Source organism: Paramormyrops kingsleyae, chromosome 1 (genome assembly GCF_048594095.1).
Source record: "Paramormyrops kingsleyae isolate MSU_618 chromosome 1, PKINGS_0.4, whole genome shotgun sequence".
Classification (NCBI taxonomy): domain Eukaryota; kingdom Metazoa; phylum Chordata; class Actinopteri; order Osteoglossiformes; family Mormyridae; genus Paramormyrops; species Paramormyrops kingsleyae.
Window position 1 is genome coordinate 49,698,454 of NC_132797.1, and position 72,089 is coordinate 49,770,542.

At 43.1% G+C, this 72,089-nt stretch overlaps 1 protein-coding gene and 1 long non-coding RNA gene across 2 annotated transcripts; one reads left to right on the forward strand and one right to left on the reverse strand.

The window, feature by feature from the left end:
* Nucleotides 1–10,331: 10,331 nt before the first annotated feature.
* On the reverse strand, nt 10,332–21,062 carry LOC140592594 (uncharacterized). The gene is made up of 3 exons (XR_011992947.1): nt 14,461–21,062; nt 13,488–13,587; nt 10,332–11,092 (listed from the first exon to the last, which is right to left on the reverse strand). It is a non-coding gene; the product is annotated as an uncharacterized lncRNA (long non-coding RNA).
* Nucleotides 21,063–28,711: 7,649 nt separating this feature from the next.
* On the forward strand, nt 28,712–41,974 carry LOC111842723 (SLIT and NTRK-like protein 6). The gene is made up of 2 exons (XM_023809628.2): nt 28,712–29,212; nt 37,928–41,974. The coding sequence occupies exon 2, from the start codon at nt 37,942–37,944 to the stop codon at nt 40,423–40,425; it is 2,484 nt and encodes an 827-aa protein (XP_023665396.1). The 5' UTR covers nt 28,712–29,212; nt 37,928–37,941; the 3' UTR covers nt 40,426–41,974.
* Nucleotides 41,975–72,089: the final 30,115 nt, after the last annotated feature.

Here is a 72,089-nt window from a genome sequence, read left to right on the forward strand (position 1 = left end):
TGTAAGCTATAAGTATACATATAGGTAACCTATACGTAATAGGTTACAGTACAGTATATGGTGACATGAATTTGCATAAACTTTGTTTCAGAGAGTTATGGAGTTGGAGGCCAATCAGGCCCCTCACAAATTCATCTACATAGATGAGGCAGGATTCAATCTGGCCAAAAGGCGTCGGCGAGGACGAAATATTATAGGAAAAAGGGCCACAGTTGAAGTGCCAGGACAGAGAGGGGCAAACATCACAACGTGTGCAGCCATTGCAAATACTGGATTGGTCCTTCATTGATCTCAGATTGGACCCTACAGTACCGAGCGCCTCCTTGCCTTTTTGAATGATCTTCACCAGCACCTGGTTCCAGACCAGGATCAGGAGGGAGAGCACATGAAGACCTTTGTCATCACCTGGGACAATGTGGCTTTCCATCACTCTCAAGCAATTACAATATGGTTTGAAGTTCACCCAAGACTGGTCGGTCTCTTCCTTCCACCCTATTCACCTTTCCTCAATCCCGTAGAGGAGTTATTTTCTGCATGGAGGTGGAAGGTTTATGACCATCAGCCACATGACCAGATGTCACTCCTTGATGCCATGGATGCTGGCTGCAGGGACATCGCAGTTGAAGACTGCCAAGGGTGGATCCGTCATACCAAGCGGTTTTATCCCAGGTGTATCGCCTTGGATGACATCAGATGCGATGTTGACGAAAACATGTGGCCTAACCCCGAAGATTGCCGAGATTAGATAATTTTGTGTTTTTTTTTTTACAGTATTTTTTTTTTCAGCCTTTCCCCCTTTCATCTGAGCTTTTTTGTTGCTGTTTTTTGTGTGTTCGCTCAGTGTATTTTGTGTGTTTGCTCTTGTATGTTTCATGAATATTTTGTTCACTGTAAGCAATACAGTAAAACTTGTATACAGTAAAGGAAAAAAAAAACTGATTTGCTTTTTCCTGGAATGATTTAGAATGTGAACATTAGATGTGGACATACAGTTCCCAACCAAAAAATATAGTGTAAAAACGGTGGATTGCATGTCTTGCTTGCAGTTACCTGTAAAACTGAAACAAAGTCTATGTAGTTTTTGTAATGCCAAAGATTGCCAGTATTTTGAAACCTGGTGCACTTTGATTGACTGCATGTACCTTGTGAACTGAAAAAATGCGTTATTGTTTGACAGAATAATTTCATTTTGAGTCAGATTTCCAGTGTTTTGGTAAAGTTAGTGTGTGCAGAGAAAGGTGTATTGTATTTTGAAATGAAGTGCTAGTATATGTTTAACAAAATGTGTTTTTGAGAAGAAAATTAACCATTTGGCCAATTGTGTTTTGTAGGTGTGAGTCTGTGTTAAGTGTTTGGAAAAAGTATCTGAAGTATGGGTAAGCACTTGTTAGCGATTGAAAAAAACTGTAATGAGAAATTGAACAGGTGTTCCTAATAATCCTTTAGGTGAGTGTATATGTATATGTATAGGGGTGTGGTCCTGGTCAAGACAATCTCCTGAACTCCAAACTGAATGTCAGAATGGGAAAGAAAGGTGATTTAAGCAATTTTGAGCGTGGCATGGTTGTTGGTGCCAGACGGGCCGGTCTGAGTATTTCACAATCTGCTCAGTTACTGGGATTTTCACGCACAACCATTTCTAGGGTTTACAAAGAATGGTGTGCAAAGGGATGGATGTGGGGTAAAAACTGTTCCTCAGTCGGGTTGTGCATGCGTACAGGGTTCTGTAGCGCCTACCAGAAGGCAGAGATGTGAAGAATTTGTATCCAGGATGGGTTGGGTCCTTGATAATTTTTCCAGCTCTGCGGCGGCACCGGGTGCGGTGGATTTCTTCCAGTGATGGAAGCTGGGTGCCAGTGATCCACTGGGCTGTCTTAATGATGCACTGCATGGTCTTCCTGTTCTCCGAGGTGCATCCAGAGTACCATGCTGTGATGCAGTACTGTATGTGATCACTGACTCTATGGTGCACCTGTAGAAATTCACCAGGAGCTGCTGTGGAAGTTGTGCTTTCTTCAGGCTCCACAGGAAGTGGAGCCTCTGAAGTCCTTTTTTAGCAATGGCTGAAGTGTTTGTGGTCCATGACAGGTCACAATTGATCTGAACCCCGAGGAATCGAAAGCTCTGAACCACCTCCACCCTCTCACGACCGATGCTGATGGGGTGGTGGCCCCTGTGCTTCCGTCTCCTAAAAGTCCAGGATCATTTCTTTAGTTTTTTTCTTAGTTCAGGGTGAGGTTGCTGTACACACAACCCTGAGGTGCTCCTGTATTGAGAGTGATGGAGGCGGAGGTGTGGCTACCCCTGCGCAGTGTCTGTGGTCTGTTGGTCAGAAAGTCCAAGAGCCAGTTGCACAGGTATGTGTTTAGTCCAAGGTTGTGCAGTTGGATGGCCAGCTTGGTGGAGGGGATGGTGTTAAAGGCGGAGCTGTAGTCAATAAACAGCATCCGCACATAGCTGTCTCGCTGCTCCAGGTGTGATAGGGCAGTGTGGAGGGCCAATGTAATGGCATCCTCAGCTGACCTGTTTGACCGGTAGGTAAACTGGTGTTGGCCCAAGGAGGGAGGTATGTTCTTTTTGATGTGTGCTAAGACTAGCCGCTCAAAGCACTTCATAACAATGGGGGTCAGGGCCACTGGATGGTAGTCGTTCAGGGTCCTGACCGCTGCCTGTTTAGGGACAGGGATGATGGTGGCAGACTTGAGGCAGGTGGGCATGGTGGCCTGTTTCAGGGAGATGTTGAACAGGCTGGTGAGGACTGCAGACAGCTGACTTGCGCAGTGTTTCAGCACTCGTCCAGGGACACCGTCAGGTCCGGCAGCTGTGTTGGAGTTGATGTGCCTGAGGGCTCTTCTGATCTCATGTGGGCTGAACACCAGGGTATTCAGGGGGGCCTCCTGCACAGTCAGCCTGGTATGATGCTGGTTGGTGTCCTTGTCAAACCGTGCAAAGAACTGGTTCAGATCATCAGGTAGGGATGAGGTTGCTGTGCTGGTTTGAAAGGTGTTGCTGCTTTTATAGTCAGTAATGGACCTGATTCCCTGCCACATGCGCCAGGGGTTAGAGTTGTTGCTGAAGTGCTCCTCAATTTTATCTTTGTAGGACCGCTTCTCTCTCCTCAGGTTGGACCTGACTGTTGAGTAGACTTCTCGGTAGCCGGTGAGGAAAACCTCATCACGTGACTTCAGCAGCTTTTGAACTTCCCTGTTCATCTGTGATTTGCAGTTGGGGAAAGTCTGTATGACCTTGAAAGTGGTAACAGTGTCCATGCAGTAGTTTATGAAGGACACAACAGAGGATGCACATATATTAAGGTTGTTGTGGCTAGCATCTACATGTGGAGCTCTGGGCCGCTGCATTTGTGCATGCCGCCATCTTGCTAAGAGAGATATTGTATGTTGCACAGATGCATAAACTTCTATATTTCTTTTCAATGTTAAATTAAGTGTAATATAAACAAAATGTATAGGGAATAGTCAGGACCATGTAAAGCTGTATTTTATTCAGGCAAATGGGACTGAGCTATTTCTCCATAACATTTGAAGGAAGTAGTCTACCACCACAGTTAAGCATAGTCTAAATATATGCGCTCCATCCTTTGGATTACTGCCAAAGAAGGTGACAGGCTATATTTAAAAGTCTGGAAGCCTAGTGATGAATATTCTTAAAATGGCATTTTAAGTATTTTAAATATTTTAAATACATAAAATGCAATTTCTCAAAGTATTTTGTTACAAATTACATCTGATTTTTTCTGTCCAGCAAAATACAAATTACAAAATTCTATGAAGTAAATAAATACATATTTTAAATGGATTAAATTGAAATACTGCCCATATCTGGCAAGGAAATGCTCAACACACAACGTGCCACTTCTTGACAGTACCGTCGTTCAGGTTTGATGGCTTTTACCCAAGTTTTCTGTCGCCTTCCCGGTAGTTCTTCGGTTTCTTTGCCTTGATTTTTACGAAGAAAAGGTATTACGAAAGAAACTTAGCTTTGAGCTTTTCTTTCTGCTTGTTACTACTCGTTCCCCATTAAAATGGCCGCCGCCTCGTTTTCATTTATGCGTACTTTGGACAATGACGTCAGCTTACAGTTTTTTTCAGTCGCTAACAAGCGTTTGTCCAAACAGTTGTCACATTTTCAAAACTCTAAACACAATTAGCACAGCATCGGTCTTTTGTGGCCATACCATTCACACATTTCATGTCGTTTTCACCCAATATGCAGTCAGTGAACACATTTCCACAATGCTTACATTTTCTTAACAGACAAGCTATACCTCCCAACAAAATTATGGACTGTTTTTGTAGTATTTACGAATGTTAACACACAACATCCCACAATAGCAAAAACAATATTCCGAACCTTAGATACAGTATAAAAACCTCTGCTTCTGCAATGATATCAGTTCAAAAACAATATCAATATCAAAAATATATCTCAGCTGATAATAAACAAACAATTGAATAATTGACACACAGCTGATTTATGTTGGGTAAATTGGGCCAACCACAGCTTATTCCATTCTGGCTTAGACTCAGTGGGGTTTATAAGGCAAGACTTTGAGGAGTGATGTTGATGAAAACATGTGGCCTAACCCTGAAGATAGCAGAGATTAGATGCAAATTTTTTGCCTTTTTTTAGCCCCCCTCCCCCTCCCCCCCTTTTTATCTTGGCTTTTTGCTGTTGTTTTTTTGTTCAGAATGCTCTTGTGTGTTTCATGGATATTTTGTTCACTGTAAGCAATACTGTAAAACTTTTTCTGTTCTATCATACCGTGTTTCTACTGTACCTCCTGTAGTAAACAGTAAAGAAAAAAAAACTTGTTTGCTTTTTACTGGAATGCTTTTGAATGTGAACATTACTGTACATGTGGACATACAGTTACCAACCAAGACATTTCTGGTGTCAAAATGGTGGATTGCATGTCTTGCCTGCAAATACCTGTAAAACTGAAACATAAAAGTCTATGCAGTTTTTGTAATGTCAATAATAGCCAGTATTTTGAAACCTGGTGCACTTTGATTGACTGCATGTACCTTGTGAAGTAAAAACAAGTGTTATTCTTTGACAGAATAATTTCATTTTGAGTCAGATTTATAGTGTTTTTGTAAAGTTAGTGTGTGCAGAGAAAGATGTGTTCTATTTTGAAATGAAGAGTTAGTATATATTTAACAAAATGTATTTTTGAGAAGAAAATTATCCATTTGGCCAATTGTGTTTTGTAGGTGTGAGTCTGTGTTAAGAGTTTAGAAAAAGTATCTGAAGTATGGGTAAGCGCTTGTTAGCGATTGAAAAAAACTGTAATACAACCCATTACTGCGGAGGTGCTCACAGCCATAGGTTTCTGATAAATCAGAGACACAGCACAAGTAGGCCAATTTACAACAAGAAATACACACAGGGCAATGCACAAGGCTCAGGTTATGCTAATAGCAGGATAGCGAGTAGTGTAGTCATGTATCTCACATCACATGACTCTGAGAAGATTCAAAACATAGCCTTTTAATTTAGGCCCTTTTTTATGCACATAACCATGCCACTGAAGGGAATAAGGGACAAGGGTGGAGCCAAAAAAAAGAAAAGAACAAAACAGATCTCAAAAGTCAAAAGTAGCTTAAAGAAAGGCAAAAACAAGAGCTTCACAAGCTTCAGTCCAAAAAACTCCATCATAGGGTGCATTCATCTTGCTCCTCCCAGATCACAGGCTGTTCGTCAGCTGGTGCTGATTGGCAGAAAGACCAACCAATCATGTGACCCAGCAGGAAAAAAAGAAAAGAGACAAATCACACAGGCCTACGTGTGTACATGTAAGACAAGGGATAGCCAGAGGACGTCTCCTGGATGTCCACAGCACGTCCCCTCTTTGGGGACATCCTTTGGACGACTGTTGTTATGACAGCTTCCAGGAATAACATTTTAAATATAGAATTTTAAATATTTCTTTTTATTACAGTTTTTTTCAATCGCTAACAAGCGCTTACCCATACTTCAGATACTTTTTCTAAACTCTTAACACAGACTCACACCTACAAAACACAATTGGCCAAATGGATAATTTTCTTCTCAAAAATACATTTTGTTAAATATATACTAACTCTTCATTTCAAAATAGAACACATCTTTCTCTGCACACACTAACTTTACAAAAACACTATAAATCTGACTCAAAATGAAATTATTCTGTCAAAGAATAACACTTGTTTTCACTTCACAAGGTACATGCAGTCAATCAAAGTACACCAGGTTTCAAAATACTGGCTATTATTGACATTACAAAAACTGCATAGACTTTTATGTTTCAGTTTTACAGGTATTTGCATGCAAAACATGCAATCCACCATTTTGACACCAGAAATGTCTTGGTTGGTAACTGTATGTCCACATGTACAGTAATGTTCACATTCAAAAGCATTCCAGTAAAAAGCAAACAAGTTTTTTTTTCTTTACTGTTTACTACAGGAGGTACGGATAGAACAGAAAAAGTTTTACAGTATTGCTTACAGTGAACAAAATATCCATGAAACACACAAGAGCATTCTGAACAAAAAAACAACAGCAAAAAGCCAAGATAAAAAGGGGGGGAGGGGGAGGGGGGCTAAAAAAAAGCAAAAAATTTGCATCTAATCTCTGCGATCTTCAAGGTTAGGCCACATGTTTCCAAAAACATCACTCCTCAAAGTCTTGCTTTTATAAACCCCACTGAGTCTAAGCCAGAATGGAATAAACTGTGGTTGGCCCAATTTACCCAACATAAATCAGCTGTGTGTCAATTATTCAATTGTTTGTTTATTATCAGCTGAGATATATTTTTGATATTGATATTGTTTTTGAACTGATATCATTGCAGAAGCAGAGGTTTTTATACTGTATCTAAGGTTTGGAATATTGTTTTTGCTATTGTGGGATGTTGTGTGTTAACATTCGTAAATACTACAAAAACAGTCCATAATTTTGTTGGGAGGTATAGCTTGTCTGTTAAGAAAATGTAAGCATTGTGGAAATGTGTTCACTGACTGCATATTGGGTGAAAACGACATGAAATGTGTGAATGGTATGGCCACAAAAGACCGATGCTGTGCTAATTGTGTTTAGAGTTTTGAAAATGTGACAACTGTTTGGACAAACGCTTGTTAGCGACTGAAAAAAACTGTAATGTTCTATTAGGATGTCCAGAAGACCTCCTTTGAGGACAACATCCTGGTGTTTAACCCTCTGGAGTCTGAGGCCTCTCAGCCACTTTCGGGGTAGTCTGACATGCCTTGACATTTTAAAATATTTCACCTATCTAAAAAACATTTATCCCAAAGTGTTACATTTGCTTTTATTCAGCACAAACTCAGCATCAATAATCTGAGACCACTTAGAATGTTATTCTATTTTTTGTTAAAATCAACTTTAAACATATGCTTTTCAAAAACCTATTTTCAGACATACTGAGAAATTGTAAAAAATCACATTATAGACATTTCTAGCCAAGACTTTTGAGCTCTGAAGCTTATAGACACGGGTTGGCTACACATAGGTGAAAGAGACATTCTGAAATTTTATGTGGTTTGATTACTAAAGTGTTAGAACTTTAGAGTGACACTCTTTGTCTCAAAGTCAGTGGCCTGCACAATGAATATTAATGAGATAGGTGTCCTCACACCTGTAGTAGTTTGCATACTGTCAATGGCCCATCAGTCTGGAATGTCACTGCACCACACACCCATCACTTTGGAAAGGTAGTTTGAAATGCACCCACATGGAAAGAACTTATATGAGGATATATGCGCATATATGAAACCTATATGCAGTATATATGCATATATATGATAATATATATGCTGCATATATGCGTATATATGCCACATATAGGCAAAATTGAGGTGCATATATGTGCATATACAGGCCATATAGGTCTCCTGTATTGCTTCTTTATATCCACATATAAGCCCTATATGTACAGTCAGGTCCATAAATATTGGGACATCGACACAATTCTAATCTTTTTGGCTATATACAACACCACAATGGATTTGAAATGAAACGAACAATATGTGTTTTAACTGCAGACTTTCAGCTTTAATTTCAGGGTATTTACATATGTAACCCTTTCTTTGTGGTGTGCTCCCCCAAATGGCTCTGCGTTGTGTTAATGTAGGGAGTGAATGAGGAGGACACCAATCTTGTCGTTGAATCAAAGCGGAGTAGCTTTCTTTGTTTATTGGGTTCTTTCTCCACATCAGTCACTCTTCTTCTCATAAGAAAACAGAGCTATATCAGTTAACAAGCAGCATCAGAATAATTCCAATATACATCTAGTAGTGGCTGCTGTAGGATCACACATGCACATATCACAGGGCCTAAATTCCAGGTGGCCTGAGACAAGGCCGAGCCTGGTACGAGAGGCACCAAAGGGGGGTTACACACACAAACACACACACACAGATAACCAGGGAGGCTAGCACTCCAACTTTTATTGCCCAAAGATTTAGGGACCTACAGACAAGCAGAGTGGACTTCCCGGACAGGGGTCCCTCGACTTGGCACCCAACCCCCTCCACATACACTCTGCCTTACATTTCACTCACCCAACAGACAAACACCCTAAAGGAAATTTCATTTAAGTTTGGCTTTTGTATACCCTGTATATTGATTTACTCACGACTACTAGTCTCAATATACAGATACGTTATGTTTGTATGTGTGCTAACTTTTAGAGAGTCTTCTGTGTTAAAACCCCCCCTTCTCTTCCAACATTCCTTTGTGGTCCTTATCTGATCTTGGTGGACCTCACCAAGTTTCTTTGTTCTAACATGCTATGTTAAAAGAACTGAATTAAGGTGTATTTTATCCATTCTGGAGAAGATGAATTGGCATAAGCCACACCAAACAAATTATGTTCTTTCCAGATGTGCAACTTATATTGATATTACCACAAACTAACGGCCACGCCTATCTATGGATAAGATGTGCTGTTTGTAATATGAATATTTGATGTAATATCCGCACAAAGTGTAACATCTGTTGAGGTGCAACCCAAAACACCTGTATCCTATACTGATGTGAATCAGTCACATAGATACAATAATTAATTGTTTAATCAATTAATGCAGATGGTATGAGGTATGTACCTGTGAAGCTGGTATGGCATATTTGGTATCAAACTGATTGTTAATCACCCCTGATTCCAAATCTGGTCAGTGATTACCATAAAAGTGGATGTATCAAAAGTTATAACAGCTTAATGAAAATCATCAGTAAAGGTAGAATCAGGCGGGCCATAAATCACGAAAGGACTGATACAGACCCCCTTCCGAAAGCCCGCCAAATGGATGGCCAGCCATTGGGCCAGGAGTCGAATTCCTGGTCATCCCTATTCATGAACTTTAGACCATAAAAATCTAGCACCTCAGAACAAAGGGGAGCAGAGAACAACCAGCAGCAGAGCAGAACAACCGCCAGCCGGCGCAGAGAAAACCATCCGCCCGAAGGAGAACATCAGCCCGGGAGAAGAGAAACCCACAAGAAGCCCTCCGGTGAAGGCCCAGCTGAACAGAGAACAGCACCCAAGACAAAGCTTCACCAGGAGAGAGAATCTAAAGGGACTCCACTCCACTGCTCCAAACGCCGCGCCTTCCTGAGTGCCATCAGCTCAGCAATCAACTGCCAAGACCCCCCCCCCCACTCTTCAACCAAGTAAACCAACTTCCTTTCATTCTAACAACTTAAGCTGTTCTGTTTAACCTGCTAATAAGACTTTAGGGTCGTGTTTCCACAAACTATGCTTGCTTTGCAGAACAGTATTTCCCATTTCAGGTTACTCATTTAAATCCGGTCATTGCATTTTCATAATTACATTGTTTGTTTTATTCCGTTATTTCGTGTTTGTTGTTTGTGTTAGGTGTAATGTCTGTCTTATGTCAGTTGTAGTGTTAGCTAGGAATAAATGCATGTCTTTTACACAACTTTAGCCTCCGTCATTGTGTGTCTCATAATAAGTTCCTGCCATTGTGCGATCTTGCTACACGCTCTGAACCTCAAACTCGCCTGAAACATCGCGAGACTCTCTCTCATTGGCCGTGAGGGGAGCTTCGCTACCAATCGTGTACATTACCTGGTGATGCAACTCGCTGGACGAGCCTTCTAACCCAGGTTACTAAGCGATACTGGTAATTAGTGAATCCCATTTAAGTCTCACATTAACAGACTCACAGGGATACCGCAATTGAGTTTGGAGGAGCCGACCATTCGGCATAACAATTGATTAATAATCAGCATTAAATAATAATTAATTAAACTTTAATTAATTCAAACATATTGGTGGAGAATATTAAAATTTATTTGAGCTATTAATTCCTACACTGCACTTAAAGGGACACTTTTCACACTGTTACAAACTTACTCAAACACAGGATAATAAACTTCAACATATTACAAATAAAGATACATGTTAGAAGCATACAGATTACAAAGAACAAAACCCCAAAAATACTCAGATAAAGCTCAACACAATACAATTGCCCACATGGAATTAATAAAACACAAATAATAAACCATTCACCAAAAATAAACACACATATGTGTTAGTGAATGCTTTAACAACAATATATTTCTTAAACTGGGATGGATGGCTAATATAACTAAACAAATAAAGCCGATCTTACAGAGAACAAGGCAACCCTTCCTACCTTCTCATAAGAAAACAGAGCTATGGCTAAACAACAGCTCCACCCCTGAAATGAAAGCTCGCACAACAATAAACCACAGCTCCCCCCTAAGGCTGGGTGGACATATTACATCTTGCCTACATCCGCCCCCTCTTTAACTGATGGCGTCTCAGTCACCACTCAATATAAAACATACCCCCATGACCAATATAAAGTCAGCTCAAACCCTTAAGACTTTCTTTGAAGGGTGGGCGTGGGGCGTGCATGTGTACATGTAGTGGGGTTAAGGCAGAGCTTCTCCTTCGCTTTAGCCCTTTCCCAAACTTTCCTTCCCCTCTCGACCTTCTCTTTGACACCTTCACTTTGGAGGACATGCATCTCCAAGGAGAGTCTATCAGGTGGGCGTCTTCTCCGCTCAGGATACCTCCGTCCTGTAGTTTTAGATTCAGAGTCCTTCAGCAGTGACCAGTGGCGGTTCTAGGCCAAAATCACCAGGGGGGCCGAGGTGGGGCCAGTGTGTTTTTAAGGGGGGCACATTTATAACCATAGATAATGGCAAAACGGGTCATTAGTTTATTTTTTTACGTTTTATTCTAAATTTACAGTTATGTTTTACAGCATGACATTACATTATCTCGTTAAATTACATGGTCATTATCTCACTGTAGTAGTAAAAATATAAAAAAATTAAATAGAGTTGACAGAAAAAAAGAAATTCACATGCTGAAAATCACAAAATCCAAAAGCATTTGCATGTGCACTTGGCTGAAACTCTACAACAACAAGATTCTGCGATTGTGACTCCTTGAGAAACGGTCTACAAATGCATCAAGGTTCAAAGCCTTGGACCTTCTGGATTCAATGCTGAGCACCCCAAGATTGCTCAGACGCTCCTCACTAATGGTAGACCGGAGGTAGGTCTTCACTAGTTTCAAGGTGGAAAAACTCCTCTCACAAGAGGCGGAACTCACTGGGAGTGCTACAGCTATTTTGCATAGTCTAAAGAGCTCAAAAAATACTTTATATGGCTCAGTGAAACGTGTCAGTGCTACTGTGTCTGATGGCTTCTCAATCACACCACCCTGTACTTTTCTTTCCAAAAGTCTCTTAAATTGATGCAGCTCATGGCCCAGATCCTCAATATTAGCACCATATAAACGGCCAAAGTCAAACAAAGTGGTGTCTCTTAAAAAGGCATCACTCTTGGGATTGAGAGATCGGATACTACACATCAGATCACAATTGGTCTTTGAGAAGCGCTTGCTTAATTCACTAAGCATGCAATCAATGACAGGATAGAAGAATAAAGTCCGAAATGTTTCCTTATCATTTTCTAGCTCGCTCTGACCAACAGTGCTTAGTATGTGGTATTCACGGAATCTGGAGCTAAGTTTCCTTGGGCGTTTTGCCACTGACTGTGTGGCAGCATCACACTGCTCACAGATATTCAACACCTCATCCCATAAGTTATCAAAGAATGACTCTTACCTGAAATCATTCAAAGTCTGAACTAAAGCTTCAACTAAATCAACAGCCCTTGAAAGGTCAACAGTTGTTGACTGGAGCATATCAGAAAGCAGCTTTGTTTCCCCGAACAATTTCCGAAGTGTTACAAGATGTACAACAAATTCAAGGTCAATTTGGGCCAGAAGACCACGGGCTTCAGAAGATTTCTCTCCTCTACGCTCTTGAGCTATCTCCTGCAGCATCTGTTTTAAAGCAGGTAATCTGTCCATTATATTACGAAGAGCCAAAAATCGGCACACCCATCTGGTATCACTTAATTGTTGTAGCTCTCTTGTGCTGCCATACATCTCCGTCTGTACAGCCAACCATTTTGAGTGCACATATGACCCAGAGGTGAAAATGTACAGAGACTGTAATAATGCAAAGAACTCATCTGCTTCTGGGACAGCTTTGACAGCATCCACAAGCACTAAATTGAGACAGTGTGCACTGCAGTGAATGTAAAATGCATATTTTGCTTGCTCCCTTATTCTTGCCTGCACCCCTGAGTGTTTACCACTCATTACTGCAGCACCGTCATATGCTTGGCCTATCAGGTGGTTTTTATAGTCCAGCCCGTGACGTTCCAATAAGTGGACTATTTTTTCTGTAAGCCCTGCTGCATCAAGTCTCTCTGCACATTCAAAATGAAGGAAACTCTCCTTAATGACTCCATTGTGATAGTAACGGAGTATGAAAGAAATCTGTTCTTTCTTTGAAACATCTTTTGTTTCATCTGCCATGATGCTGAAGAATTCGCCGTCTTTTACTTCATCAATGATTTCTGACCTAATCATTTCAGCCAAACAATCCAGCACCTAATTTTGAATTATTTTGCTTGTGTATTTTGCATTATTAATGGTTGTCAATCTATGTTTAACAACTGCATCATGATTAGCAACTACATCAAGAATTTCCTTGAAGTTGCCTTTGTTCTTAGATTCCTCCGATTCGTCATGTCCTCTTTGTGCTATATTTTGTCTAGCTGTAAGCAAGAGTACTTCACCAATTGTTTTAATATGTTCCCTATTTTCTTTAACTTGTTTAGAGTGCTCCTTATTAAGAGCATCAGCTAGAGTTGCATTATTTCTGACCGCTCTCTGGTGATCTCTCCACGCAATCATTGCCTGCTTGTGTCGGTCTGACTTTGTATGTGCTGAAAAACCTCCCTCTCTCTCAGTTGCCTTTTTCCAATTTTTAAAACCCAGTGGTGAATCAAATACCGTTGTGGTTACATTTGCTGGACTAAAGTGGCGGCATGCAAAACAAAAGACTGAGTCGTTCATCACAGAATACTCTATCCAGGGGTGAATGTCATACCAGCTGGCTTGAAAGCTGCGCCTCCTGTCCCCCATTGGTGTGGTGGGGAAGGTCTTGAGATGTGGCTGCACTGGAGTGTCATCAATGCACTTGCTGATATCTGGAGAAAGATTAATTCAGTTTATATGAGAGTGAAACTGACGACAATTAAATGTATTATTATTCATTTATAAATGTATCTAGTTTATTAATTATTATTTACAATTAGAGTTTACCCTTAACATGGACAGAGTATGAATTGTTATTAGGCTTACACTGCTTACACGTACACACTGTGCACACACAAAACATCACAAACCTGATGGTGCTGTAGGCCTACTTGACATGCATGGTGAATCTGGTTGTCCCAATGAGTCATTGGATTGTCCCTCATTCTGTCCCTCAATCTGATTCTGAATGTCTTCCTCCTCACTTTCATGCTGCCTTTCAGATGCCTCACTTTCCAACTCTCCAACTTCCATGTCTGGCTCTCTCTCCATAACTACTTCTCTCTCCTCCTGCTCCTCAGCTCTCTCATGCTCTTTTTCCTCTCCCTCACTCTCTCTGTTTTGTTTTTTGCCTACAGGTGCAAAAAAGGACATAATGTCCTTCCTGCTCCTTTTCATGATGATAGCCTAGCCTACTAAAAAGAAAACGGAGAGGATTGTAACCTCTTATGTCTCGCAAAGTACTGGCATTTTGCATTTCACAAATAAGCTAAATACTGTAAGCTCCTCTCGGTTATTTCATAAATTTCACAAATAAATATTAAGTTACATATTGCTGCACAACGAACCTTTAAGAAATATGAAGGTTCTTAGCGAACATGACCAACATACTGTAGGCTATACTGACTTCACTGGCTTTGCTTATTCACAAACATAACAAGAGCAACATGCGTGATTGAGCGTAATAAAAATATTGCATCACTAAATAACAGTAAAACATGAATCTGCGCAAACAATGACATTACGAAATTAATCATTTTCCTTACCTTCTCTGCTTTGCAGGTTAGTCCATTCAGGGCTCCAGCTTATCTATCAGAAGCAAAGTTCACAATTCGCGCCACTGCTGGTCTCTTCAGGTTGCAGATAACAGCATGTGTAGCGCGTTAATGAGCCCGTCTAGAAACACGTCGCGTTGGCTACTCGCATCAGTTCCGTTTTTCAAACGAGCGCATGTCGCGTCTAGAAATTAATAATTTAAATCATTGGCTGATCGGTGCAGGGGCCATAACAGGGGCCAAGAGCAATTCTACAGGGGCCCTGGCCCACCCTGGCCCCCGTCTAGAACCGCCAATGGCAGTGACTGCTCATTGTGACTGTCCTCTTCATTCACTTTCCCCCGCAACTGGCTTACATCCTCTTCACTTCCTTTCCCCACTGCATCTGAAAAATCCATGCATGTAGACTGTGTTGCAGCACCACTTGCTCCCTCCTTCGTTGTCTCCAAATCCACCTCTTCCGCATCAGAAGCTCCTGCCCCGAGTTCACACATGTCCTCAGTGTCCGACTTTTCCTCAGATGGGTGGGACTTTCCAACTGGAAAAAACATACACTGGGCCAGAAGATTGCGGTGAATAACTCGTTCCTTATCTCCAGCTTCCGTACGAACAACATACACTGGGGTTCCTGGCTGTTTCTTCACCACGACATAGGGACACGGTTCCCACCTGTCAGCCAGCTTCTGTTTCCCCTCAACATGACATATTTTCACCATCACCCTGTCACCAGGTTTGAACACATTACTCTTGACTTTCTTATCATAGTGCTTTTTCTGAAGACCTTTAGCATGCCTTGACATTCGGTCTGCCTCACCATAAGCATATGTCATGCACTCACGCAGTGTTTGAACATATTCACTGTACTCACATGGCTCATTTGCAGGTGACAGGCCAAACAGGAGATCAACAGGCAGTCGAGGATGTCTGCCATACATCAAGTAGTATGGAGAGAAACCAGTCGAATCATGCTGAGTGCAATTGTAGGCATGTGTCAGTGCATCAACATATTCATGCCACCTGGGTTTCTGATCAGGATCAAGGGTGCCCAACATATTCATTAGAGTTCTATTGAATCTCTCCGTGAGCCCATTTCCCTGTGGGTGGTAGGGGCTGGTATGAGTCCTTGTGATTCCAGTCAACTTGCACAACTCCTTGACCACCGTGCTCTCAAAATTTCTGCCCTGATCTGCATGAAGTCTTGCTGGAAATCCAAATCGACAAAAGAAATTCTTCCACAGCACCTTTGCTACAGTGACAGCCTTCTGGTCTTTCGTGGGATAAGCCTGGGCGAATCTTGAAAAATGATCGGTTACCACCAGGACATTCTCTATTCCTCCCTTAGACTTTTCCAGGACAAGGAAATCCATGCAAATGAGTTCCATAGGGGCATTAGTGTGAATGCTCACCAGCGGCGCCTTATTTCCAGCTGTGGGAGTCTTTCTCAGACAACATCTTTCACACTGCTCGCACCATGACTTTATTTCATGATGCATTCTGGGCCAAAAAAACCGTTCCCGGAACAAATTTAAGGTACGCTCAAATCCTAAGTGGCCAGAATCATCATGTAGACTCGTTTTAACCAGAAGTCTCATTTTCTCTGGTAAGACCAGCTGGGCAATGGACCGACCCTGGAAATCTTTAACCTGCCTATAAAGAATTCCGTCCTTGACCACCAGCCTATTCCAATCTTTTAAGAGAAGTACGGCATCTTTCCCTTTCTCCAACCTTTCTCCACGTCTTGGCTTTCTGTTAAGCGTCTTGTAATGTAGGGCAGGCCCAATGACAGGGTCCTCTTTTTGACATCCTCTGATCTCCAACTTTGTCATTGCAGGCAGTGCATCAGTTCCCGCTCCATCAAATGGGTCTACTGGCTTTTCAGCACTGTCCAGAAATTCTCCCCCTTGGCATATGACAGTTTTCTCCACTGGCTCACTAATGTTGTCTTTCCGCCCCCCTGCAACATCTCCGCAGGACTGGACTAGCCGAGTAGAGGGAACCCTCTGTGGGCATGACTGAAGAGCCTCTGTAACCTCTTGTCTCGACATCCTTGAGAGGGCATCGGCATTAGAGTTAGACTTCCCCTGCCTATACTCAATGTCAAAATCAAACATGGCCAGTTGTGATACCCAGCGGTGACCTGTGGCATCCAACTTTGCGGTGCTCATCACATATTTAAGAGGATTGTTATCAGTCAGTACAGAAAACCTATGCCCATAGAGGTGGTCATAGAACTTTTCCGTAACTGCCCACTTTAGAGCTAAAAACTCTAATTTGTGTGCTGGATAGCGGGTTTCAGGTGGTCTCAAGCCCCTGCTTGCATAAGCAATCACTCTTTCCACACCATCTTGAACTTGAGCAAGGACCGCCCCAAGGCCCTGACCAGAAGCGTCTGTTTGCAGCACAAATGGTAAGCTGTAATTGGGGTAGCCCAGCACTGGTGTCGTAGTCAATCTGTCTTTTAATGCTTCAAACGCTTCCTCACAATCATCTGACCACTCAAATGGCTTTGCAGGTCCAGAAGTTCCTTTCACACCTCTCTTCTTTTTCTTTGGATCACCAGAGGTAAGTCTATACAGGGGTGCCACTAGTGTTGCATATCCCTTAATGAACCGTCTGTAGTACCCTGCAAACCCAACAAACCCCAGCACCTCCCTCACATTTGACGGCCGCTTCCAGTCTCTGACTCGGCTTATCTTCTCAGGATCCGTATGAATACCCTTCACGGACACCACGTGGCCTAAATATTGCACCTCTTCCCTTAGCAAACTGCACTTTTGAGGCTTCAGCTTCAAACCATGTTTGCGGAGTCGGCTGAATACTACATCCAGTCGCTCCAGGTGCTTTTCGAAGGTCCTAGAGAAGATAATTATGTCATCAAGATAGATCAGGAGGCTCTCAAAATTCAAGTCACCAAAACAGCAGGTCATCAATCTTTGGAAAGTTGATGGGGCATTCTGCAGGCCAAATGGCATCCTGTTGGCCTCAAATAACCCCATGGGGGTGCTGAAAGCAGTTTTATGTCTGTCATGTTCAGCCACCTCAACCTGCCAGTAACCAGACGTAAGATCCAGAGTCGAGAAGAACCTTGCCTGTCCCAGCGCCTCCAATGCATCCTCAATTCTTGGCAGAGGAAAGGCATCTCTAGTGCCGCAGGAATTCAATTTCCTGTAGTCCACGCAGATCCTCAGGGTGCCATCTTTTTTTGATACCACAACAATAGGGGATGCATATGGGCTTTTACTTGGACGAATGACACCAGCTTCTTCCATCTGTGATATGGCCTTACGGACCTCCTGGTACTGAGATGGGGGTATTTTCCGATAAGGAAGGCGGAATGGTTTGGAGTCTACGAGTGGTATCTCATGTTGCACAGTGGTGGTATGGCCATAGTCCATTGAGTGTTTGGAGAAGAAGTCAGCATTTCTTCTCAACAAATCCTGGAGCAATGTCAACTGCTCCTCACCTTCCACAGCTGCAGCACTAAGATCAACCCCACATGTCAAACCATCATCAGACTCAACACTGGTAGTCTGCTGGTGACTTCGACAAGACGCCATCACTGAGTTCCCACAATAAATCTGACACATTAACTTTGTCTGGCATGGCATTTGGCACTTTTCACCTTCCTTAACAACATTCCGGATCAGGAAAGCGTCTGCAAGCAGGGTCTTTGGATTGACAACCACATCCTTTTTAGACAAATTCAAAAGACGAACGGGAACACAACCTTTTTCCACATTAGCCAACAGCCTGGCAACCAAAAGACCTTCTGGTAGCCTTTTGGAAGAATCACTCTCTACCAGAACTGTGTACTGAGTTCTTTTCGGTCCTCCCATAACTCTTCCAATAACATCCTGCTCTGAACCCGCTGGTATTCCTATTCTGTGGCCAGCATACTGTATTTGACCCACTTTACCTTCAGCTCCACCAGGTTCACATTTACTCAGAGCCACAAGTGCGGAATGCCACTCAGGATTAGTCAGTTTCACTTTGGCAAGATATTTCCTGCCATATGATGCCTGGAGATACTTTCTGGAAACCCGTATTACATTAGTTCCAATGAGCAATGGAACACAGGACCTGTACTCTGTTACAGGGACAACGAAAGCAGGAACATTTGTGTAGACCCTTCCCAAACACGTGAGGTTGATACAAAGAACACCAACATAAGACACGGATTGGCCGGCGGCACCTTCAATGGGGATATCTGACGGCTGCAATTCCTGAGTACAAAGAACAGGATGTCTGCGCCAAAACTCATCAGTAATTGTGGTTACCTGAGAGCCAGAGTCAATAAGAGCTTGACACATCTCACCATCAACTTCCACCACCCCCTCATTACAGGGACCTACCAGCGGGGTATCAGCTGGTTTAAACTTGCCAGTCTCGTGTTGCTGGGGACTCTGTTGCATGCCTGTGGTTGCCCCGGTAACCACAGGCCTTACCCATTTAAATCCTGCCTGGTCTCAGTTCCATTTTCAGCTGGAGGCACCTCAACAGTCAGCACTGTCCGACACAAACGTGCAACGTGTCCTGGATTTCCACAACGATAGCATACTATGCCCCTTACTCCCGTGTCACCACTCACTTGAGATCTCTGAGCCCGAGGAAGCACTGTCTGTGGTGGTGCTCCCACTCTAGCTTCCAACTGTGTCAACCTATTAATCTGATCCTCTTGGCTACTCACCAGTTTCTTTACCAGAGCTGTGAGTTCAGTCAGGTCCGAGTTCTGTCTGTTTGCTTTCTCTGTTCTCGGGTCTTCTCCCCTCTAGTTACCACTGGCATACGTAAACTGAGCCTGGGCATATGTCTTTTTAGCCTTTGGATGTGTCTGAAACTTCTTAGACTCCCGAGCAAGATTACGAAGTTCCGCTTGAAGTTCACGAAAACTTAGAAGCCTAGGTTTCATTGGCGCCAGCCTGTGATAAACCTCCTCATCACTCAATCCTCTCATGAACTGCCGAGTCAGTTTGCAGTCTCGGTCTATGAGGGGCTGGCCTTCATACTGTGCCTCTTCCACTGAGCGTAAAGTGGCCTCTAAAGCAATGGCGTATGAACATGCTGATTCGCCAGGGCGCTGGAATCTCTCATAAAAATCTGCTAATGGGTCCAGGGATGCCTGCGTATCACTGTACTCAGCTCGTAGCTCTTCAAGAGCTCTGCCAGTAGTCTGCTCATTAGGCGGGAGATTCAAAACTAGCCTCCTGGCTTCACCACTCAAATGTCGCACTACTGTAGCAAAACCCAGATTTGCAGGCATGCCCCCGACGTCAAGGAGATACTGTATATCCCGTATCCAGTCTTCAATAAATATCCTGCAATCAGGACCACCGCTGAATATTTGCACATTTCGTACTTGGTGTGTCTGTGTAAAACTTGGCTGTGGCATGGACAATGCAGGGGCATAGTCGCTTCTGTCTTGCTGATAAGCCATACGTGGATGTTGAATCTGAGGTTGTCTTACGGGAATTGGTCGTTGCGCATACATATGCGAACCGTGATACACTGGCACTGTCCTAGGGGCATATACAGGAGTCGAGGAAGTTGGTGAAACGGCCCTGTTCGAATGTAAGGTGTGCTGTTGATCACCGGAAACTTGGTGCAGTTGCATGGGGTCTGTTTTGTTAGAAAAACTGGTTCCAGAAAGGACAGGAGGTGCTGGGGGCAGATATGAGCCAGGAGGTGTTGAGTATATGGCATTCGGTACACCATAGCAGAAGGTTGGAGGGGCCTGAGTTAAGTAAGCTTGGGGTGAAACAGTAGTTGCGGTAGGGAAATTCAGGCCATATTGAGATGAGTACATACTAGGAACAGTAGGAATGTGGGCTTTAGGTGGCATAGTCGATGCTGGAGGTGGGTGTGGGCCATCTGGAGAAGGGGTCATGTCAGCTGGCATTCCACTGGTCACGTTCGACAAGACATGCATGGTAGTGACATTGCCGTGCATGTTAGTTAGTGATGAGCTAGCCGGCACATTAGGTGGGTGTGGGCTAACTGAAGACATGTGCATGGTGGTAGGAAATCCACAGGGGGTGTTGTCTTGGACATAAGAATGAGCTGAGGGCTGATGTTGCATGGAGGAGCTAGGGCAGGTGTTTAACTGGTGCCAGCTCACTGCAGAAGGAGGTGCAGTCTGTGTGTGTGTTGCTAGCTGTGCTGCCTCTGGCCTGACAGACTGCTGAAAGTTATTCCCTGGCTGGGGCACAGTCTCAATACTCAAATTGACAGGCATACTTATTTCACACCGTTGGTTTTTGTCCTGCTTGACTGGTAGCCATGGGGTGGCCTGAAAGGGCAGCCTTTGTGGTACTTGTGGATGTAGAGGTGCTCGACGAGGGGTGGTTTCAGGGAACCCCTGCACTTCTGTTTTACTTATCTGACTCATCTGACTGAGCAGCATACAGTACTGCACTATGTATATGAAAATGTAGTGCTGATTAATGCAATAAGTGAATTTGTTGTATATTTCTTACGTTTTCTCTATCCACAAAGCACTTTATCCAAAATGAAGGCAAATAGAAAAGAAGAGAAAAATAAATAAATAATAATAACCCACTTTAAGAGCCTTAAATATACCTTAATACTAGTCAGAAAAAAAATAAAAAAATAGTTTCAAAAAAACACAGCCATTCACATACTGTTGTAGCACAATATGAAAAGTTCAGAAACAGAAATAATAAAAAATACTCCTTAAACAAAACTTAGTTCAGTCCAACAATATATTTAACACTGCCACTAAGACAAAAGATAGGAGGGGGATTTTTTTTTTTCCTCACAAAACCTATTTGTACGAAAGCTTACTTCCTTTGACGAAGAAACCAACGATCTGGGTCACGGCACCAAAGATGTAACCCTTTCTTTGTGGTGTGCTCCCCCAAATGGCTCTGCGTTGTGTTATTGTAGGGAGTGAATGAGGAGGACACCAATCTTGTCGTTGAATCAAAGCGGAGTAGCTTTCTTTGTTTATTAGGTTCTTTCTCCACATCAGTCACTCTTCTTCTCATAAGAAAACAGAGCTATATCAGTTAACAAGCAGCATCAGAATAATTCCAATATACATCTAGTAGTGGCTGCACTTAAAGGGACACTTTTCACACTGTTACAAACTTACTCAAACACAGGATAATAAACTTCAACATATTACAAATAAAGATACATGTTAGAAGCATACAGATTACAAAGAACAAAACCCCAAAAATACTCAGATAAAGCTCAACACAATACAATTGCCCACATGGAATTAATAAAACACAAATAATAAACCATTCACCAAAAATAAACACACATATGTGTTAGTGAATGCTTTAACAACAATATATTTCTTAAACTGGGATGGATGGCTAATATAACTAAACAAATAAAGCCGATCTTACAGAGAACAAGGCAACCCTTCCTACCTTCTCATAAGAAAACAGAGCTATGGCTAAACAACAGCTCCACCCCTGAAATGAAAGCTCGCACAACAATAAACCACAGCTCCCCCCTAAGGCTGGGTGGACATATTACATCTTGCCTACACATACAAATCAGGTGAACGGTGTAGGAATTACAACAGTTTGTATATGTGCCTCCCACTTTTTAAGGGACCAAAAGTAATGGGACAATTGGCTGCTCAGCTGTTCCATGGCCAGCTGTGTGTTATCCCCTCATTATCTTATTTACAAGGAGCAGATAAAAGGTCTAGAGTTCATTTCAAGTGTGCTATTTGCATTTGGAATCTGTTGCTGTCAACTCTCAATACGAGATCCAAAGAGCTGTCACTATCAGTGAAGCAAGCCATCATTAGGCTGAAAAATAAAAACAAACCCATCAGAGAGATAGCAAAAACATTAGGTATGGCCAAATCAATTGTTTGGAACATTCTTAAAAAGAAAGACCGCACCGGTGAGCTCAGCAACACCAAAAGACCCGGAAGACCAAGGAAAACAACTGTGGTGGATGACCGAAGAATTCTTTCCCTGGTGAAGAAAAACCCCTTCAGAACAGTTGGTCAGATCAAGAACACTCTTCAGGAGGTAGGTGTATGTGTGTCAAAGTCAACAATCAAGAGAAGACTTCACCAGAGTGAATACAGAGGGTTCACCACAAGATGTAAACCATTGGTGAGCCTCAAAAACAGGAAGGCCAGATTAGAGTTTGCTGAAAAACATCTAAAAAAGCCTTTACAGTTCTGGAACAACATCCTATGGACAGAAGAGACAAAGATCAACTTGTACCAGAGTGCTGGGAAGAGTATGGAGAAGGAAAGGAATTGCTCATGATCCAAAACATACCACCTCATCAGTGAAGCATGGTGGTGGTGGTAGTGTCATGGCGTGGGCATGTATGGCTGCCAATGGAACTGATTCCCTTGTATTTATTGATGATGTGACTGCTGACAAAAACAGCAGGATGAATTCTGAAGTGTTTCGGGCAATATTATCTGCTCATATTCAGCCAAATGCTTCAGAACTCATTGGACGGCGCTTCACAGTGCAGATGGACAATGACCCAAAGCATACTGTGAAAGCAACCAAAGAGTTTTTTAAGGCAAAGAAGTGGAATGTTATGCAATGACCAAGTCAATAACCTGACCTGAATCCGACTGAGCATGCATTTCACTTGCTGAAAGCAAAACTGAAGGGAAAATGCTCCAAGAACAAGCAGGAACTGAAGATAGTTGCAGTATATGCCTAGCAGAGCATCACCAGAGATGTAACCCAGCGTCTGGTGATGTCTATGCATTCCAGAGTTCGGGCTGTAATTGACTGCAAAGGATTTGCAACCAAGTATTAAAAAATGAAAGTTTGATTTATGATTGTTAATTTGTCCCAGTACTTTTGGTCCCTTAAAAGTGGGAGGCACATATACAAACTGTTTTAATTCCTACACTGTTCACCTGATTTGTATGTAAATACCCTCAAATTAAAGCTGAAAGTCTGTAGTTAAAGCACATCTTGTTTGTTTCATTTCAAATCCATTGTGGTGGTGTATAGAGCGAAAAAGATTAGAATTGTGTCAATGTCCCAATATTTATGGACCTGACTGTACATACAAGATATGTCTCCTATGTACAGTAGCTCATGGCAGGATCTGGTCATTTTAGCTCATATCTCACTTTGGCAACTGTCATACATGATGCCTAGCTCATATTTTCTATTATCAAGGCAATAACTAAGAACTAACTAAAAAAAAAAAAAAAACTTATGTGCGAACACGTGAAATTGGTATCACATGCAATTGGCATGTTATGGAATTTAACTATGGCAAATAAGTGAGAGGAGATGGAAAGCTATGATGTCTACACGTTTTCCTGAAACATTTACTATGCAGTCCCATGAAACATTTACTATGCAGTTGTATTTAGAAGAACATTTCTTTTTCATGCCAACCTTCAGAGGGAGAGGGAGAAATAGAGGAAAAAGAAAAAGCAATTTAATGGCAACAGTGGCACAGATGGGAGAGTGGGTAATCCCATGATCTGAAGGTTGGGGGTTTGAATCCTGGCTCCTGCAGGTGCAGACTGTTGTTGTGTGACAAGACACTTGCTAAATGTAAATAATTAAATTTCTACATTTTGGGCTTTTATTTATGTTGTCTAGCAGCTATGGATTTTAATAATTTTAGTAATAATAATTTAATAATAATTTAATAATAGATGAACATATAGGTGAACATATATGTGCATATATGTACATATAATAGAGGAAAACGGCCAATTTTATATATGTCACATATATTAAAAACCTATATCAAAACCTATATTAAAACATATATGTTTATATAGGTTATTTCCATGTGGGCAAGAAAACTAGCAAGAATAAAATCCTTTTCACAGTTTATTGGTAGATGAAATGAAAAACTGTTACAATATAAACAGTGCCTATGCAGAGTTGACAGAAATAAAACAATTCACTATTATTAATGCTCTGGGGACGAGGGCATTGTCGACTGTGTATCTTTCTCATGTATTTCAGTTTATATCTTGCTGAAATCATTATGTAGAGTCATGAAAAAAACATTGACTAAATCTATAATATGTCTTCTTTTCAAAACTTCCATTGTCGTAAGTATTAAAGTTTTTAAAATCAGGTTAAATCGGTAAAAAAAGCAAAACACATCACTTTTCTTTGTTTTACCTGCATTGGGGGTGTATATTACCGCTCTCAGCTGAAGATCACTATTCACGCTCTAAATAGGCTGGGTTTGAACTGGCAACCTTATAATTACAGGGATACAGGCTTAACCCACTGAGCCATGAACACAGGTATGAGAGTCATTGCTGAAAGTGGCAACACTGGCACAAAGCTTCAGCGGCAGAGACATATCCGTGTGCCATTTTGTAGCCAATCATTGTAACACTACCCAGACATGTGCTCTTGTTTATTTCAATCACAATGGGTGTATTCACATATTTCTTTACCCAATACTAACTGTCGGATTATCATGTTATTGCGATTTGCAAGTGGCCGGGTGAGCGATCAGAGTTGCTTCGAGACGCAGACGCTTATTAAGTCAGTCACTCTTGTTATTTTTATTCGTATCACGAAGCTGTAAAAATATATTTAGTTTCTACCTACATATTTTTGAAAAGTAGACCGTCCAAGGTTTCTGAGGGTGTTTTTAAAATGTATGAAATTTCTGTCATATCCCGTCGGCAGGATAGCCGACTCCAGAGGGTTAACTTGGAAAAGGACAGTTGCTCCTGAGCTTTGCTTGGTCGTCAGTCGGAGCCAGGAGGACATTTTCCAGTAGCCTGCTTTGAGAGGGTTTTTTGTGGTTTTTCGGCCTCCCTAGAGCATTATTTTAGTTAAACGTGGTTCAGCAGGAAGTTAGTCTCGGGTAGGTAATTGTTAATTTGGTTATTTTAAAAGTTTAATTTCTAAGGCTGTTATCTCTGACCCTATCGGATACTTTAAAAAGTTCCGTTTTTAATGCAAGTCTTTATTTAGTGTTTTATTGTACTTGGCATTTTATTATATTAACTATACATTGATTAAATAAAGTAAAAGTTAAATATGCTATATAAATATACTGGGTTTGGAGTAATGGACGGGGTCATAGTGAGTTAGGTAATTATGGGGCCAGCTCAGTGTTGTGTTTGCAAGATGTTTGCCCTTCTGGATGCTTGCGTCCAGTCGGACTTCATCTGCGAGCGATGTAAGTTAGTGGACTCACTCATGGTCAAGGTTCGTGACCTCGAGTTGTGGCTCTCATCCAACACAACAATGAGTTAAAGGAAAATATGCCTTTTCACCTGATTTGTATGTAAATACCCTCAAATTAAATCCTAAAGAGCTAATATGCCTTTTAGGGAGACTGTGTATACGTCACAAGTGGGGAGGGGGGAGAATGATGAACAGGTAGGTCGAGAGAGCTGGGTGAACGTAGGTCGTAGACGTAGAAAAGGGCGTACATAGTTCACAAAGGCGGCATCACTTGAAGTGACGGTGTCTAACCGCTTTCAGGTGCTTCCAGCTTTAGAGCCGGAAGAGACTGGGGAGGCAGGTGGGCCCTTGGGCACCAAGGAGCTGCCTACCCCCAGGAGGAGGGAGGTTGTGGTAGTAGGGGATTCAATTATTAGAGATGTAGATAGTTATGTGTGGACCTGTGATAGAGGGTTCCGTACGGTCTCTTGCCTGCCTGGTGCCCAGGTAGGGGACCTTCCAAATCGTGTGGACAGGCTTTTGGCCCCACCCGGGGTGGATCCAGTGGTTGTGGTGCATGTTGGCACCAACGATGCTGAAGGGCTGCCTGTACTTATTATTTATATTATGTATGTTTATATAAAAAGATTACTTTATCTGCTGTATTTTCATACATAGGCCCACATATCGTTGCTACTGGGCAGAATATCCAATTATTGATCGTGATGAAGTTTTTACAAAGACCTTCAACATGTGTGTTGCTTTTATATGTTATATTTTTATGCATTTTAATGAGTCAAATGACAAATTGGAAGGAAATTGCTATTGTTTTTACAATAAAAATATATTTCAACAGGTTTTAAACAGTTTTCTTTTTCAAAGGTCAAAGCTAAAGGATGTCTCCCTCGGTCCTGTCCTGCACCCATATGGCCATTAAAGGTCTCCCTGTATCCCCAGTCATTCACACCTGTCCCTCATGTAGCCTTTGTTGATTGTGATGACTACAATCACCTGTGTCTGGTTTTCTCTAGCTCATTGTGGTTATGTCTTGCACATGTCTGTAGTCTTTATTCCTAACTATATATACAGTTCATGCCCCTCCATCCTGTGCTCCCCAGTTCTGTCATTGTTTACCTGTTGCTCGTCTGAACTCCTAGTAGGTCTAAATATAGACCTACTTACTACTGAACTCTGTCAAATAAAAGTCCCATTTGGGGTTTTACCATCTCCATGGCTGTCTTTGAGGTTTCTTTGCGCCTCTTGGTGTTTTAAGACGTGACAGATATCTTATGGCTGACCTCTGAGCAATGAAATATTTCAGATAAAATTATATATATTTAAATGCTACTCCTGCATGCTATCATAAGAAATTGTTTTTGAAGAATTTCTTTATTCAGTGGTGGCCTAATGGTTAGGGAATTGTGCTTGTGATTGCAAGGTTGCTGGTTTGAATCCCCAATGAGCAAAGTACCACTGAGGTGCCCTGAGCGAAGTACTGCCCCCATGCAGTGCTCCCCAGGCACTAAATAATAGCTGCTCACTGCTATTTCACAATGTCACATATGGATTATATGCAGAGGACACATTTCGTTGCACTGTTGCGTGTCAACAATGACAATCAGTCACTTTCACTTAATGGGGCTGTTCTGTAGATGTCAGGGTCAGCACCCGTCTGTCCCAGCCTTTCATGTCTCCTCCCCATTTGGCCAGCAGGTGTTGCTGGCCATCCTGTCCTCTCTGTTGTCCAAGTCCTTAGTGTGTTTCCCCAGTTTCCCAGACTGCCGCATGGCTCTATGGGCTAAGCGTGCGGCTACTAACCCCACTGTTGTGTGTTGAAGTCCAGCCACCCATGTTTTTGCATTTAGTAGATTTGTTCCCTAGTGTTTCATTTGTATCAGTGTTTCTAGTTCCTGTATTTTGTGGTTTGCATTCTGTTTTGGTTTTTTGCTTTGTGCCCTTGGTTTTGTTTTACCTGCCTTTATTATTTTCCTAGTGTTAGATTCTGTTTCCTTGTTTCTCTGTCAGTATCTTAGTTCTATGATTTGTTAGTTAATTCAACCTGTGTCCTGTTTCCAGTGTCTGATCTGATTGGTTGATTGTTTTGAGTCTTATGTTAGTCCCCGCTATCTTTATATCTTAGTGCCTGCTTGTGTTCTGTTCACTTATTTGGTCATTGCGTCAGAAGATTAGATGTCCCTGTGTTGCCTTTTTCCTGGACCTTGTTTCCTTGTCATTTCTTGTAGTTAGTCGTTTTCCCCATTTTGCTTTTTGACCCCTCGTGGTCCTTTCCTTTGTAATTTTACCCAGTGTCATTAGTTTCCATAATAAACCCCCTTTGTGTTTCAGAACCGCTAGTGGATCATCACCTCCTTTTTCCTGCCTGCACCATGCCTCGTCCCCGTAACAATGGATGCACTAAACTAAGAATGCCCCCAAAAAAGGGACATGATGTGGCTGTCCGGGGGATGTCCTCTGGCAATCCCTTGTTTATGGATTTTGCATTACTGCTAAAATGTTAAATATTAAATATTTATAAACTGGGATTTGCATGGATTTTATGTCCATAATATGTTCTCAGAATGTCCATAACTGATCCTGAGAATTTCCTTAAAAAGTCCATAACTGGTACTCTAGATGTCCTTAACACATCCCTTAAAGTCATCTTCAGGACGTAAAAAAACTTCCCATTTGGGCGTCCTAAAGACGATCTTTGGGGATGACATCCGGACCAAAAGAGGATGTCCTAAGGACGATCTAAGGATGTATTGCTGTTTGCTGGAAATAGGCTCCACAATGCAGGGCCATCTCACTGGAGCTACAAAATCATCATTACAATTTCTGCTTTGCCTCCTGCGACTACTACCCTTAAATTGTGGACAGCCTTCATGAATAAATACTTAACAATCAATAGGAGTTTCTAATTATAAAGAAATAGATGCTAATATAAAACATTATAATGTCAGCGCCATTATTTGGCCTAAATATTATCTGCATTTTATGAAGTACGATATACTCCGAAGTGACTGGCTTCCAGCGCCACACATACCTCTGCAGAGCTGAGTAGTGTTACACACCTCGCGGCGTCAGAGGCGCACTTGAGCAGCAGCGTAGCTTCATGAAGGAGGAGCCGAAGCAGCCAGGATCGTGGATCCACATTCGTGCGGAGAGGGGCTGAGTCAGATGGCGACAAGTCCACTCGGTCACGCCTGCTTTATACAGCCGCTGGCCAGTTTTGCAGACCTTAATGTGAAGGAGATACACCGACGAACAGTTTTATGTATTTTATCATTTTTCCATGGGCGCCGTTGGGTTAGCAGAATTTCTAAACTGCACACGATAAGGAAACCCAAACTGGACTACATGGAAAAGAAATCTGGATAATACTTATAGCAAAAATGTTCGAGTATATTAACGTTTTAAAATCTTTAGTGGAGTAGAAGAAACGTCTGAAAAAAGATAGTTCAAACTACATGTTATCTGGGTACTTAATTGCCAAGAGCTATGGAGAAGATATACGCACTGTAAACGTTAAACATATTCTGCATTTTGAGATGAATCGTCTTTTAAAAACTTAACATTTTTGGATTATTTATTGACCTTCCTGTTCGACACACCGGGTACGTATTTCTTGCTTATGTATAGTACTGTACCTGTACACCACGATCTACATATTTAAGACATCTACGAAGCCGTAGCTTATTAAATATAGCAATTAAAAGCTTTTGACAAGTTTCTGACAACACTATACCGGAAGTTCCTTATTCAGGTGTCTTTATTGCACAAATATTTTTAGGTTCCGGAAAGCCACAATACGAATTATACAAAACTAACTTCACCTTTTTCTACCTAAATAACATAATGTTTACGCTGATATATATGCTAACTTAAACTGTCCCATGAGTTAATCATTTGGTTTTACATGGTTTATACTGGACGTTTTGAAAGCATTTAAGAATGGGCAGATTACTTCTAAATAGCGCACACCTGGCATTTATCAAATGTTTTGCTGCACAAAATTGTAGATGTGATAAGTTACATGATATAAATAGTTCGCGTGTTTGTATGTGTCAGCCATGGATGTGAAAGTGTTTCATAACTGTGATAAATGCCGAGTTAAAACACTTCATTGATGCAACGTGTCGACATATTCTTTTTATGTTTGTCTACACACACACACACACACAGAAAGTCGAAAATATAATCCGGGTACGTTTTATTTATACGTTCACTGGTTCTGGCTATGCGTTTAGGCTCCATGGGGAGCTTCAGAACCATTTTAAGATGATCACTATAAGATCTTGTTGACTTAGAACAGTGGGCAGTTAAATTTTGAACTTTGCGCAACCCATTCCTGTCCTCTTATGTGCGTTCCTTTTCCTTTTAACACGATGCATCTGTAACAAATGGCAAGCGTGTGCAATATTTTTACCTGTGTTCCCAACCTTACGAGCCGTATTTTGTTTTGTTTCCTTAAAAGAAACTAAATTAAAATGCCTCTTCTTAAATGAGCAGCAATGAAAAACATTCTTACTTTTTGTAGTTTGCCAATAAGAAGCATGCTGCGATTACGTGGCTGCAATTGTATCTCTGTAGAAAGATACAAACACTGGGTAGCCGATAGCTGCTTATTACGTACTATTGGTACTTTTTAATTAATTGTGGGTGTAATTAATCTGTACCGCTGTGTCGCCTATGACTCCGGTTTCCCCCCACAGTCCAAAGACATGCTGAGGCTAATTGGCGTTGCTAAATTGCCCTTAGGTGTGCATGTGTGGGTGGCTGGTGTGTGAGTGTGCCCTGCGATGGGCTGGCCCCCCATCCAGGGTTGTTCCCTGCCTCGTGCCCGTTGCTTCCGGGATAGGCTCCGGACCCCCCGCGACCCAGTAGGATAAGCGGGTTGGACAATGGATGGATGGATGGATGTGTCGCCTATGTTCTGATACAGGCATTCTTTGTAGACAGAAAATCCTGACGTGGTTAAGGTAATCAGCCCTCTAACTGCATACTCGTAGATGCCCCACCAGCATGCGGCAGAAAACAACCTTCAACTCCTTGCTGTAGGCTATGTTTCCGTTTGCCTTATGCTGCTGGGTGAAAAAGAATAATGCAGTCGAAATGTTGGGAATGTATCCTATTCAAGCACTAGGGCACTCTGTGGCCTCCAGTTACAGACAATTGTGAAGACTAATAAAATGTTGTTCTGGTGTTTGTTCAGAATTTTTACTGGAATATGAAAAGAAAATGGCAGTTTAGATAAATGGATGGAAATAATGAAAGCTGAATGAACAGCTCCCCAGAAAAGCAGCCCTTTTTTAAATTGGTGTAACGTATATAAACGGGAAAACTTTTTAAAAGTTTACTTGGATAAATAGGTGAGGCTGTTATAAAAAGGATGAGTAGGTTTTTTTCTCCTGTTTTTCCTGTCTTTAAAGACACATAACCATGTATTGTTACAGTTAGTGTTACAGCTGTTATGCGCCATTGTATTTTCAGTGCCATTAGCCAAACTGACATAACTGCTTATCATTTGGATATTAACGATAAAGTGTTTAATCCAAACAATGGTTCTTATAGGATAACCAAGTAGTTTTAGGGTAGAACTTTAAACTCAAATTCTAAAACTTGGCCTGATATAATGTATCATGTAGAGAAAGCCAGCCAATGACCAGATGCATATTCATGCTTGGATGGTTGTTTATTTCAAATCTTTTTTGCTATAGGATTACCTACATAATTAACAGGAGGTAGCTTGTATGTGCTGTACTTGGATAAAGATTGGGGAGTGGAAGGCAGTGAACAGTGGACATTAACATACTCTTTGTGTCAAGAGCACTTACTATCTTCCCGTCCATCAGTACTACATGACATTCCATTATTACTTGACTGCATAATGAATGGTTTTGTGTTGGTCACTTTTAATGTCTTCAGGGACAAGAGGTTTCATACAGCCCCTGCTGTGTTGGGGATCACGTTTTACTAGGTCGTTTTCTAAAAAGAGCATACTTTGGGTTGGTGAACTGAAATGCTTCATCTTGTTTTAATATATTGCATATTGCAGCAGATGCATTTCATTTTTTGCTGAAATATGCATTTTGCATCGTGTTACACAGACAAAACAAATGTTCTGGAGTGAGAAAAATGTTCAATAAAAAATAAACACACAAATTGCCTCTAAATATAACATTAATCATAATACAGTATATAGTAAATATATATTATTAAATTAATTAATTTAACAATATGTTTTGACAATTTATAGAGCAGTTAAGTTTCTTGAAATATGCTAGTGATATTAAACAGATGCTTAAAACTCATGTTTTTTTCCCTCCATATTTATTTATCTACATATTCATTTATCTACAACTACAAGCCTGACCAGGAAAAGTGATGTGAGGATGGATGGAAGTATGATGAATGGATGGCAGGATGGTTGGATGGGGGCTAAAAACCCAAAAATAGGTCAACTGACGCTACTGACTTAAAGTCGTATACAGGAAAAGCCACTGGTGTTGTACAAATATTAATATCAACAATGCATTCTTACTGTACTCAAAAATAATTGTATCACTACAAAATGTAATTGGCAGCACTCAAATTCTATTTAGCAAATGTAGTTTATGGACCTGTAGTGCATACAAATTGGTATTGACAAATCACTAGTGATGCATAAACAGTCAGTTTGGCATATTGAGCCTTGTACTGCACTTGTTTATCTGTCTTCTCCTTGGCTGGGGCCAAGTATCATTAGTATATTTAATCATAATTAGCACTTAAATCATACTTGCTAGCTAAGTTAGGGTATACTCACACTAGGCAGTTTGAACCGTGCCCGAGTGCGTTTGACCACCAAAGCGCGGTTCGTTTGACTAGTGTGAGTACTCCGGACCATGCCCGGGCGCGGTTCGTTTAGCCGTCCCTAGCACGCTTGGAAGAGGTGTGCCAGAGCACGGTTCAGTTGGACTCGGGCACGGTTCGCATGTAGTGTGAGCGCTAACCGTGCTGGAGTAGTATTCAAGTGCACACATAATAGTGATGTGTCCCATTGAATACAGGTGTCTTACTACAAGAATGTAACTAATATTGACCAGCAAGTGATAGTAAGTTACATGATTATTATCTATAGAACGCTACTGTCATCATTACAAAAAACATTATAAACATATTGTATTTCAAATTTCATAATACACTTTTCAATTGTATTCAATGACATTTCAGTATATTAATTCTCACCTTGTCGATGTATGAGAACTGTAGTCGGTAATCAAAGCTGCAAAGTCCTTGCTGCACTTCAGCTGGTACCTTGCAAACCTCCTCATACGAGCAGCATGATTGCATGAAAATTTTCGTGCCACAAAAGCGATAGACCTGTTTAGCAACAGGCTGTGAGAGGGCTGTGGACCACTGCGGACCAAACGACTCAAAATTACTATCAACAAAGTAACAAGAGCGATGGACTCCATTGCGTTCAGCGAGAGCGCCGCTCTTCCTGTTTATCCTGAAACCGTCGCACCATAATCATGTAAGCATGCTCCGGCACGAATGCTGAAACCCTATGTGAGTGCAGGCCAGAGGGGGAGTGGGGAGAATCGTACTCGGGCCCGGTTCACGGCAACCATGCCTAGTGTGAGTACACCCTAAATGTTGTTCATGAGACATTCATGCTTATGTTCATGAGGGAATGATTGCAAGCTTCACTTAATTCAAAAGGAGGCACGTTTCCCTCAACTGAAGCTACATTTCATTCTTAAAATAGAGCAGAAACTGCTTCCTTTGTCATTTTTTGCCTTCAGTTTATGCCAATGCTTTAATTGTCAGCTGGATTTTTCCTACAGTTAACATAGCCAATTTTCCCATATGACACAATGCATTTAATGAGCACATCCCTTAGTTTGTTTTACATAATAAATAAATAGTCTTTAACTTTAAGGTGAAAAGGTTGTCATTAATGACTGTCTTATGTGAGGAATAGTTTGGATTTAATAATTTCTCATAATAAACTGTTCTTTGGATCCTCTTAGGTTGCACTTACTGGCCATTGAATAGTTTTATTAGATTCTTACTTTGTTAATAGTTATACATGTAGTTGTGTATTTGCCGGTACGTCCTGCTCCAAAACTGCTTACACTTATTACTCTTATACCTTGCTTGCACTTGTACCATTCATTGTAAGCTCAGCCTAGCACCTTATGCCTATAGTTGACTTCTTGACAGCATGAATGTTTTCAATGTGCTATTTGCCACGCTTGAACATTGCACATATATATATATATATATATATATATATATATATACACTCACCTAAAGGATTATTAGGAACACCTGTTCAATTTCTCATTAATGCAATTATCTAATCAACCAATCACATGGCAGTTGCTTCAATGCATTTAGGGGTGTGGTCCTGGTCAAGACAATCTCCTGAACTCCAAACTGAATGTAAGAATGGGAAAGAAAGGTGATTTAAGCAATTTTGAGCGTGGCATGGTTGTTGGTGCCAGACGGGCCGGTCTGAGTATTTCACAATCTGCTCAGTTACTGGGATTTTCACGCACAACCATTTCTAGGGTTTACAAAGAATGGTGTGCAAAGGGAAAAACATCCAGTATGCGGCAGTCCTGTGGGCGAAAATGCCTTGTTGATGCTAGAGGTCAGAGGAGAATGGGCCGACTGATTCAAGCTAATAGAAGAGCAACTTTGACTGAAATAACCACTCGTTACAACCGAGGTATGCAGCAAAGCATTTGTGAAGCCACAACACGCACAACCTTGAGGCGGATGGGCTACAACAGCAGAAGACCCCACCGGGTACCACTCATCTCCACTACAAATAGGAAAAAGAGGCTACAATTTGCACGAGCTCACCAAAATTGGACAGTTGAAGAGTGGAAAAATGTTGCCTGGTCTGATGAGTCTTGATTTCTGTTGAGACATTCAAATGGTAGAGTCAGAATTTGGCGTAAACAGAATGAGAACATGGATCCATCATGCCTTGTTACCACTGTGCAGGCTGGTGGTGGTGGTGTAATGGTGTGGGGGATGTTTTCTTGGCACACTTTAGGCCCCTTAGTGCCAATTGGACATTTTTTAAATGCCGCGGCCTACCTGAGCATTGTTTCTGACCATGTCCATCCCTTTATGACCACCATGTACCCATCCTCTGATGGCTACTTCCAGCAGGATAATGCACCATGTCACAAAGCTCGAATCATTTCAAATTGGTTTCTTCAACATGACAATGAGTTCACTGTACTAAAATGGCCCCCACAGTCACCAGATCTCAACCCAATAGAGCATCTTTGGGATGTGGTGGAACAGGAGCTTCGTGCCCTGGATGTGCATCCCACAAATCTCCATCAACTGCAAGATGCTATCTTATCAATATGGGCCAACATTTCTAAAGAATGCTTTCAGCACCTTGTTGAATCAATGCCACGTAGAATTAAGGCAGTTCTGAAGGCGAAAGGGGGTCAAACACCGTATTAGTATGGTGTTCCTAATAATCCTTTAGGTGAGTGTGTGTGTGTCTATATATATATATATATATATATATATATATATATATATATATATATATACACATACATACATACATACATACATACATACACACACACACACACACACACACACACACACACACACACACAGTGGTACCTCGGTTCTCGAGCTTAATCCGTTCCTGACTACGGATCGAATCCTAATAAGTTCGAGTTCTGATCGAATTTTTCCCATAAGAAATAATGGAAAACCAATTAATTGGTTCCCGGCCCCCCCAAATTACACCTAAATATGTTTTTTTTTTTTTTTTTTTTTTTTTTTTAGCATTTAAACCAGGGGTGCCCAAACATTTTCCCTTAGTGGGCCAAAATGAAAATCTACCGGAGGACCGCGGGCCAAATGTAATATTTTACACAAAATACAAACACTAATAGTAAAGTAAAGTAGGCTACTTTTATTTATCAAACAGTTATCTAACCTTCCTTTCTGTGTAAATAACATTAAACAAAATATGACAAATATGTCATATATAGGCATTTAGAGCACATCTAAACTTTTGTAATCACATGTAGTGCAAAATGTCAAAGAGTGCATGTCCAACAGCAACACAACAACAGTAGCAACAATATAAGCAAAGACTCATGGGACTTTTTGTAAATTGTTAAAATATGACTATTTATGAAGTGTGGAAATGTACATATGTGCACAGATATACTCTACATTACCCTTATAGTTGCTTGTATTTCAATTTTAGTCTTAGATATTTCAAATGTAATCAAAACACCATGAGTGAGGACTATATAATATACAGTCGAACCCACTTATCTCGACCTCAGCTAACTCGCCAACCCTATTAAGTCGACGTTTTTGAAGTGGAACCGCCAAATTCCCTTATTGCAATAGCATTTCTCATCGGTTATGTCGATTCTTTTATGTCGCCGAACCCTAATATCTCGAGCACGAAAGAGGGCCAAAATCGCCACTTAACATCGGTTATCTCGATCCCCCTAACTAATCGCCGGCTTTTTAAAATGTATCACAAGTGCTAAACAGCGCGTGTTCAAATCGCATTCGCATGGTAATTCGCTGAACAACGCAGGTGAAACGCGATCTAGGTAAATCCCCATCAAAACCAAAGCCAAGCATATCTGCATGCGGCAATGACAACGAAGATGAAGAAGATGCGGACGAAGATTTGGAACCAATTCCCTCTGCTGGTGAGGTGATAGAAATGCTACAAAAAATTTGACAGTATGGTTCTTTTGTAGGGGATGGACTGTTTTAGACAGCATAAATAATATCGAAGCATTTGTTTTCAAGCAGACTGTTAAAGGCAAAAAGCAACTAAGCATTTTAGACTTTGTAAAGAAACCATATTAACTGCGTGTACGATACATTTCAGAGCTGTCAGAGCGAAATGACTTGTGAATGTAATTTTGACACTGCAGATTTGCTTTTTGTAACAACGAATTACACCCCGCAGGCTTTTTTGTGATTTTGTGAGCGATCTTTGTGTTTGCAGTGTTGGATAATATAATTAAAGGTTTGTATCGAGAATCGACGGTGGTTTTTATTGTATACTGGTAAATCTCCGCTTTTAGTTGGTGCACATATGCCTTTTGTTGTTAGCCGACATGTATGTGCATTTTTATAGCATGCCGATCGCGTCATCAAACAAATCACGGCAACGCCAAAAACCCGTGCATGTACATTCTAATTTATTAACGCACATAAATACATTTCAAGCATATCTTAATACAGTATATTGCCGCCATATTGGTTTTCGGTTATCTCGATCATCGGTTATCTCGACGCTTTTTGGCAACCCCCTAGTCCGGCGACATAACCGGGTTCGACTGTATATTAGTTAGACCAACGTACACTAAAAAGTAAACGCACTGATAGCTACATTGGGATTCTTGCTTTAAGAATTTTTGAAACAAATTTTAGTACAGTATAATTTAAAATTTTAGATATTCATTGGCGGGCCAATCTAAATAGTACGGCGGGCCAACCTTGGCCCGTGGGCCCCACTTTGGGCACCCCTGATTTAAACACAAAATGAACAGGATAAAACAAGAAGAACATTTTTTTCTTAATGGCTTCCAAAATGATAAAGATCTTATTATTACCCCTGTCCTGCCCCGATCGTCCGCTCCTTCCGTGTGCCACGCCCCCTCGTTAACCTCGTGTGGGATCCCCATGTGATCAGCTGTTTCTGGTTGTTGTCATTAGTCCTCTGTATTAAGTCCGCGTTTCAGTTTGTTTCCCCAGTCCGGTCATTCGGTGCGTTCGACTTGCTTACAGTGCTGGCATAAAGCAACGCATTCTGATCCTGACGCAATGCATTACGGTTAGATGCATTACGACTTCTCACCCGGCTGCACAAACTGGAACCGCCTCCGTGATGACACACCTTTGCCCTTATTGGCTGAAGAGTTTAGTTACACGCATGACGTTTGTATCCCAGGCAGTTCCGATGCATAATCTTCTATTTCTCCCGAATATCACGTAAAGCAGTGAGAACTGGTTTTCAGTTAATTTACCTGGTAAAATAAAGTTTAAATAAATGACATAAATGCTCTAATAGTACACGTAAGTTAGTGGTTTATTTATTATTAGTTACTGTAATGTTGCGCTGCTTTATTTGGTTAATCGTCCAGTCTGTGAAGAAGGCATTCAAGTAAGAATTGCGTTGTAGTATGACTCATTTCCTGGTGCGTACAATTTATATTAGGTCGGCATTCACGGTTCGACTTCTGATATTCAGATCGAGTTCTAGGTCAAACTGCTTTGTTCGACTTTTTTTTAAAAACAATCTTTCTCTGTCTTTACAGACTTCGAAGAGAAAATGTTGGCCTGCATGATCGTCTTTTACTCCTTTACTATTTCGGCTACCTCTCAAAGCATCCAGCCTTCCAAGCCATCAGCGAAAACTTCATGTGACAGTCTGTGCACTTGCACAGAAAAAGATGGTATCTTATATGTAAACTGTGAGCAAAGAAATATTACCAGAATTTCCCAAATCAAAGTGCCACTAGCCATTCCATTCCACCTAAATCTGCACAAAAATGACCTAGTGGAACTGCACGCCGAAGACTTAAGTGATTTCAGGAATGCAGTCTCCCTTCATTTTGGAGCTAACAGTATACAAGAGCTGGAGCCAGGAATATTCAATGGGTTTAGCTCACTTAAGAAGTTGCATATCAACAGAAATTTCTTGGTCATGTTAAAAGAGGACACTTTTCAAGGCTTGGTCAATTTGGAGTACCTTCAAGCAGATACAAATTTTATTCAAGTTATTGAACCTGGGACGTTTAGCAAGCTTGTTCGGCTAAAAGTTCTCATACTGAATGACAATTCAATTGAGTTTATGCCCAGTAACATTTTTCGATTTGTGCCCTTGACCCATGTAGATCTGCGTGGAAACCAGCTGCAGTCTCTGCCTTATGTGGGCTTTCTTGAGCACATTGGCCGCATTATGGAGTTGCTGCTGGATGACAATGACTGGGTATGCGATTGCGAGATAATGCCTCTAAAAATCTGGATGGAGGATATGCGCACATTGTCTGCCATCAGTGAGGTGGTTTGCGTTGCCCCCCCACATCTAAAGGGCAGCCTTTTGGGCAAGGTGAAGAAGGATGTGCTGTGTCCCTCTCATGCTGACCTGGAGGAACCTTCCAAGCCATCAGACATGGAGGTGACAGCCACCCCAAAAGTCCTGCAAAATCCAAAACCATGGGATCATGGGAAGATTCCAACACCAGCACTTGTACCGGAGAAGTTCTGTATTGAACATTGTTCTTGCCATAGTATTCCAATGGCAGGTTTCTTAGTCCACTGTCAGGATCGAGGTATCCAAAGGATTTCCGATCTTGGATTACCATTACAGAGCCCAACAAAGCTTGTACTGACAGGAAACATGATTCAAACGCTACTAAAATATGACTTTGTGGCATATGAAAGTTTAGAATTACTGAATTTGGCAAACAACCATATTTATTATATAGATAATGAAGCTTTTCTCAGTTTAGGCCATCTCAAAAAGTTGTATCTGAATGGCAACAGACTTGATCAGTTATCATCAAGCATGTTTGTTGGACTCCATAACCTTGAATATTTGTACTTGGAATATAATGTAATTAAAAACATTCTCCCTGGGACCTTTAATACTGTGCCAAATCTCAAACTTTTGTCATTAAACAACAATCTCCTGCAAACACTTCCATCACAGATATTTCAAAATGTGCCACTTTCCAAATTGAATTTGAGGAAAAACCTCTTCATGCACATTCCTGTTAATGATGTGTTGGATCAGCTTGATTCTCTGGAGCAGATTTATTTGGAAGAAAACCCATGGGACTGTACTTGTGACTTGATTGGCTTTAAACAATGGGTTGAGAAGCTTGGGAAAGATACAATAGTGGGTGCTATTTTATGTCACTCCCCAAGGAAGACAGCCAAGATGGAACTGAGGACTCTGAGACATGACGCCATATGCCCCAGCCTAGTGACATACAGCTTTGTGCCAACAGAGGAGGATAATGGAGATGTGACAACCACTTCTACAACAACAAACACCATGAGGGACTTCTTTCATTCTTTCAGAGACACCATCCCACTTTCAGTGTTAATTCTTAGCTTATTGATCCTTTTTCTCATTATTGTTTTTTGTGCTGCTGGAATTGTTGTCTTGGTCTTGCACCGTCGACGTAAGTTAATGAAGGAACAAGTCGAGGACCAGCCTAGAGACAATAGTCCTATACATCTGCAATACAGGATGTTTGGCCAGAAAACCACTCATCATGTAGCATCAAGGCCGAGAATGGACATGTATGATGAGACGACACACAGCCCCATAATTAAGGTGTGCAGGAATCCCACCTATTGTACTCGTCAGAAAGAGCAAGAACTGGTTGAGCATGATATGGTGGAGCCAAAGCATATTTGTAGGGTTCTACTGGAAAAGGAGAATGAGTCACCCCTGACAGGATCACATATGAAATTCAGAGCTGTGGCAGAGTACCCATCAGACTTTGTTACCCTCGGTGACACAAACTGCTTGTACCGGAACATTATTGAGTGTGAAAGGGAGCTCCAGCAACTTGGAATCACAAAGTGCCTCAGGAAGAACATCTCCCAGCTACAGCCTACATTGGATGTTCCTGGTCAGGGAAGACATGAGGAACTGAAATTAATGGAGACAATCATGTACACAAGACCAAGAAAAGTCATGGTTGAACAAACAAAGAATGAATATTTTGAACTGAAAACTAATTTACAGACAGAGCCTGACTACCTTGAGGTCCTGGAACATCAGACAACATTTAACTGAAAAAATATATTTCCAGGTTTTTGTTTTTTTTTTACTATATACATAAAGTGCCTTTGGAAACTGGTTTCTTTAAAATGTACTTTCCATATTCTTGTGAAATCCAAAGCAAAAATATTATATTTGAACTCGATGTCAGCAGGTGATCGTTGATAAAAAGGGGGTTGAACGCTAATAAAAAAAAGTCCACACACCTGCAGAAAGGTAGTTTCATGAGAGAAATGCTTTGTATTCTGGCAAACCCACAAGCTGTCTTTCTTGGTCATTGGTATTATCCCACTGAATTTCAGAAATAGTTGTGATACAAACAAATAAATATAAGCCAAGTCACATGGAGGATACAATTGAATACCAGATAACATGCCATTTTTAGATTTACAATGCAAATATGAGCAAGTAATCATATATTGTGAATTTGCATTTTAAACTAAGAATTAAAAATTAATTACAAAAATTGGTAAAATGAATCTTTACTGAATTTCTCAGTATCTGAATGTCTAGGGTCAGAAAAAGCACTTACTGTGAATATGAATATGTAATGTGTGTGTATGTGTATATATAGTGGTAATATTTACTGTAATATGTTTTAATGATAAGAATTGCACTACCCAGAATACCATTTTAAAAGATGGGCATGACAATCCTTAATACTGCTGAATAATATTTGGTAAGACATACTTAAGGTCATGTTTTAGTAATTTATAAATGCATTCATAAATAATAATGCATTCATAAAAGATTATAAACTTGGCTATACATATTTATCAAAAGGCATAACACATTATAGGAATGTGTATAATCTGTTATTAATACTTTATGAAATTCCCATCTATAATGCATTATAGATGCTTTTAGAAAACATTATAATGGTCGGTATAAGCATTATAGATGCTTTGTACTGCATCTGTTTATGGCATCTTTAATGTATTATAAATGAGAGCTTCATAAGGCAGTCATAATGCATAATAAACATAACTGTAATATGCCTTTTATAAATATTTATATCCATTTTTAAATGCTTTATGAATGTGTTATGTTGCATTATGAATGTGTTTATAAATGACTAAAAATGTGGCTTTTAAGTAAAATGTTGCGTAATATTTTTTTATAGTTTTCAAATATAACCAACTCATATACCCTACTGTATTTGCTAGAAGAAAACAACTATGCTAATATCATCTGTAATTTTATGTTGAAACATGCATATATGAATGATACTTAATAACGTTATTTTTGGACTAAACATCTGTGGCCAACTTTTAAATGTTTCCTTTTTTAGAGCACAGCTTTATTGTACGCCAGTGTAGATTTATTTTAAATATTTATTCATCTAAGGTTTGTATATATCCTCACATATATTTGTTTTGTGTGCCTTTAATGTTGTAAAGATAGAACTTATGTGAACTGTATATAAAGGTTTATAATACAAAGGAAAAGGCATCCTTCACCACTGTTTATACCACAATAAGGCAATGTACACCATTTTCCCTTTCTTTTGACAAAGTAGTTGATTGGCTGGCAGTTGAAAGAATAAATTTCACTGATGCCTATATTTCTTTCTTTTTTTGTAAACTGGCACTCAAATGCACAAGGAGTGAATTCAAGCAATTCAGGCTACCTGTAAAGTGGATTGCATAGTGTAGTTTCATTATAAATCACTGGACATCAATGGTATCTTTTTATTTGACTGTTTAACTTTTCTATTGGGTAATGATGTTATAAAATTGTTGTCATTTTCATATCACTTATTCAAAAACAACCAGAAAAGGCTTGTTCAGTTTTAAAATGTCTTATACTCCAATTGGTAGTTAATTTTAATCTTAATTGGGAATTTTAACATCAAATTTAGCTAGATCACTGAAAACTGAGACAAGATCATTTAAGTCAACCCAGATACTTTTCTTTATATTTTATGATCACTTGTAAGAATAATTGTTGTTGCTTTCAGGTGTCCGAGTACTCTTTTGTCTATAAGTAATTACAGATATATTTTTCACTTTGAACAGTCAAGTTTTGTTTATGCTAGAAAAAACCCTAGGGGTCAGGTTTCGATCACACAATTTCAATAAGACAAATAATATTTGGGAGGAAGAGTATTCACCCTGCCTGTAAACATACTGTAGCCAGAACAGGTCACTTTTTGCACCTTTGATTCCTGGTATGATGTTAGGCGCCACCTTGCAAACAATATCTGTCTACACAGCATATATTTCATGCTGTTACCCTCATTTAATGAATGAATTCTTGAGATTAGGTGTCACGCTTCGCGGGGAGGGCGAGCAGGAAGCAGGCGAGCGAAGCCAGGCAGTCAGGGTAACGGGGTTTATTCGGAGGGACGGACAGGCACGGACCTCCAACGAGACACTACACATGACAATACAATGACCAGTCTGGGGTACATCGACTAAGACACGGACTAAATACACAAGACTAGGCAAACGAAACAGGAAACAGGTGAGAACCATCAGGGCTGAACACGAGGTAATGAGGGGGGCGTGGCACACATCGGGATCGTACGGAGCGGGATATGACATTAGGAAAACAGGTTTTGATTTTCTAAAGAAATATTTTGATTATTTTCAAAATCTATAAATACAGCTTTGTTAAATGAGGTTTTAGTTATCTAAACATGTTTTGGTACAACCTCCCAGTTGTATATTTTTAAAATTAATTGCATATTTTTTGGAACAACAAGAAATCGGCAAGTATTCTGACTTGCCAATTTCTTGGTCCCCTTAATTTGCACATAATTTAAACCTATTTTATCATCTTTCTAAAGTTAAAGTCAATGTTGAATGAATGCTGCTTTGGTTGTACAAATTAACCAATCTTGTTTTTAAATTTCCCCATGAACAGTGATATTTAGAAGTATAAAAATTACACATACATTTTTTAAATGCATTGGTTTAATAGACAAATATCACTGAGGAAACAAAATGTGCATTCTTTTTTAGAAAAAAAAAAACCATTAAGTTCATCTGACAGGGGTCATGAAATTGTAACAAACCAAAAAATATTTCATTCAAAATTACTATTGAATGGTCACAAATACGTTAAAATCATAAAACATTAATGAAAAACATTACATTAGCACACTTTTCTTGAATTCAGGAAATTCAGGAAAGATGAGAGGCATTAGTAAATGGACAACACACTTCTGACATACATTACCTTTTCAAATACAGGCTGCTTAAACAGAAACTAATTCAAATAATTCGGAATCTTTCAAAATTTCAGCAAAACTGTAATTCAAAAAACTTTACACATAATCAAATTGGACTTCTCAAGGCAGTTGATGAAGTTTAAACACCAGGTAATAGAGGAATCCATCTAGAAGTGCCCTCTTATATGAAATCCATGACCTTGGCGGATATGTGGTATATGTCCCTGGTGCTGCTTGTACATACTGGTGATGATGGTTCATTCAGCTTCGTTAGAATATCTCTAAATGGCACAAAGCAGATATCTGATCATCCTTGTTAGTGTCCTTGGGACACTTGACCCATGGGGATGAAAAAATTCAGCTTGAATATCTTGATGCTCTGGATCAACTCCCAAGGCTTTGTCCAGCCACCAATTCTGGTCATACATGACACCAAGCCAATCTCCACTCTGAACATCACCAGGGCCTATTGTAGTTGTTGTGCCCTCAGGTCTTCTGCTGGGCTCTTTCTCCATGGCCTCCATCAACATCGCCATGCAGCTGTCATATTGGATTTTAGTGAAAATGTAAGTATTTTCCACAGCCCACAAATTTGGTCCAGTCTTCAACTTTGTAATTTGGCACACTGATAGAGGCCAGTCCAATGCATTTGGTCACCAAATTTGGGGTCAATCAAAGCCACCAAACAGGAAGTGAGACCATGTGCTCTATATTCTACCTGTGCAAAGTGGAAGCAAAGTGGTTTTGCTAGTTAATTCGTACCAGCACATTGCTCATTTTCATGTCATGCCCGCATAAAGAACAAACCGAATCATCAAAAAACCTTTCAGAAGAGTTCATTATCAGAATTAAGCCCATACTGTAATTGAAAAAGACATTTAGATTGCTGAAAATGTGTGGAACATAACAATACAGCCCACAGATGGTCACAGCATTCTTTGTGACATGTTGTATGTTGCGTAACATTGCCACGAGTGACGGATGTGTGTTGGACATAAATAAGGACACATCAGAGGACGTTAGAAGGCGTGATGCTGAATTGCATGTGTTAATGCCAAGACATGATTGATCAAGGAGAGATCAGCTGGCAGAAAAGCTGAATCGTATGTAGCCTGTTAAGGAATCTAAATTGTGAGAGTAGAAAAATAACACTCATATTGCCTTTTTATTTGAATATTTTAAAACACCTTAAAACTGTAGGTTGTGTTTTATTTGAACAAATATTGCATTTTTATTTTGTTTTATTTTGCATTTTATTTCATTTTATTTTGTGAAATAAAATAAAACATACAAGCATAATTAACCAACCACTGCTTTCTTTCAGTAGCAAGCTTCCCCGTCTTCTGACATTATTATACTGCTATCGGCACAGCACGGTGATCTAATAATGCCAGAAAATGAGCATTGACCAGAAAATAATGCCTTGAAAAGCTTCGATGGAACAGCGATGCTCCCGTAGATGCTTGCACATTTTCACTTCACGTACGAGCACGTCTCTTCCCTCACGTGAATAGTGATCTGACTTGCCAGGCAAATGCACCATTGTAATGGCAATCTGCAGCAAATCATGCACCGCTGCCTTTTCAAAGTGAAAAAACATGCCATTCTGATTGGTTTATTACTTGTAACATCCAAAACACGCCTCTGAATAATTAAGAGAGTTGGACAACCTTTGATTTGTCAAAATCCAATTTGGCAAATGGACTTGGGACACCATTCTGTAGAGGCACAACAAAAATTGCAAAAGGCAAAACTGTGTTTCAATTAATAACTGTTGATTAGTTTGAGTAAGGAAAATTCTTCTTTTGTCTGCTGATGCCATGGTATGTGTTCTGCCCAGAAAGATCCGCGGAGACAAATTCAGGCAACCAGGTTTATTAGGGATTAAGAGAAGGGTGGTCGTGAGCCGTATCCAAGTCGTTGCCAGGAACCAAAAGCCAGAGTCCAGAACGTGATCCGATGTCATTGTCGAGAAAGGGGATGCCGAGGGTCGAGAAGCCAGTAGGTCAAGCCGGAGACACGGGGGACGAACACGGGGAAATCCACGAGGGGTGTCACGGGGAGGGCAGACGGGCAGGAGGGCAAGCAGGAGTCGGAACGTAACTGGGGAGACAACGAATAGTCAGAGCGCTCAGTATGTACATTACTACAATACCTCACACCAGACTAATGTCAGTGCGAGGCTTAAATATGGTGGTTTTCCTTAGTTTCCAGCACTCATGGCCGATCACATGAGGTGGGTGTGACAGATGTACCCAGGCTGATCTTTGGGAATTTGCATGTCCAGCTAATTGATGCAGCTGCCATATTGGATTTTATTGAAAAATTAAGAATTTTGGCCACAAATTTTGTCCAATCTTCCTCAAATGTGTGAAAGATAATCTTCGTACCGAGCCTCACAAGATGTACCCCAGGGGTTTTTGATTTTCAAAGCTGTTTTCCCATCATTGTCAATTGAATTTGGCAGCAAAGTTGCCAAACAGGATGTATGGCCATATTTCATAAAAGTTTTGGTGTTTTGAGACCACATTTGATAAGTGGACTCAGGGCCACACCTTAAGGATGTCCACCAAATTTCATGTCATTTGACCATTGAGGGGGTGCTGCAACAAGCATTTATATATATTTCCTAATGCATTTTGATGTATTGGTCTTACAAAAGCGGCTATGACCGGGGATTGTCAGGAGCCCGTCTGTCACGCCCCGCTCCGTCCGCTCCCGATGTGTGCCACGCCCACCTCATTACCTCCTGTTTCACCCTAATTGTTCTCACCTGTGGCTCGTTCTCTGTTGCCTAGTCTTGTGTATTTAGTCCGAGTCTCAGTCTGTATTCCCCAGATTTGTCATCGTTGTATAGTCCGTCGATGTCTGCACCTGTCCTTAACCCTTCAAATAAACCCTTCACCGGACTTTTTGGCTTCATTCGCCTGCTTCCGTGCTCGCGTTCCCCTTCGAAGCTGACAGAATGACAAATCTCCAGGAAAATACGAAGCAGCAGTCCGAGCACCACCGGCTCGGACTGCTGCAGGACTTCGTATACTGGCATGCCCAGCCCGAGGTACAGCAGGACCCGGTAGCCCTGGAGCTGGTTAGCCGGGGCCGGGACCTGCTCCGGGAGGAGCGCCCGTCAGGGCAGGACTACCCCCTGGCCAAAGCCCGGAAGTACCTCCGTCGGCTACAACGCCGGCTCGACAAGCGAAGGGAGAAGCTCCAGGAGGAGACTCCGTCGCTCTTCCTGGGAGCCTGCTATCTCCTCCCCGCCTTTGAGGAAACCGTCGCTACGAGCCTGGCCAGCTCGCATCCGGAGCGTCTGGGGCAAGGCGGAATTCGCGCCGTACTGGACTGCATTCCCCGGGTTCCCAAAGCCCTGAAAAGGAGGGCGCCCACGCGCTCAGCACCCTTCCTGCCGGCTCCGGACCTGCGTGTTCCGGATCCGCCCGCGGCATCGCCTGCTGCTGATGCCTCCGCTCGGCCCGCGACGTCGCCTGCTGCTGACGCCGCCGCCGATCTGCCTGCGGCTGCACTGCCTGCTGCCACCGCCGATCTGCCCGCGGCTGCGCTGCCTGCTGCCGCCGCCGATCTGCCCGCGGCTGTGCTGCCTACAGCCCCGCCTGCTGCAGCCGCCGCGATGCCAGCAGCACCGCTCGACCTGCCAGTCCTGCCTGTCTTCCCTGCTGCAGCTGCCGCCGCTCTGCCTGCGGCACCGCCTGCTGCAGCTTTCGCCGCTTCCGCAGCGGCACCGCTCGACCTGCCCGTCCTGCCTGTCTTCCCGGCTGCAGCTGCTGCCGCTCTGCCTGCGGCACCGCCTGCTGCAGCTTCCGCCGCCTTGTCAGCGGCACCTCCTTTCCTGCCTGACCCGTCTGTCCCATCTGACCCGCCTGCCCTGCCTGGCTTGCCTACAGTCCCGGTGGCTGGCCGCGGGGTGACAGCGCCCGTCGAGACGCCCCCTGCTGGCCGCGTGGAGGCTGCGCCCGCCGAGGCGCCCCCTGCTGGCCGCGTGCTGGTGGCGTCCGCCGAGGCGCCCCCTGCTGGCCGCCTGGAGACTGCGCCCGCCGAGACGGCCCCTGCTGGCCGCGTGCTGGTGGCGCCCGCTGAGGCGCCCCCTGCTGGCCGCGTGGAGGCTGCGCCCGCAGAGGCGCCCCCTGCTGGCCGCGTGCTGGTGGCGCCCGCCGAGGCGCCCCCTGCTGGCCGCATGGAGGCTGCGCCCGCCGAGACGGCTCCTGCTGGCCGCGTGCTGGTGGCGCCCGCCGGGGTGTCCCTCTCTGGCGCGCCCGGAGTGCGCGCCTTTGGGGGGGGGTTCTGCCCCACGACGGCGCCCCCTGCTGGCCGCGGGAGGGCAACGCCCATCCTGCCGGCACCTGAACTGCCTGTTCTGCCGGCACCGGAACTGCCTGAACTGCCTGTACCTGAACTGCCTGCTGCAGCATCCCACAGGGTCCCGGAACCACAGCCCTGTCTGGAGGAGAGCAGCAGGTTTCACGTCCTGCAGGAACAGTACTGGCGGGTGGTTGGTGAACCCGCCAGAGAAGACTCCCCGGAGGCAGCTCCGCTCCTGGAGCAACTCCGCAGGGAGTTTGCCATGGCAGCCCCTGACTCCCCACTCCCACAGCTAACCGGGGTGGAAGAAACCCTGGGGCAGCTGCTCCGTATGCGGCCTGCTGCCGCCGCTCCTCCTGCGGCGTCTGTCCAGCTGGCCGTCGTTCCCGTCCTGCCCGCGGCCCCGCCTGAGGCCGCCGTTCCTGTCTTGCCTGTGACCTCACCTGAGGCCCTGCCTCGATTTCCCCCAGCCCTGCTCACTGTCCCCGAGGGGGTCCCAAACTGTTTGGCTGTCGCTCCTTCCTCCGGGGAGGAGGAAGGCCTGGAATGGGATCCCTCTGGGATTTCCCTATGGACCTTCCCTGAGACTCCCTCTCCCTTGCCCCGACAAGACCGACACCATCCAGGACCCCGCCTGTCAGTGTCCCATAAGGGACGGGGACACAGGCGTCGGGCCTGGGTCCCGCCCGCCATGCCCCCTGGCTCGCCCGTTCGGCCCCTAGCTGTGGCTCGGTGGCTGCCGGTGGGTCCTGCGCCTCGGGGTCGGCGGTCGCCGCCGGGTCCCCCCCTGGTTCCTGGGTGCCGGTCCTCGGTCCCGCCTCCGGCTCCCGGTCGGCCGCCTCCGGGCCCCCCTGCTCCGGCTTGGCGTCGGACGGCGCCTTCGCCGGCTCCGGCTGCGCCTCCGCCTGCCGCGGCTTCCCCCTCCTGCCTGCCTTCCCTGGTGTTCCCTCCTGCTCCCTCCGTGTCCCCTCCGTCACTCCCTCGTCCCGTTCCCTTGGTCCCTGGGTGGTCCCCTCCTGCTCCCTTCTCCCTCTCCCCCGCGGCCCCTCCGGCCGCTGCCCGTCGCCCGCTTGGGCCTATTCGTGCTCCCCTTGTTCCTCCTCCCTTTCCGTTCGTCCCGCCTGTCTCTCCTTCTGGTCCCTTTGTTCCTCCTTTTGGCACTCCTGGCCCTTTCGTGTCGCCTGTGGGTGTTCCCCCTGTGTCTCCCTTCTGGATCTGTTTCTCCGCCTTCCCTGTCCTCTGTCAGGTCCTGTCCTTCTTGTCGTCCCTGTTCTTGTTTTGCGTCTCCGTCCTGTTCCCTGGGTTTGGTTGACGTTCTGTTTTGTCTTTCAGGTCCTGTTCCCCGGTTTGGTCCCGTCCGTCGCCTCCTCCCTGGCGCGCCCGGTGTGTGCGCCTTTGGGGGGGGGTTATGTCACGCCCCGCTCCGTCCGCTCCCGATGTGTGCCACGCCCACCTCATTACCTCCTGTTTCACCCTAATTGTTCTCACCTGTGGCTCGTTCTCTGTTGCCTAGTCTTGTGTATTTAGTCCGAGTCTCAGTCTGTATTCCCCAGATTTGTCATCGTTGTATAGTCCGTCGATGTCTGCACCTGTCCTTAACCCTTCAAATAAACCCTTCACCGGACTTTTTGGCTTCATTCGCCTGCTTCCGTGCTCGCGTTCCCCTTCGAAGCTGACACCGTCCCATTATGTCCCTATTTTGCCAGCAGTTGTCGCTGTCCTTTCCGTATGTTCCTAATGGTTCCAACCAATTTTAACACTCTTACCTTTTTTGCTTGTCTACTAGATTTTACTTCTGATATTCTCTTTATCTATACTCATGCGTCTAATGCTCTTGATGGTCCTGCTCTCATTAATCATAGGTCTTTCCCCTTCTCCCTTTCCTTTTTTCGCTTTACTCCACACCTTTAATTGCTAGACTTCTTGAATGTTTCATTCCATGTGTTAGCTTATGACATATGACCTTTGTTCATATATTACTATATTCTTATATTTCCTCTTTCTGATTTTTTTTCCATGGCATTTATCATCCATGGCCATAGTAGTGTGCTTGGTCCAATTATTGCTGTTTGCAGCTATATTATTTGTCTATATTTCTTTTCCATGGTTTTCTTAACCTCACAGTCAAATGATAACTGTACAGTAACAAGTAATGTTTTATCATTTACTGGAGTTACCATGGCTATGTGAGAGGTAAATAATGTGCTTTTGACCTTTATTTCATTCTACACCCACTTCACCCATCTTAACCCATTCCTCATCTGGAGGGCAAATATTTTAATGTGCATTTACTGAATAAGCCAAAACACACTGTATTTAAAGTAGATGACTCACTTGGGTATGTTGATCAAGATTAAGCATTTGTTGTGTTTTTATCCTGTGTTCCTGTGTTCCTATCACCATTCAGTCTGTTATGCCCTTGCATCTAATTCTACACATACATATTTCCAGAAGAGAGATTAGATGTGTTGAGAAGAGCATCCTGACCTGAGGTTTGAAGCTAATTCTCATCATGTGGCTGTGAAGCATACCTGTAAGGAGGGCAAAAGGCAACTACAGAGGATAACGTGGTGACCAGGGCCAATTTTCAGGTGAATGGGAATGGGAAAACAGATTTTGTGATATATGCTAACAGTGTGGAAATGAACCACATTGAACATGCAGATGGAAAAGCATTTTCTGGCTTAAAAGGGCAACTTAATTTGGTTGGAGGACCACTATATAATCATTTTAAAGGTACTTCATCAGCTACAGAGATTACACTAGCTCATTGATGTTAAACTACTATCTCCATATCCTTCAGGCAAATATCTAAGAAACTGAGGACATGAAATACAAGCATAATGTTGGAAGACTAACCCAAAGGAGAAGAAAAAGGAGAAAAAAAATACAGTCCAAAAAGTAACATACAGTTGTTTTGTTTTGTGCATTGGCAACCTATCCCCTCCTCTGAGGTCAGCATTGCTCCATCCGGATCACCTGCCGATTACAAGATCAACTGACAATGGTGGTATTCACCCACAACAGGAATAGCCAAAAGTCAGGAAGAAGAGAATGAATCAATACAAAGTAACGGGTACTCATTCCTTAGGGTGCCATCTAGGGTATCACCAATGGAAGGGTCAAATAAACTAAAGGCCTATAACAATGTAGCATAATAGATTGTGGTGTGAACATTTAAATTTCAGCTTATAAATTATTTTTTAAAAATCCTTAAAACTAAATGGAAATCTCTAAAGGGAGAGAGAGGATCACCCTGAAACAAAATCATGTAAAATGGAGTGAAGAGGGGGAAGGAAAAAAGCAGAGTGCTGCAGCTGATCCTGTATAACCATGACTGGAAATCAGTCCAATCAAAGTCAGTTGAATCCCATTATATGAGCTGGCTGTAGGAGCATTGGAAGCTGCTAATCATCCTATTGTAATGGTACATATCATGCAAATCCTGCCCTGTGCCATCGTTTTGCCCCTCACAAATTCACAACAGCCAAAAATATTTTCTAGGTTAGTGTTTGTGTAAGTCCGTATAATTGCGTTAAAATGGTCTGTGTGTACCCTGCCCTTCATCATCAGGTTTCTGGTTTGGCCTCTGAATCACTGTGCCCTTATATGGAGAAACAGCTATTTAAAATGGATGTATGGTTTTTTATAAAGACTTAATAGTACCTTAACCCCAGGGAAAAGGGCAAATAAAATTATTCCAAGAGGTGCTCACTGTCCTACTTATACTACCCATTGCAGAAGTTTGCATCATATCCATTGACAGACCTGCAATATCATTCCTTTTTGTCAATGAAAAGTTAAGGCCCTGCCCTGAATTTGTATGCAGTGTACATGGCAAACCCACTCAGATGCAAGCTTTATTTGCTTGAGCATACCACATCCTGCAATACCACCTACTTGAATTGACACAATGTGTATTTGACAATATAACAAAACATTAAGGTAGGAACCTGGTTTCTCTTCAGGATTCATATTCTGATGAGTTGAACTCAGCACACAACATCAATATCCTGATAAATGTGTATTAAAAAATATTATGAAAATACTTCTGACATTAATAAATGACTTCCTGATAAATGTGACATATCCTTTTTTGCTTAACTTTTTCTGCTTTAATTTAAGCATTTTTCCAACAACATTGGGAAGCATCATGCAATGTTTCAAAGTTGACACAAGTCAAATACATAAAAAACACAGGCAGACACTAAAATAGAGACAGACAGACAACTGGGTTAATAAAGGGGCAGGTGTGGCACATAAAGCAAAAACAACCAGTCAGAAGAGAGAACAGGTAGAACAATTAACAAGTACTGGCACATGAAAATGGGCAACAGGTGGAACTAATGACAAAGACGACCACTGAACTAAGAAGATTAAGACAAATTAGGAAACACTGACACTAGGAAACTTGGGAACAGAAGACTAATGCTATAAACACTAGAAAACAAAACCTCAAATAAGCAAAGCAAAACAAAACAGGTAAGGCTAGTTTTAAGCCAGCCTCAAACCCACAACCAGCAGGTTCAGTCTTTGAGCCACACGCTCAGCCCACTGAGCTACACAGCTGTCCAAAGAGCAAAGAACACACAAGGGTTGAAGGAAGGGAAAGGGAGGACAGGCTGGCCAGCAACACCTCCTGGCTAAAGGGCACTGTTAGTCCGGATTTTGTATCTAATTAAACCGTTTAATTGCAACATACTTAAATAATTTAAGATTTAGTTCATTAATATAAAAATGCAAGTCAATTTTACTACATTTGTAGACATAGTGAAATGTGTTAATAAGTTTAAGTTGAACTAAATTTAAAAAGTTTTTGATTGACCACGCCCCCTATACCCCCCAGTGAGCAGTTTAGAAGATGCCATTTTGTGGTTGCATATGCATTTGATTTTAAAAAGTTGTTGGTGAGCAGTTAGGACGTAAACGTTTTATCCCGTTTTTGTTTCATTTTTTCCATCGAGAGGTTGTTTGTGAGTGCTGGAAAACACTGTCTTAAATATGTTTCCGCTTTTTTTTTCTGGCTTGAACACCTGGAAGGAGAATTTGGCGGGCATAGTCGTGGCATCGGCTGTTCATTTTTTTTTATTCCCATCAAAGGGGTGTTTGTGAGTAACATTATTTTTGAATAATTTAGGGCATTTTGCTGTTAAAGTTCTTGATTTCTCACTCTCACGTGGCGAAAACGATTCCACATATGTGAAGCGTTTTTCGTGGACGCTTAATTAGTTAGTTTATTGTTCACTTTTGTAAATCGAGGGGTTGTTTGCCAGCACTGAAAAGATGTGGTGGTATTTTCACCCGCCAATTAACGGTGCAAAGTTTTAACGTTAAGGCGAAAAAAAGTAGAGAGAAAAGTATGAAACCTGCTAAAAAATAAAACTTGTTTTAAACTTGTCTTTACTGTACTGTTGTTGTTGTGAATAGCGATCAGAGACGAAGCGGACCCCGGAATGCAGGAGAATGTTTTATTCAACAATGAGCTGCGTGCATCCAAATCCGAAGGGGCTAGACAGGCGGAGAGTCGAGTTGGTCGCAGGAGGTCAAAAGCCGGGGTGGTCAATCCTACAGAAAGAGACAAGACAAGGGAGCGATGGGACTGGACGGTGGACGAAGGGAAACCAGGACAGCAGGACAGGCAGGATCGGGCGGACAGGCGGAGATGATCAGGGAAGCTTGGCAGGGGTGACAACAGGAGACGACGATGTAGGGAGGACAGGAGGGTTCGATGGAAGACAGAAAAACGCTCGGTATGTGTCATGGGTAGGCAACAATACTTCGCAACCCGTAGAGCTTTGCGTTGGGCTTAAATAACTTGGCTGGATTGTGATGAATGCCTGCAGCGGTGTGGCCCCGCCCTTGTGGGCGTGACAGTACCCCCCCCCCTGACGGCAGCCTCCCGGAGGCCGAGGAGCACGCCGTGGGCGACCACGGGGCCTCGGAGCTGGCTTGGACGGATTGCGGAGATAGAAATCCATTATCAGAGCAGGGTCCAGAATGTCCGCGGTAGGCGCCCATGAGCGCTCCTCAGGACCGAAACCCTCCCAATCAACCAAGTACTGCAGAACACCCGCTCTTCTGTGGGAGTCCAGCAGAGCCCGGACCCAGTAGATCTGGGAGCCGTCTCCCACTGAGGGGGGCGGTGGCACTGCTGCATCGGTAGGTTGGTGCGCTGGGCTGTACCGAACAGGTTTTAGCAAAGAGGAATGGAAGGTAGGGCAGATACGGTACACACTGGGCAGTGCCAACCGGAAGGAGTCAGGGCCCACTCGCTTCACGATCTTAAAGGGCCCTATAAACCGAGCCGACAACTTATGGCAGGAAGGCAGTTTCAAGTTGCGGGTAGACAACCACACTCTCTGCCCCACCCGGTACGGCGGGGCTGGTCTTCGTCGTCTATCCGCCTGGACCTTCTGTTTGGAGGCCTGGTGAGAAAGGGCTTGGCGGGCTACTTGCCAGACCCGTTTCGCCGTATGATACCAGTCCTCAACTTGGGGTACGTCACAGGGCTCAGCCTCCCACGGGAAGAGCGAAGGTGTGTACCCCAAGACACATTGAAACGGGGACATACGGGTAACCGGAGTTATACGGGAGTTTAACACATACTCAGCCCAGACTAAGTGAGTAGCCCACTCCGTCGGACGGTCTTTACACAGAAGCCGGAGGGCTTTTGACACTTCTTGATTAGTTATTTCTGCCAAGCCGTTAGATTGAGGATGGTAGGCAGATGTCAGGCTTAGAACAATGTTTAATATTTGATAGAGGGCCTTGAAGACTCGGGATGTAAACTGAGGTCCTCTATCAGAGACGATGTCCTCCGGGAATCCAAAGTAACGAAACACCCAGGTAATTAACAGGTCGGCTAGGTCTGTGGCGTTTGGGAGCTTAGGCAAGGCAATAAGTCTGCACATTTTTGAGAAGCGATCCACGACGGTCAATACAACAGTATTACCTTTTGAAGTGGGTAGATCCGTGATGAAGTCGAGCGCCAAATGGGACCAGGGACGGGACGGTACGGGTAATGGATGCAGGAGACCGGCTGGGGCCTGGTGCGTCGACTTCAGCTGTGAGCACACAGAACAGGAGGCTACGTACCTCTCCACGGTTGTTCTCCATCCAGGCCACCAATACCGCCGGGAGATCAAGCGTTGAGTGGCGGAGATTCCGGGATGACCTGAACTCAGAGAGGTGTGCACCCAGTTTAGTACCGCCGAACGCAAGTGGCGAGGGACGTACATCCGTCCGACAGGACACCCTTGGGGGGTTGTCGAGCGCTCGTTGGCTAGACGCAGCGCCTCATCCAATGACTAGGTGATGGGAGCTGCAAAACATGTGGGTGGTAGCACGGTCTCCACCTCACAGCTGACGTTAGGCGGATCAAACTGACGAGAAAGTGCGTCAGCTTTAGCGTTCTTCTTCCCTGGAAGGTACGTCACTGTAAAATCAAACTGGGCAAAGAGCATGGCCCATCTGGCTTGCCGTGGATTTAGCCTTTTAGCTTTCTGTAAGTATTCTAGATTTCAATGGTCTGTAAATACCTGAAAGGGATGGCGAGCACCCTCCAGCCAATGTCTCCACTCTTCTAAGGCCAGCTTGATGGCTAGCAGCTCCCGGTCCCCAACATCGTAGTTACATTCAGCAGATGTCAATTTCTTAGAAAAGAAGGCACATGGGTGTCTACGACCGGTGGCTGGATGCCGTTGGATGAGAACAGCCCCCACACCTGCCTCCGATGCGTCGACCTCGACCTCAAAAGGAACCTCTGGGTTGGGTTGTTGCAGGACTGGAGCTGAGCAGAATGCGTGTTTCAGGCGCTGGAAGGACTGGTCCACCTCCGGGGTCCAATGGAGCCTTGTACCTGTTCCTCGGGTAAGCGCAGTAAGAGGAGCTGCTACCTGGCTAAAATTACGAATAAATCGTCGATAAAAGTTAGCAAAACCTAGGAATCTTTGAAGTTCTTTCACGGTCTTAGGGGGAGGCCATTGTTGGATGGCCGTGATTTTTGTCTCATCCATAGTAACCTCCCCAGGCCGAATAACGTATCCTAGGAATTGTACTTCGGTTTGATGAAATGCACATTTTTCACCCTTAGCATACAAATGGTAGTCCCGCAATCTCTGGAGCACCTGGCGTACATGAGACACATGTTGTGAAAGGGAAGGTGAGTATACTAGAATATCATCGATGTATACCACTACAAAACGGTTAATCATGCCCTGGAAAACAGTGTACATGAAGGACTGGAAGATGGAAGGGCTATTGGCTAATCCATAAGGCATTACGCAGTACTCGAACTGACCAGTAGAGGTCACAAAAGAAGTTCTCCACTCATCCCCTTGGCGTATGCGGATAAGGTTATAAGCGCTTCTCAGGTCGAGTTTAGTAAAATGAGTAGCCCTCCGGAGCTGTTCAAGAGCCGAGGGAATCAGTGGAAGGGGCTATCTCCGCTTTACAGTAATAGCATTGAGGGCTCTATAGTCTATACAAGGACGGAGACCCCCATCCTTCTTCTTCACAAAGAAAAACCCAGCAGTCATCGGGGAAGTAGAAGGTCGGACAATACCTTGTCGTAGGCCTTCCTGGATGTACGCCTCCATGGCCTCCTCTTCAGCGATGGATAAGGGATATAGATGTCCCTTGGGAGGGGAATGTCCCTCGACTAGATCAATGGCACAGTCACACTTGCGGTGAGGTGGTAACTTAAAAGATAGGGCCTTATTGAACACATCTTGGTAGTCTGAATACTCCTTGGGGATGTGGGACAGGTCCTCGGGCTCGGGGCTCTCTATCGAGGAAGCCTGGCAAGGGATGGTTAAGCACTGACCTAGACATTGGATTGACCAGGTGGTTAGCTCACCAGTCCTCCAGTCAATAACGGGATTGTGCCTCCGCAACCAGGGGAGACCAAGGATGATGGGGTCCTTAGCCTCAGGTAGAACCAGGAAGTCCAGGGTCTCTCGATGCAATACCCCTACTTGGAGTACAATGGGGCCTGTATGGTGACTCACCTCTCCTCCAGGGAGAGGCGCTCCGTTCACCCCAAGCACCGTGACGGGAGTAGAGAGAGCCTGCAAAGGAATGCTGCTTTCTAACGCCAAAGAAAGGCTAATAAAGTTACCCGCAGCCCCAGAGTCAACCAGTGCTTGAGCGTGATGTCTCCCCTTGGGGCAGTTAATTATGACCGGACAAGTGATAGGCACCAGTGAAACTACAAGAAAAGCGGAGACGCCTACCTTGGTATGAAAAGGTAGACGTGTCGGTCGAATGGGGCAATTACGTAGCACATGCCCAGCCTCTCCACAGTAGAGGCACAGCCCTTGAGAAGCGCGCCGATGCCTTTCATCAGAGGAGAGCGGGGCGCGTCCGAGTTGCATGGGTTCCGTCGGTTCTTCTCCGCTGGGGAATCGGACTGGAGCTGCCGGTAGGCGGGGCCGGCGACGACGACGTTCACAGATGCTGTTATCGATCGTCACCGAGAGCCCAATGAAATCCTCAAATGACAGCATCGCTCCACGCGCTGTCAGCTCGTCTTGCACGTCCTGGTTTAGTGCACGACGGTATAAGATCCTAAGCACATCTTCTGGCCAGCGAAGTCCTGCCGCGACCGTGCGGAATTCCACAGCGAATTCCACAACCATGCGGGTTCCCTGCTTTAAATCAAATAATCTTTCCCCTAAACTGTGACCCACAGCAGGATGGTCGAAAATGTCTTTAAATGCTTGTTGGAAGTCCCGTGCGGAATCGAGAAGAGGGCTGTCATCTAACTACAATGCGGTGGCCCACTCACGTGCTCGCCCCGTGAGAAGGGAGATGACGAATCGAATCCGGGCGGTCTCTCCCCGGAAGCAATCTGGGTGTTCCTCCACAAACAAGCCACACTGCATTAAGAATGCCTGGCAGTGATCGGGATTGCCGTCATACTTCTCCGGCAGTGCGACCGGTACAGTAGCAGATGTCCTGGGTGGTGAGCTCGGCAAGGTAGCCGTGGCAGCGCGGGACTCCAGGACTTGGGAGACCAGGTTAGTCAGGTGGTCGATTTGCTGCTGAAGCCCTTGATTCTCCGCGGGGTCCATGTTTTGGCGAAGTATTCTGTTGTGAATAGCGATCAGAGACGAAGCGGACCCCGGAATGCAGGAGAATGTTTTATTCAAGAATGAGCTGGGTGCATCCAAATCCGAAGGGGCTAGACAGGCGGAGAGTCGAGTTGGTCGCGGGAGGTCAAAAGCCGGGGTGGTCAATCCTACAGAAAGAGACAAGACAAGGGAGCGATGGGACTGGACGGTGGACGAAGGGAAACCAGGACAGCAGGATCGGGCGGACAGGCGGAGATGATCAGGGAAGCTTGGCAGGGCTGACAACAGGAGACGACGATGTAGGGAGGACAGGAGGGTTCGACGGAAGACAGAAAAACGCTCGGTATGTGTCATGGGTAGGCAACAATACTTTGCAACCCGTAGAGCTTTGCGTTGGGCTTAAATAACTTGGTTGGATTGTGATGAATGCCTGCAGCGGTGTGGCCCCGCCCCTGTGGGCGTGACAGTTGTATTTTGAAATGAAAATTTCTAAATGAAAAAATGTTTCTCCATGTAATTGAATGCAATTAGAGGAATGGAATAATTAGACAAATTAAAAGCATTAAGTAAATTCAACTTAAAATGGTTGTTAACCCCTTGGGACCTAACTCTGACCCGCACCATGGAGTCCTTCGGTGATCGCCTGCGCGCCTTGGAAACCTCATCGTATGTGCCTGCCCGTCCTGACAGAAATTTCGCAAAACCGTTTAAATAACTCCGTGAGTTTTTGTCATATACACATTTTAAAAATACTCTCAGAAACCTTGGACGGTCTACTTTTCAAATATATATAGGTAGAAACTAAATATATTTTTACAGCTTCGTGATATGAATTGAAAGAACAAGAGTGACTGACTTAAGCGTCTGCGTCTCGAAGCGGCTCTGATCGCCCACCCACTTGCAAATCGCGCTATTCGCATGATAATAACATGATAATCCGACAGTTAGTATTGGGTAAAGAAATATGTGAATAAGCCCATTGTGACCGAAATAAACAAGAGCACATGTCTGGGTAGTGTTTACACTGATCGGCTACAATATAGCACACGGATACGTCTCTGCCGCTGAAGCTTTGCGCCAGTGTTGCCACTTTCAGCAGTGAAGCTCATACCTGTGTTCATAGCTCAGTGGGCTAAGCCTGTGTGCCTGCAATCACGTGGTCGCCGATTCAAACGCAGCGTATTTAGAACGTGAATAGCGATCTTCCGCTGAGAGCGGTCCTACACGCTCCCGACACAAGTAAAACAAAGAAAGATGACACGATTTGCTTTTTTGCCTATTTAACCTAATTTTAAAAACGTTAATACTTCTGACAATGGAAGTTTTGAAAAGAAGACAGATAACGGATTTAGTCAGTGTTTTTTTCATGATTTTACATAATGATTTCAGCGAGATATAAACTGAAATACACGAGAAAGATACGCGGTCGATGATGCCCTCGTCCCCAGAGCGTCAATAATAGTCACTGCATCATATTTATCGCTTTCTATATTTATATAGTCACAGTTTTTCATTTTTCATTCCATCTATCAATAAACTGTGAAAGGGATTTTATTGTTGCTACTTTTCTTGCGTTTCAAACTGGCTTTCCAAAGTGATGGGTGTGGGGTGCAGTGACATTCCAGACTGATGGGCCATTGATAGTATGCAAACTACTACAGTTGTGAGGACACCTATCTCATCAATATTCATTCTGAAGACCACTGACTTTGAGAAAAAGAGTGTCACTCCAAAGTTCTAACTAGTAATCAAACTACATAAAATTTCAGAATGTCACTTTCACCTATGTGTAGCCAACCCCTGTGTCTATAAGCTTCAGAGCTCAAAAGTCTTACCTAGAAATGTCTATAATGTGATTTTTTACAATTTCTCAGCATGTCTGAAAATAGGTTTTTGAAAAGTATATGTTTAAAGTTGATTTTAACAAAAAATAGAATAATAACATTCTAAGAGGTCTCAGATTATTGGTGCTGAGTTTGTGCTGAATAAAAGCAAATGTATCACTTTGGGATAAATGTTTTTTATATAGGTGAAATATTTTAAAATGTCAAGGCATGTCAGACTACCTCGAAAGTGGAAAAAAGGCCTCAGGCCCCAGGGGGTTAAAATTACTCTTATATTTAAGTAATGATTACTTCAAGTTTTCCAGTAAACGTTACTTAAAAAACTCAAGGAAACTGGTTGCCCAGTTTAAGTAAATTCAACTTAACCAGGTTTAGAGTGGGGAAGGAGACACGAAAGGCAGAGTCAGGCAGGTGCTGACCCTGACTTCTTTGTCTAAATTTGTAATTTTCTATGCTGACAATCCTAGAGCTGCTAAACAGTGATTCGATGTTTTTTAAAAACAATAAAGATCTATTCTATTATGTCCCTTAAATTTTCTCCGGAGCGCTCCCTACTCTTTTGGTGCAGACTACAGTTACAAATGTTGTTATTCAGTGTGCATTTAATGAATGCTGTACACTAAACTTTCCTGTAGGCATTTTAATGACCTTTGCCAACAAAATATAGTTTTTGAATTCAAATTTTAATATTAGACTATATTAAGGGACAACAATTAGCATCTCTAGTGCACTCAGGTATTGTTGACCGCCTTGTTACAGACACAGGGCTTGGCGCAGGTGGGTAAGGAAGGTGACAATCCACTTACAGCTCTAGACAGAGGGGTTTATTAAACAAGCTGAACACCCTGGGGAAGGCACAAAATAAAAGGGACCATGAGGGGTCAAATGCAGAATACAAGAAGGAGGGCGGACACAGCAATAGGACAAAGCAAGACAGTTAACCTTCACCATTCAACTTACAGTTACATTCACAATAGTAGACTCAGTAGCAGAACAAAAGCAGGCACTTAAATACACAAATAATGAGGACTAACAAAAGGCAGGTGTCAACCATCAAGACAATTAACCAATGAACACAGTATAAGTAAACAGGCCACAGGTGGAGAAACATAACTAACAATTAAAGCACAGAAACTAGGGAACTTTAACAAATACCAAAACCAGGAAACATATACTGGGAAATAAACATGAGGAATTTTGACACACAACTGAGGGCTAACACTAGGAGGGACTAGGAACACAACCACAAGCAGAACAGAATTAAACTGGACACAAATAGGATAATCAAAACTAAAATATTAGAAAACAGAAACCCAATAAACAAAACAAAGTAGGCTGGCCTCAAACCCATGACTGCAGGGTTACAGCTTTGGTACCACATGTAGCTATACAGCAGCCAGGGGAAGATGGAAAACACACTAGGGACTAGTACGAAGACCGAGGGAACAGGATGGCCAGCAACACCTGCTGGCCAAACAGAGGCCGAACAATTGGGACAGGGATGGTTGGGCACCCTGGGACCCTGACACCATCTGGTGAACTGTGTGGTTGTTGGGGTGCAAATGGCCAGACATTAGACATCAGGGCCTCATTTACCATTTGGTATGCCAAATCCAGAAATGAAGTGGTGAATAAGTTGTTTCATAAACAGATTTATGTTACACAGCATCACCTGTAAACACAAATTATTTACACATGTCCGAATCCATACATTGTATATTAAATGAACTTGTGCACAGTTATCAAAAGCACAGTCATCTTGAACTTATATGTGAACTAATTCAGGGTTAGCTTGTAGAATAGACAGTACAGAATTTAGAGATCAGTGACCATTGCTGATACACCACAGCACACAGTGCACTACAACAAAATGTGTCCTCTGCATTCAACCCACATGTGACCATTGTTGACACATCACAACAAAATGTGTCCTCTGCATTTAACCCACATGTGACATAGCAGGGGGCAGCTAATTCAGTGCCCAGGAAGCAGTGCATGGCTGGTCAGGGATTCAAACCAGCAATCTTTCTATTACAAGTGCGCTTCCCTAAGCATTAGCCCACCACTGTCCCATTCGTATTGGATTAAGTATTCAACCAGCAATAATCACCTCATTGTTAAACCTCATGGGCTACGATCTTGCCACTGTGCAAAGATCTCTGTATAAGCAAATGCTAGGGGAACCATCCATTCAAATGGTATGTAGAAAGGCAAGAGGGAGAAAAATTTAATTTTCTACTTTTGCTATGTTTATTAACTAAGACTATTTTAAATTATTAATTCAAAATAATAAAAAGCATTTTAAATAAGCAAATCTCATTATTATTATTATTATTATTATTATTAATGAAAGTGAAAACGAAAGTTCATACAAGGAGACCTTATGAACGTCGTCATGTCCAATCACAGCGGTCCAAGTTCTATATAAAGAATAAGTCTAACCCACTTCTTTGCCGTTACAGCTATTCGGTTCGCTGATTTGCTCCGTGTTCCGCTGTCTAGGCTCCTCCCTGTCTGGGTCATGTCTGACTCTGACGGTCGGCCCCCTTTTGGGGATTTCGTTTCTCCTTCACCTGCTCTCGGTGAAGGTTTTGGCGCCTCCCGTCCCTTGCGGAGAAGCGCGCGGCTATCTCAACTGTCTCCGAGTCGGGACATCCGTCTATGGTCCGACCAGCATCTCCGGAGTTTTGTGGAGGACTAGGGGATTCCTGTCGCTCCCGATCTCTCCCGCTCGGAGATCTTGCAGATAGCCCTTCACCTCCCAGGGGTGCCTGGATCCTCCTCGGCCGTGCTCGCACCGGCCGTCTCCTCTCCGCCGGCGCCCGCTGTTCCTGCGCCCGCTCCTCTGGACCCCCCTGCTCGACAGTCTCGTGGATGCAAGAGGTCTGCCGCCCGGATTCGCTCCTCTTGCCCGAAGCGCTCCCGTCCTGCTGACTCCGACGCCTTGGCTTCGCAAGTGCATTCTGCGATCTCTTCTCTGACCCGCACCATGGAGTCCTTCGGTGATCGCCTGCGCGCCTTGGAAACCTCATCGTATGTGGCTGCCCGTCCGGTGCCCATTCCGCCTGTCGGCTCCGCCATTCCAGTCGCCCCTCCGGCGTCTGTGAGGTTCTCCCTGGCCACCGCTGTCCCAGCTGCACCCTCTGGTAGACCATTCATATCACCCTCTGCCGCCGTCCCGTCCCGTATGCAATCTCGCATCCTCCAAGGTAAAGACATTAATTTGGTTTCTTTGCTTTTACCTTCGCCCGAGTGCGACAGGCGTGTTGTGGATTGCGGCGACGTTTCCGTGTTACTTAAAGCTTCGGATCCCCGGCTTCACCGTAATCTGTCCATCTCCGAATTCGTCGTCGCCTTCGGCATCTATAGAGATGTTATTTGCTCTGTGTTCCCGGATCGACGTAAGGAACTGGACACTTATCTGTCTTTGATTTGTGACTTGAATTTGCGATATGGGGGCTCCCTATTTTACGAATATCACAAATCGTTTTCAGCTAAAGCGGCTTTGCTTATTCAATTGCCAAACACTCGTATTGACTGGTCATGCCTAGACTCCGACCTTCTTGTCCAACATTTTGGTGGACATAAAGCTATCCTGTGTTCGCTTTGCCGTAATCAGGGTCATTCACCCAAAATCTGCCCTCACCTCCGCGACTGTCGCCACGAGTTCTGGTCTTCTCCAACCCACGACATTCCCTTCATCCACCTCATACGCAAATTTGGCTACCGACAAGAAAGGGCGTGAGGTCATTTATTTCAAGGACATGCCTATTTGTAATAATTTTAATGAAGGAGTGTGTTCATGGGGTAACTGTCATTTTTTGCATGTTTGTAGTTTGTGCCAGGACCCTCATCAAAAAATGGTCTGCCCTCGCCGCCCATCGCGTTTCCGTCCTTCGCGGGCAGGGAAGAGCAATTCAAATTCAAAGACCTTCTAAAAATTCATCCTTCTACTCCTGTCCATGTCCAAGCTCTTTCCTCTGCTCTGTCCTCTCACCCTGATTTTGTTTTTGTGGATTATTTACTCACAGGTTTAAGGTGGGCGTTATTGCTGATCTGTCCAAAATTGTCGTTGCGCGAAATCTTCAGTCTGCCATGCAAGACCCTGAAACAGTTTCCTCTCTTCTTAATAGGGAAGTTAATAAAGGTTATTTGATCGGCCCCTTCTTTTCTCCCCCTTTTCCTACTTTTCGCACAAGCCCAATCAGTGTAGCCACTCGGAAATACTCAGGAAAAAAGCGCTTGATTTTTGACATGTCTAGCCCTCGCTCCGGTTCATGCGCAAGTGTTAATAGCCTCATTCCTCCTCTCCCCTTTTCGCTTTATTATGCTTCGGTTGACGATGCAATAGACTTGATTATGTTAGCGGGTAAAGGCTCTTCGCACGCTAAAGCCGATATTTCGGATGCTTTTAAAATAATTCCAATCCATCCTTCCCAATGGCCCTTGTTTGGTGTTAAATGGCAATCTCGTTTCTATTTTGCGGTCCGACTCGTTTTCGGTTGTCGAAGAAGCCCATCTATATTTAATTGTCTGGCTTCTGCCTTATCCTGGATATTGCTGAATAAAGCACAGATCACATTTGTCCTGCATCTCCTCGATGATTTTCTCGTGATCGATCCACCTTCCTCAAAACCCGGCACCTCACTGTCCAAATTAAAACGTTTTCCGAATTAGGCATCCCCTTATCGGAGGAAAAAACCAACGGTCCGCTCACTTCCCTGGAATTTTTGGGTATCATGCTTGACAGCATTGAAATGAAAGCTTCTCTACCACTAGACAAATTGAACCGCGTTCGCGAAATCTGCCACTCATTCCTGCACTCTTCCTCGGTCTCCAAACGCGAATTGCTTTCCCTTTTGGGGCACTTAAACTTCGCCATGCGCATCATCCCGCAGGGTCACTCGTTTATATCGCGTCTGCTCGATCTGGCTAAATCGGTTTCCCAGTTGCACGACATACTTATTTTAAACGACGGCTGTCTTTCTGACCTTAAATTCTGGATCGCATTTCTCGATCACTGGAATGGCATTTCGTTTTTTTACAACAAAATTACAGATACGTCTCACTCTCTATGTTTTTACACGGACGCCGCACCCTCTGTCGGTTTCGGCGGTTATTATCGAGGCTCCTGGTTCGTGTCTCGTTGGCCCGCAGATTTTGTAACTTTATATCCCATGCCAGCGTCCTCTGCCATCCATGAACTGTATCCCATTGTAGTCACTTGTGCTATATGGGGAAAAGAATGGTCCCGTAGGAGGATAAAAGTGTTGTGCGATAATGAAGCTGTGTTTACATAATTAATAAGGGTCGCTCTAAGGTCATCTCCTTTATGCCCCTTGTACGACGTCTTACTTGGCTCTCACTCTCGCATAACTTTATTCTTACGGCCGAATACATTCCGGGTTTTAAGAATCAAATAGCTGACTCCCTGTCGCGTTTCCGTTTTCAGGAATTCCGTCGGTTGTGCCCAGGCGCCAACACCCTTCCAGATTCATGCCCCTCTCTTTCAGACCTCATACTAATGTAAACCCGCAATACATTCACCTACTGAACTCAACCACTAGGTACATCAGATTAGGTCTCTCTGCTTCTACCCTAAAATCTTACGACTCCGCCTGGAAGGCTTTCACTTCTTTCTGCCGCACCTTTGGCCTACCCGCACTCCCTCTTTCCTCATCTGTTGTTTGCACCTTTCTTACTTACTCTTTTGAGCACAAATGCCTTAGTCCGGCGTCAATTCATGGTTTGGTGGCAGGTATTCAATTCCATGCCCGATGCTCCAACCCTTCCTTACCCAGTCTGTTTTCGAACCCCTCTGTTCGTCTCTTACTAAGAGGCTTTAAGAAATCTTCTCCCACTCCCATTGATAAAAGACTTCCTATCACTTTGGGTATTTTAAAATCTATGATCACCGTTCTTCGTCATGGATGTTTTTCACTCTTCACTGACACTCTGCTAGAAGCTGTTTTTCTTCTTGCCTTTTATGGTCTTATGCGACCCGGGGAATTCACCGACGTCAAATCTCTCCCTAATCGTACTCGTCGCATCTCTGATATTTCTTTTTCAGCCTCATTCTTTTCTGTCTTTCTAAGCAGTACTAAATCAAATTCGGGTGGTGCTGGCTCTACACTCTAGAGTATTCTAGACTTCATATTGTCCTTTTGACTCCATGATAAAGTATCTTCGTCTAAGACCTCGTTTAACTCCCTCAATCTCTCTCTTCATAACTCCTAACGGCACACCCATGTCTTACCCCTGGTTCACCTCTCATTTAAAGACCCTGTTATTTATTTGTGGACTCCCTCACTCTCATTATTCTGGGCACTCCTTTCGGATTGGAGCGGCATCTGCTGCATCACATCAAGGAGTTCCGCCATCAATATTGAAACTCCTAGGACGATGGTCCTCCTCTGCCTTTGCATCATATGTCCGTGCTGATACATCCATGATCCTCGAGGCTCAGCGAATCATCGCTGCAGCGGATGTAAGTATCTCCCAGATAGCCGTTGGTGGTGGTTTAAACAATACCCATTCGAAAATGTTATGTCTTACCTATATTGCCATCGATCATCGTCGTCTCCTCGATGCTTGCCTCGTCATCTTAGCGGCTCCATACCGCTGATAAAGCACTAAGCGTATTCATAACGCTTCGTCGTACCAACAACAACCTCCCCTATAAAAGCGCTTGGCGTCTCCATAACGCGCCTGCAGTAACATAGCGGCTCCATACCGCTGGCAAAGCGCTAAAGCATATCCATAATGCTTCGTCGTACCAACAACGACCTCCCCTATAAAAGCGCTTGGCGTCTCCATAACGCCCCTGCAGTAACATAGCGGCTCCATACCGCTGGCAAAGCGCTAAAGCATATCCATAATGCTTCGTCATACCAACAACGACCTCCCCTATAAACGCTTGGCGTCTCCATAATGCCTTTTTGTTACACTAGTGGCTCCATACCACTTTCGAAATCATTCAGCATCCCCATACGGTTCTCCATGAAGTCAACGGCTCTGCACTTCTCTCAGGTCGCATAACATATTTCAATAGCCCTTCAACGGTTGTTAAAGGTTAAGACCAATTTCTACATTCAATAAGTCCACGTCACTGCTAAAACATTTCTTTCTGTTTCTTCCCGACAGGTCTAGTGCATCGCCTGATAGCCCAAGTGGTACAGTTGTCCTACTTCTCACCTTCTTCACTATATTAACTTTGGGGGTAGGCTCCTTCACCTCCTGCCTGGTCGCCCAGCCAGATCTGTCGGCTTCAGAGTTGGTAGAACCAACGACCAGGAGACGGGCTTCGCCAAATCACTCTTCTCAGACTCATTTAAAATGTTTAACCAAATGAACAGTCATGTCACCTGCCTAAGGTCTCCTTGGTTGAAATGAAAGTGAAAACGAAAGTTCAAACAAGGAGACCTTATGAACGTCGTCATGTCCAATCACAGCGGTCCAAGTTCTATATAAAGAATAAGTCTAACCCACTTCTTTGCCGTTACAGCTATTCGGTTCGCCCACCTCCTCCCCTCCACCACCTTCGGCTCCCCGTCCTGGTCCGAAGGGGTAGGCTCCTTCGCCTCCTGCCTGGTCGCCCAGCCAGATCTGTCGGCTTCAGAGTTGGTAGAATCAACGACCAGGAGACGGGCTTCGCCAAATCACCCTTCTCAGACTCATTTAAAATGTTTAACCAAATAAACAGTCATGTCACCTGCCTAAGGTCTCCTTGGTTGAATTATTATTATATCATGCACTTTAAGTGACACTGATATGATTAACAGTATCTAGTGCAAAAAGACATTATCATGTCAAAAAGACCAAAAAGCCCACTGGTGCCCAGGGAAGAAGAAGAAGAGGAGGAAAAATGGGAAAAAACAGAGGTAATAATCACTGATGAGAGTAATTACCATGTTACTGTCTGTGGTCCATGGAATAGAGTGTTACTAGCCTACTTTGGATTATTAGACATTTGCTAATTTAATAAATAGCTACAATTAATGTTGGTTACTCCCTACGTAAATTCATTAGGGGAATGGGGAATAACTTGCAGCATCATTTTTAGAAGCACGCTTTTCCTTTTTAGTGTGTTGCTGCACTTGCACTAACCATCCACTGGATCTGTCTCAAGATAGCAACTTGTAATAATCAAATAAAATGTTCTTATGTTTCCACCCCCCTTTTAAACTAACAGTTAAAACTTTCTCTTGCTGTTTAGTGTGTATTTAGAAAGATGCAATGTGACTTAGGTGATTGGTTTGGTTTTAATACCATCACTGCAGGGGCCCCTCAATCCTAGATGTGACTTAGGCGGCTGCCTAAGGCACCATCTTCTAATGGGGTGCCGACTTGCCAGCCTGCTCACTTTTCCTCAAACAGGGGGTGCTGGTGGTGATGCTCGCCAAAGGCACCCCATCAGTACTGGAGTAATTAGTTAAACTTTTTCTGTATTAATCTATTTATTTTGATTGTATTATACATGCATATACACTCACCTAAAGGATTATTAGGAACACCTGTTCAATTTCTCATTAATGCAATTATCTAATCAACCAATCACATGGCAGTTGCTTCAATGCATTTAGGGGTGTGGTTCTGGTCAAGACAATCTCCTGAATTCCAAACTGAATGTCGGAATGGGAAAGAAATGTGATTTAAGCAATTTTGAGCGTGGCATGGTTGTTGGTGCCAGACGGGCCGGTCTGAGTATTTCACAATCTGCTCAGTTACTGGGATTTTCACGCACAACCATTTCTAGGGTTTACAAAGAATGGTGTGCAAAGGGAAAAACATCCAGTATGCGGCAGTCCTGTGGGCGAAAATGCCTTGTTGATGCTAGAGGTCAGAGGAGAATGGGCCGACTGATTCAAGCTAATAGAAGAGCAACTTTGACTGAAATAACCACTCGTTACAACCGAGGTATGCAGCAAAGCATTTGTGAAGCCACAACACGCACAACCTTGAGGCAGATGGGCTACAACAGCAGAAGACCCCACCGGGTACCACTCATCTCCACTACAAATATGAAAAAGAGGCTACAATTTGCACGAGCTCATCAAAATTGGACATTTGAAGATGGGAAAAATATTGCCTGGTCTGATGAGTCTCGATTTCTGTTGAGACATTCAAATGGTAGAGTCAGAATTTGGCGTAAATAGAATGAGAACATGGATCCATCATGCCTTGTTACCACTGTGTAGGCTGGTGGTGGTGGTGTAATGGTGTGGGGGATGTTTTCTTGGCACACTTTAGGCCCCTTAGTGCCAATTGGGCATCGTTTAAATGCCACGGCCTACCTGAGCATTGTTTCTGACCATGTCCATCCCTTTATGACCACCATGTACCCATCCTCTGATGGCTACTTCCAGCAGGATAATGCACCATGTCACAAAGCTCGAATCATTTCAAATTGGATTCTTGAACATGACAATGAGTTCCCTGTACTAAAATGGCCCTCACAGTCACCAGATCTCAACCCAATAGAGCATCTTTGGGATGTGGTGGAACGGGAGCTTCGTGCCCTGGATGTGCATCCCACAAATCTCCATCAACTGCAAGATGCTATCCTATCAATATGGGCCAACATTTCTAAAGAATGCTTTCAGCATCTTGTTGAATCAGTGCCACATAGAAATAAGGCAGTTCTGAAGGCGAAAGGGGGTCACATACCGTATTAGTATGGTGTTCCTAATAATCCTTTAGGTGAGTGTATTTTCATCATAATGTCAGGTAGGGCTTTCCATATCATTCAACCTAAAGTTTAAATAAATACATGCAGATAGAGAGCAGCGGTGCACAGAAAGTACTGATGTGATGCCTTTATACAGGATTTCTATTTGGTCTATCCAATCAAGGCCTAAAAGTAACATAATATTGTTACTTATGTTCTTATTTGAGAGTGACACCAAGGCCATTTCTTTTTTTATCTTTGGAAGGCAGCCAAACATTCCAATCTCCACAGCTTCCTTGACATGTAAACTCTGGCAAATGTTAAACATAACTAGTGCATTGGAAAAAAAATAAAAGACTAAATTTATGCTGGACAGATGTGATTTAGTGCAGACCTTGCACTCTGTAACCTGTTTGCAGTAACATATTGTGGATGTTTGAATTTAAACTGTTGCTCTAGTTTAATATCCTTTAAGCAGAAATCTAAAAGAGCTTCCCATAAAGTAAAAAGTAATCTCATCCCTGGCAGTTTACTTAATGACAGAAACTTAGGTTGTTTGCAGTAGCCTGTAGTTTGTTACTGTTACTATCAGACATTTTCAAATATTTCAAATAATATACACATTCGTATTTTTATAATTGTGCTAATATTACTGTTTATAATATTAATGTTTGAAAATTAATGCTTTTAAAGAAGAGGGTACATTCATACTATTAATTAAATGTGTTCACATCACAGTATACTTGAGTATTTTAGCATTTATTTACACAATAAAGTATTTTTAAGCCTAGCCCTGGGTATTTTTGCATTGAAAAAGGGAGAAGGATGGAAAGGATGTGGATGGAAAAGGAGGTGTTATAGCAAATCAACATCTAGACTGTGTAATAAAGTGGAACTTGATTTGCAATGTCCAAAGGACAGGGGAATAATCAAGCACTGCACAAAAAAAGTTGGAAATCACATGCACCCAGATGAAAAGCTCCAGTAAAAAAGCTATCTAGCCTTCTTGATTATTTTAAGAAGAAAATTCAAGGTAAATTATTAAATTTGGGTATTTAGTTCAGTTCAGATAGGCTTGCTGTAATACGTGCTTTCACATCAAAGTTCTGGAACATGGTCCCTGGTTACAAGTTCCTAGGCTGTCTGAACCGTTAACTTTTATATCTCCTGGCTACTCTCGTGTGTCGCTTTCCAACTGCACAACATAACTAGGACCTTTATGCTAAATAAGCATGGGAGATGCTAAAAGTTTGTAGGTTAAACTTCACACATAATTCGAAACTGCACTGTTATGTGCTAGTTTTTTTTTTGTGGGATGGAGGGTTGTGATGAAAATGAGACACAGCCTTTTTATTTATATTTTATACATACAACCCATGACATTTATATTTCATTTTTAAATCTGGCCAGCAAATCGATCTTTTGTTTTTCACAGAATAAAAAATGATGCAATGTTATCTCACTAATAAGAACTGGCCAGTTTCATTGCTGCACCTATGATATAAGACAAGAGTAAATTGGTTATGGGTTGCATTTTCCGATGCAGAAATATGGAGACATAAGTAAAAAAAAATATATTCATTAAATTCAACTGAGGTTAAAAAGTAATTCCACATGCTCAGTTTTTGCTCTGCTAATTATATCTATTTTCCAAGTATTAGCAGTGGTGCTTGTGGTCAATGAAACAACAAGCTATCACTGTGAGCACCTCCCCAGTAGTTTGATTTTGAACGGAAAGTATCTAGTCTGGGGTAGATAGTGAAAATGGGTTCCAGAACTGCCTGCGAAGAACTAGAATGGGGCAAAGTTCCTGAGGTGGGAGCACGCCAAAATTTCCTGTTTCTGGAAAAAGGTTCTGGTTCCTGAAATAAGTGTGAAAGTGCCCATTGGCATGATCATAAGAAACAGTATTACCAAAATGTTTTTTCTTTTGAGAAAGATGTAATCTTAATTTTTACGTAAATTTGTGTTGTCCACAGACGACAAACAGCACAGCTGGTGCAGGCAGTGATGGGTGATGGTTATGATGAGCTGTGCAGTCAGCTGAGCCAAGATCCACTGGAGGAAATGGTATTTGGGTGTTTGTGTGGATAATTTATATTTCATTGTTATTTTGACTTTGTGGGTACCATTTTTCAGGATTTAGTCAAACAGGATTTAAACAATTTCAACACCAATCCACACAACCCATCATCAAATTCAAGTCTATGTGTCAGAATAAAATGGTCAACCATGTCAAAGGCTGCACTAAGGCCTAGAAGAATTACCACAATCACATTTTCAGCATCAGTTGCCATGGTTATGTCTTTTATGACTTTAGTTAAGGCAGTTTCAGTGCTGTCCCTCTGGTGGAACCCCGACAGGAATCGATCCAGTATGTTGTGTCTCTCCAAGAATGACTACAGTTGAGCAGCAACCATGTTCTCCAGAAATTTGGAGAAAATGGTGTGGTAGAGACAGGTTTGTCCTGGATCCAATCTTGGTTTCTTCAGTTGTGATCTGATTACTGCTATTTGAAATTGGTTAGGCAATCGCCTGAAAACGGACACATTCATTATGACAATTATAGGTCTTACCAGAACTCCCAGGGATTCTTTTATAAG

Excerpts from the sequence above, each read along its gene's own strand:
- LOC111842723 (XM_023809628.2), top strand. The coding sequence starts at position 37,942 with ATGTTGGCCTGCATGATCGTCTTTTACTCCTTTACTATTTCGGCTACC.